We start from the raw sequence: 72,089 nt of genomic DNA, 5'->3' as shown, positions 1-72,089 counted from the left end.
AAATAGTTCTACCCACCCTGTTTGACACTACCCTCTTGAAAAATATGATTATTATTATTATTTAAAATTAAGAGTCTGACATACTAATTTTTTTTTTTAAAAAAAATACATTTTTTCTTATTCTTCTTTTCATAAGTGAAAGAAGATAATAAAATGCAACTTCGTAGATAATGTTATTCTATATACAACAGAAATTATGAACCTGAAGAATTTTCACTGTTGCCATCCATAGAAATTACAGTGTTGCCAGAATAACATTTCCCCAAAAATGTAAGTTAAGGCAGCAACTAGAGGAACGAACTCATCTACATTTGATGTTGTTGTTGGTATTAAGTGAATTAGTTTTACAATAGTGTTATTATTTAATTTTAATAAAAGTATGTTAAAACTATTTTGTTTATTACAAACTAAATACAACTATTATTTAAAAAGTAGTTCACAGAATTCTAAGACAAGACAATACGTAATCAAATGCAGTTAAGTTTGTTCCTCTAGTTTCTGCCTTAACTTAGATTTTATGGGAAATTTTATTCTGGCAATACTTTAATTTCTATAGATGGAAACACTGGAAATCCTTCCAATTCGTATTTTCTGTTGTAGAATAACATTATCTATAATTGTGGTAAGTTGCATTTCATTATCTCATTTCACTTATGAAAAACAAGCAAAAGAAAAATGGTAAATTTTGTATTATTTATGGTACTATGTCAGGCTCTTAAGTATGTACAATTATTAGTTAACTGTAGCAGTTAATTTAATAATCAATTGACAAGTTGCCTACAAACATGTGTTATTAGCTACAAAAAAGAAAAAAAACTCCTCAAAGAAATTTTTAAAAAGTAGCTATCTTTGAAACTTCTGCAATAATCCTTAAAGTTATAAATGTTTATAGACTAACGAAATTGCATTCGCGATCAATGTATTTTTTCATGAAAGCTTTAGTTTGAACTTACCAAAAAAAAAAAAGTTTTCCTATTCCTGAAATTTAATGTTTAAAGTAACGAGCAAGATATAAATTTGAAAAAAAAAAAAAAAAAGAAATATATATTTCTTTCGGTTGACATTTATCGTTTAGACTTCAGGAGTTATCATTTCTGACTATCTTCTTCTCTGTAGCAGCTACGATTGATAAACACGTAAGAAACAGCAGCTGTCAGAATTATAAGAAGAAAAACAGGTTTGAATGATCGGTACTTGAGGCTGTCTCACAATTTTTAGGTGCGGGAAGATTAGGATGAAAAAACATATTTTTTAGTCGTAAATTTAAATTATTTATCAGACAATACTTTAAGCATATAAGCCCTGTTTTTCATACTAGTTCTGTCGTACCTATAAAGACATTAAGGAAAAAACGCAAATTCAGAAACCTCCCATATTGCTATTTCGTTTTTCATTGCTTTATTTATATTGTCATCAGTAGCGTCCGTGATCTGTTGCAAGGGCGCCCATCAGGGGAGAAGGTGGGGCGCTTGCACCCCGTAGAGGAAATTCTACTTCGGAAGATCGAAAACCCAATAGAATTGTTTAGAATAGATACCGCAAAATTTGAAACTATATTTGAAATGTCGCTTATTCCCCCCCCCTGGAAACCACAACATGAGTGCCCTTGGTCTGTTGTAATGTCAAAAGTATATGCCCACCCGCATGCATAGATGGTCATTTTATAGTGGGGTCACTCGCGCTCGCTTCTTTCAACTGGGGCTCACGCTCACTTCTCTCAACTGAGCTCGCGTTCAATAATTGTGACCGAGACCGGTTGAGAACCAGTGCCGAGCTCGCGAGCAAGGATGTTATAAATAGAGGATCTGCCCATATGTATCTTCATCCTATTAAATCGATGAAGCCAAAAAACAACCGAGCATCGGCACGTCTGATTGGCTACTCTCGTTTCTACCATCGTCTGATTGGCTACTTTCGTTTCCGCCATGATTGTTGGCTCAAAACATTGCGATCCTATTGGGCGGAGTGGGCAGAATAGGGGTGGCGAAATTGTGACGTATGGCTTCAAGATTTTGTTGTGAGGGCAGATCCTCTATTTTATAAGATCCTTGCTCGCGAGCGTTGGGCTTGCGAGTTTGGGCACCTATGCTGGCAGGTGCGCTTCCAGCTCTCGAGTGTCACTTCAATATTTAGAAATACTAGTATAAGAGGAAAATATATTCCGTCTCTATTTTCATAATTCTTGACTTAGGTTTACACTCGACATTATTACTATTATAATATTCAGTTACTATTCAGTTTCAAAGATATGGGCCGTGGTGGCTCAGTGGTAGAGCGTTCACCTCTGGTGCTTGGGGTCCCGAGTTCGATCCCAGCCCCCGCCAAGTGAACTTTGTGGTGGACAAACACCGTGTGCGTGGGTTTTCTCGGGGTTCTCCCGTTTCCTCCCACTTTCTTCATTCCACCATTTCATTCATTACTCATCATCACCGTCTCCTTTAGCATAACCGTGGGACGTAAAACTTAAAGATTTCATTTCATTTTTTCAGTTTCAAAGATTATGAACAAGTATCGGTCTTAGTAATCACTAGTTAAAATGAAATATACCACATACTGTAATTCAAAATGCATGTTTTAACTCTTAACTACTCTGGGGAAAATAAGCTGCACTTACACTGCTGTGGGGTCTGACAGACATTGTAACAAGATTCCTCTCTTTCCATTTCTTTGTACCTTTACTCAAATACTCAAAAGAAAGTTGCCCTACGCGCCACAATTTTGATTCGTAAGCGGCCCGCGGTGGCTTAGTGGTAGAGCGTTCACCTCTGGTGCGTGGTGTCACTGGTTCGATTGCAGTTCGCGCCAAGTGAACTTTGTGATGTACAAACACCGTGTGCGTGGGTTTCCTCGGGATTCTCCCGTTTCCCCCCACTTTCTTCGTTCCACCATTTCATTCATTTCTCATCATCACCGTCTCCTTAAGCCTAGCCGGCATAACCGCGGGACGTAAAACTCCAAAATTTCACTTCATTTCATTTTGATTCGTAAGTATAGTTTCCTTGGTTTTTCACAAGAAATCAATAAAGAACGAAAAATAACTCTGTTGATGAAAGTTCCTTATATGACGCTCTTTGAGGACGTAATTTGTTATTTGTTTTTTTCTACACAGAGATAATAATTGATTTCTTCTGTTTGTTAACTCCTCCAGATATATTTTCTTGTTAACTGAAACATCAGTTCCTTGTGAGTTATCCTTTATTCTCCTTTTAGAAGAAAGCAGTTATCATTGTTGTTTTTCTTTAAATGAAAGCCTTCTAGAAGTTATTGAGAGTGGTTGTCAATCGCTTCTACCTCCTACTCACTAGAGTCTTTGATCTTTGTTTCTATTACCAATTTCCTATCTAACAAGGAACAAAGCAGAATGTTTCGTTTCTTCCCAAGTCTAAATTTAGGTCAACAAGCAAGAGATGATATATGTCATTCGACCTCGCATTTGACAAATCTCAATCTACGTATCTCTCCCTTCCTCATTCACGAACTAATTTGTGAGTAGAGGCGGCGATTAGGGCTGGCAAGAGGAGGAAGTTGCCCCCTCACTTTTTGAAATGACCCACTAATGTATATAGTTTCATTTGGAAATGTAAAGTTTTTGTGTGTATTACTTGTTCATATTATTACTTGTTCATATTTGTGTGTATTAACTGTCCTCGATATTTCTATGTTCGTGTCCCTGTCGTTCTAGGTAATTTGTAAAGCAAGTAAAATAAGTAATAAGTAGTTCAAGTGAGAAAAAAAAAGTGTGCTAGCGCAAGAGGCAAGTAACCCTAATCAGTTTTGGCATCGGTTCAAACCCGACTTAAGGAAAGTTTTTTTTTTACTTTTTTATTTTCATAACACTTTTATCATTAAAATAATATAAAATAATACTTATTTGCCCTTACGAAATGTAACCCAAACATAATTATATTTTTATCAACACACAAAGTGACAATTTTCTTCTATGACTATAATACACAATACATGCACCAGAAGGTTCGGACAATCGAAAACAGCAACCAATCAGAAACGTGTATTTAGTTCCTATTGCTACGATAGAGCGTGAAAAATATGGACTCAGTACTATCTATCAAAACTAAAGCGACTTTCTTCTCGGAAGAAACTGCGTCTCCGCAATCCAGATTAAAAATTGACTCAGATCGTTCATTTACATTATAAAAAGAAAAAAAAACTCGACCAAGTATACAGTAGTGACATATATCAGAGGATATGCTAACGGTATGAAAAATGAATTGTCATCTTCTTTACTTTTTTATGTATTCAAAAACGGGGGGAGACAGAGAGGACAAAATAAATATATTTGCCGCTAGGAAAAAAAAAATAGGCGTTCTTCGTGATGCTTAAATTGCTTTGGGACTGATGAATTCCCTTAAAAACCTTTCACACACAACATATTTTCTAGCACTTCCAATTTTTCATTCTTGAAGAAAGAAAAAGTTCCGTTCGACAACGACGCCATATTGTGTTGAACCCATCCCCCCACACACAGCATCCATTCGAGACACTTTTCAACTCATCTTTTAAAGGGATTGAATTCTGACGTCGAAGAAGGAAAGAAAGTAGGGGAAAAAAGTCCCCTTCCCTTGTGAAGACAGTAAGAACTTCTTTCAATTCTTGTTAAAAGACTTTTCTTCTCCTTCTAAAGGGGGGGAGGGGGCGAGGAGAAGAAAAGATTCTGAATGATTTCCCTTGTTACCTAGAAACGATTGCACTTCGACAGATTTAAAGTCAATTATCAAATGTTGTCTAAACCTTGCCACTTTAGAAATAAGACATTTTCCGTGTGAGAACTATTCTTTGTTACTGTGTATAGAATACTTGTTCCATCGTGCAGCTTTCTTTGTTTTCTTTAAGGACCCTTCTTTTTTAACAAGGTAACAAGTAAAAGACGAAAGAAAGAAAAAAAGATTTAAAAAAATAAATAAATGTTACGCTAACACTTACCTGAAAGGAAGTGTGCAAATTTTATCTTCTTTTCACTACAAAGAATTCTGTGAAAAAGGCTTGTTGATGTACTCAACTTCTAATTACTAAAGTTTTGTTTAATAAGTATCGTCAATGTTTTTTTAATCATTATTCTTTGGTATTTCTAAATCACAAAATCAAAATAAGTATTCTTCCTCTCTCTCTCTCTCTCTCTCTCTCTCTCTCTCTCTCTCTCTCTCAGACAGACTCAGAAAGAAAGAAAACGAGAGAGAGGGCGTAACAGTCAAGGATGTTATAAAATAGAAAATCTGATCCTATTAACTCAATGAAGCAAAAAAAAAAAAAAAAACGAACATAAGCACGTCTACTCTCCTTGATTGGCTACTCTTCTTCCTGCCATGAATATTGGCTAAAAACATTGCGATCTTATTCGACAAAGCGGGCGGAGTGGGGTGTGGCGAAACTGTGACGTATGGTTTCACGAATTTGTTGCATAAGCAGATCCTCTATTTTATAACATCCTTGGTAACAGTGCACCAAATAAAAAAATGAAAAAATTGGTAACTATCATGTGAGGCATTATTAAATATAAACTCAGATTTATTTATTTATTTATTTATTTGTCACCTATAACAGGACTGCTGTCCCAATTACAATAGGCTTACATGAATTAAATTATATTCAAATACTTATATACATGTACAATAATAAGAATAAAAATAAAAATAAAATAAAACTAAAAGAGAGGAAAAATAGAAAGAAAAACGAGTAAATAAAAATAAAATAAAATAAAATAAAGAAAGATATACGTTTGATTGGCATTGGTGTAAAGAAAAACAAAAACAATGTTACATCTATAACGTAATAGAAAAAAAGAACTATGTATACAATGTTCGAATAATTATCTACGCATTGCTTGTCTGATATTTGTTTCAACAATTGCAAATATAAAGGATATAATAGAGAAAATTATACAATATATACAATATTTTAATAATCATCTGACACACCTCTTATCTAATGTTTGTTTTAATAATTTCAAATATAAAGTGTATGGCAAAGAAAGATCAATCTCTGGACTTTCCTTAGATACATTATTATAATTTCGACAAATTCTAATTAGGGGGGAATTCATATGCATATAAGTTCTAGATTTTACAGTATAAAATAGCGATCTAGTCCGTAAGTTCATTTTGGCAGTATTAAAACTTACTTATGCATTCATGATTATCTATAATGTCATTCACCAATTTAAATAAAAAAAATCAATTGAGATATTTCTCTTCGTGTAGTTAATGGCGAATATTTAAAAATGTCTAATAATTTGATGTAAGAAACTCTCATGTCATAGGAATTCACCCTGTACATTTTAAAATACAAATATCGTAAAAACTTGTTTTGTATTCTTTCAATATTTCTTTCATGTTGTTTATAGTAAGGAGTCCATACTATTGACGCATACTCTAACTTGCTACGTACTAAGCTATTAAACAAAACCGTACAAGCTCTTATGTTAGTAAATTCATTTGTATTTCTAATTAAAAATCCTAAAGATTTGTATACCTCATTAATCATTTTATGTATATGCTGATTGAAGCATAGTTTAGAATCTATAAGGACGCCTAAATCATTTACATGTCTAACTCTTTGTATTATAATGTTATTCATAGAATAATTGGAATTAGGTAGGGTTACCTTTCTCGAGAACGTTATTACCAAACATTTATTTATATTAAAAGGCAATTTATTGTCAATACTCCATCTGTAACAGCTATCTAAATCCATTTGTAACTTGATTACATCACCGTTGTTTTTTATTTCTTTATACAATTTCATGTCGTCTGCATACAACAAACATTTGGAGTATTTTATAACTCGAGGCAAATCATTGATAAACAACAGAAAAAGTAATGGTCCAAGATTTGAACCTTGTGGTACACCCGATAAGACTCTATACTGTGACGAACTTAACTGATTATATAATACATACTGTACGCGATGTTTAAGATACGATACCACTAATATCAATAATTTATATGATAATCCAAAGGAAGATAATTTTCGTAGTAACATATCATGATTGAGTCTGTCGAAAGCTTTTGCAAAATCCGTATATATGGTATCAACCATAAAATTATTATTTATGGAATCTGAGATATTTTGGATAAATGTAATTAAGTTGGTCACAGTTGAACGTCCTGGATAAAATCCGTGTTGATATATGGATATGTATGATTTAACATGATTAAAAATTCTATTAAAAATTATGTGCTCAAATATTTTAGCCGGAGTTGATATAAGTGATATTGGCCTATAATTTCCAATTAAATTTGTATTACCTTTTTTCAGAATAGGACAAACTTTACTGACTTTCCACAATTTAAGAAATGTTGCCGTTTTCAATATTAAATTAAAAATATAATACAAAGGGGAAATTAAAATATCACCACAACCTTTGAACACATAGCTAGGAATAGAGTCTGGACCACTTGCCTTAGATGGCTTTAGTTTTTTGATGGATTCTTTAATTTCAAGTTCAGTTATAAAATCAATTGTTAAATTCTGAGAAACTTCCATAGTACTTATATCAGGAATAACGTAAGAAGAAGGATCTGAACTATATACACTTCGGAAATAGAGCGCAAAACTGTCTGCTATATCTCTGTCAGAGTTCAACTTTTGATTATTGTAAAACATACATTTATTTACAAAATTATTATTTTTCTTGGATTTAATAAAATTCCAAAAACATTTAGAATTCTTATTTAGAGTATTTTCAGTTTGTAATATATAACTTTTGTACGCAGTGCTCAACATACGTTTTAGCTGTCTACGAAGTTCAATAAATTTATTATAGTTATACTCCGATTGAGTTTTGTGTTTTCTATAATAATCCTTTTGCTTGAGAATAGTAATAATTTCAAGTGTAAACCAACAAGGGTAAGTACGTTTCTTAAATAATCTTTTCTTTGGTACGTATCTATCAATAACACCATTAACTACTTCATAGAAAATATCCACGGCCTTATCAACGTTATTGGAGTTAGTTACTTCGTTCCAATTTTGTTTCTGTAATGATTTATGTAAATTGAAAAAGTCAGCTTTACTGTAATCATATACAATAATAGGACTTGGTTTAATAGTATACTTTGAACTCTTAATATAAAGTTGACAGGTTAAAGAGGGATGATGATAATCTTCAGGTAATAAAGGAAACATACACTTAGATACATTTAAACCTACTTCAATGTTAGAAAGAACTAAATCCGAAGTTTTTCCATTACTATTTCTCACTCTATTAAATGATTGTAAATTAACCAATGATAAGAAGTTGGCCAACGAAACACAAATCAGACTACCTTGCAACAAGTCATAATCAGAATCGGTAATTTCTGGAATATTGAAATCACCGAAAATTAATAAGTTATTGTACTGAATATCCTTAACCTGCTCGATTTTTGCAAAAAATTCTTGATATTTATTAACTTTTGTTTTCGGTGGAAAATAAACTACAATTATATAAAAAGATTTATGTGCTACTACCAATTTTATGAACAGCACTTCAATTGTATCAATAGTTATTGGAATATTTTCAACAACAAAATCCTTGAGGACAGCAATCATAACGCCACCCCCATTCCTGTTTTGCCTGTCCTGTCGATACACATTATACCTATGATCTATAAATTCATTATTATATATTCCGTCGCATAGCCAGGTTTCAGTTAATAATATAACATCAAAATCAGTCGCAGCGATACTCGAATATATGTCGCTCAACTTGGACCTTAAACCTCTTACATTTTGATAATTAAATGAAAGGTTACGCTTATCATTAACAATCACTACAACAAACTTTTAACCTCCTCTACCGTACTGAGTGTGTATACGTAAGTATCACTTGACTTTTTCTTTAACTTGATGTTACCAGCATAATCAACCCAAAGAAAATCGAATTCTTTCTTCCTTTTAACCTTCCTAGCTTCCTTATATATTAGCTTTCGATGTAGTGTTAAATGATTTACATAGATAATTCCACCTGTTGTATAACCAATATCTTTACAATTTAGGTTTCTTTTAACTTTCCTTCTCTTAACAAAGTTATCCTTATCAGATCTTCTAACAAATTTTACTACTATATGCGGATCTGGTTGGTTTGGGGATTTTTTTAAGTCTGTGACAAGTATCTATCATATTGTCTGTGATATTTACATCCAAGGCAATACCAACTTTCTTTACGATTTCAACGACATCCTCATTGGGAAGGGCGGGAACACCGTGGTACTCTATAGAAACTTACGCTATTATAGTCTATAATAATAATAATAATAATAATAATAATAATAATAATAATAATAATAATAATAATAATAATAATAATAATAATAATAATAATAATAATAATAATAATAGTGTGTCGCGATGACGTGGACGTGCAGTAAAGTGTATCGCCACTCAAAAAGGTTGAGAACCACTGACAATAACTATCAATTTCTTGGCATTTAAGAAAAAACATAAGAATGAAGATGTTAAGCGCAAATCATCACAATACGGGACAGTTCTGCGTCTCCCAACAATTTTATCGGGACACTGGGACATAACCTGTTAATAAGGGACAATCCCTTAAAATACAGGATATACACGAACCCTATATAAGAATGGTCCAAGATTGGATTGAATTGTATTCCGAAAAACATCGAGAAACAAAGTAACGTTGATGGCGCTTAAAAAAAAAAAAAAAGAAAGGTTTTGTCATTCATTGCCATACATTATTTTTACTTTATACAGCAGATTGTATTTCTTGTTGTCTTTGTTTTCCTAATTGCAAAACTTCGTTTCAGGAACTTGTAATTTCCCCATGTTCGTTTCACAACACTATTTCTAATTCCAAACTAATATAGGGTGTGGTAAATACATTTTTATTTCCTTTTTTTTTTTTACATAAATTCTCAAAGACAACCTAAATACAAGTAAAAACATTTCAATTTATTGCAGAATTATTTACAAAGCTAATTGAATGCTCTGACGAACTTCAATAGTGAATTATGTAAAATAAATATTTTGCCGGAGAAAAAAAAGTTTGTTTTACATTCGATTCACGACTCCAAGCGAAGAATTAAACCAAATTCATTCATTACATTTCATTAATTTTATGTATTATTAAAGAGTTTGCTGTATTTCCACAATTTAACTTAGCCGATGTTCAATCTTTTCAGGATAATATTTACATTCGTTTTGAACTTAAGAGTTGCGGCAATTCAAATTAACTTAAATGTTTCTAGTTTTAGGCTATGTCCTATTCAGTGGCGTATTTACGATTGTGTTTCGGGGGAAGGGCTTTGCTAACCTTCGGGGAGGGCTTTGCCTAGAAATGTGAACGTTCTGTAAGATATTTAATTTATTTTACTATAGTAAGTAAGGTTTCGGGGCAGGCTTAAGCCCGGAAGCTCCCCCTCTTAAATACACTACTGGGTCTATTCATTTTTGGAAACAGATTAGGAAAAGAATAGATGGAGTGAGAACATGGAAAAAAAAAGGAAGAATCTCCAGAAAACTAAAAAGGACACGGTGTTATACACCACAAACTTGCATGCCTGGGGCAGAGATAGAGTGGGTCAGTGGGGCGTGGATCAATGGGAACGTGGCTTACCCTTACCCACTGTCACCAACTGACCCCTCTAATCCATCGACCCGCCATGACCCATTCTGATTCACCGACCCACTCTGCTCACTGCATTGGAGACAACATCTTCTCAACACTGGTGAATTTGTCTACGATTTACTTTCAAGACCTCCATTTTTCTTTCTTTTTAATTCGTTTCTGTTTACTTACCTGAGATGAGTATATTTAAGTGAAAAAAGAACTTCAGGCACTTTTGGATATTGATATTTGTGATTGTAACAGTAGCAATATTATTTACTACTTGGCTTTTGAGACATAGTCGAATTTTACACAGTATCATTTTCTTTCTTTACATTGCATTGGTCTACTTTACCTTGATTTTTGAGACTTTCAAATTTCATCCTATTTTCCACTGAAAATTATCTATAATTCAATAAGGAAATAATTATATATGGTAATTAAATTGAAATTCATCGTAATATGTCCCATGACAAACACTTTACCATTTTATAGCGTGAAGATCAGATCCACTGGTATTGTAACACAGTGATGCTTGACCGATTGACCGTAGAAACTCAAACTCCGATTACTGATATTTTCACAGCCTTGTTTTATTACAGAGTCGATGAAAATGGTTTTTTTTTTTTAGATAGTGGGTCAAATTGGGTCATGGTGGGTGGTGGTTCAGAGTGGATCACGGTGGGTGGTGGGTCAGTGGGTTATGAGTAAAGTTTCCATTAACCCACACCGTCTCTGGTCTAGGGTTGAACCAGGGACTCCTAGCCCCAGAGTGTTAGTCAATCAACACTGAAGAATTATCCTTCTGAGACTTTCTTGTTTCATGTAAAAGTTATTACGAATTTAGAACGACAGGTCCTTAGTTATATTCTTTTTTAATTACACTCCGGAAATACATCCATGTATGCACTGTATACTTTTTGCTATTTAATACCTCACATAATACACGATACATTTAGGGATATGCAGAGAATGTTCTGTTGATATTTAAAATATTTATGGTTTTTGTATGGGTTCTTTCATTTTCAATTTTTTTTTTTTTTAACCAAGTGATTCATTTCCTTTTCTTTCAGTTTGGGAGAAGAAGCATGGCTTAACTAATCAAAACTAAACCTGATAGAGGTGGACCAAACAAATTAATAAGGTAAGTACTACTGTTCATATAGGACCTCATTTCGTACGGGTTTCCATGATTTGCTTTTCTGTTTGCAATAATTGCTGTAGCACTTAAAATTACCTTTGCGCTGGTTTGCTGTCCGCAAAATATTGCGAATACTGCTAGGAATGACCCTTACATTCGTTAAGAGACATTTACTGATATTTCAAGTTCTTGCTAAACATTGAGAGAAGTACCAGAATCAATTACTCCTATGTGGGCAGGAAAATGGAACTTTGATTATCGGGTACATTCCCTAACTGTTTTCATCAACGCAACGCAAAATTTGTGATAATGTTCGGCATAGAAGTTATTATAACTTTTTGCATTTGCGATATTTTCGTTGCGTTGTTCCAGAAGGTTCCTCTCTTGACTGTAAATACAAAATAAAAACCTACGGTGACGTTTCGGTATGGAAGTTTACCTTCCAACTGGCTTCAATTTCCGATGGGGGAAGGGATTTAACTGCTTCTTGTTCTGCCTTTATTCCTATGCAGCTGAAGAATTACACCAGTGTCTAAAATAGGGACCTAGGAAAATCTAGAAAGTAAAGGCTTCTTACATTCCGAAGTTTGAGTAAGCGTTAAGACATAGACCGTTGTCCTTATCCTAGTTGGTAGGTCCTATATAGTATAATGATCAGTATGATTGGCAATTGCAATAATAAAGTTGAAAAATACTTTGGCTTAACGTAGTTCATTTTCCTTTATTTATCAAGCCGTTTCGGCAACTTTCCAAACGCTCCCAATCACAATTCTGGTAATTGAATTGGTTGGCAAATTCTCGGAAAAGTGGCCAATATCAGCGTAGGGCCAACGTTGACAGTTGACTTAGTTGGCAAATGCTCGGCAAAGCGGCCAATTTCAATGTAGGGCTAAAGTTGGTAATGGAGTTGGTTGACAAATGCTCAGCAAAGCGGCCAATTTCAACCTGGGGCTAACATTGACAGTTGAGTTGGTTGGCAAATGCTCGGCAAAATGGCTAATTTTAACCTAGGGCCAACATTGCACTTAGGTTACTTGGCAAATACCTGGCAAAGCGGCCAATTACAACGTAGGGCTAACGTAGGCAGTTGGCTGACAAATATTCGTTAAAGCGGCCAATAGCAACGTAAGGCTAACGTTGGCAAATACTTATTAAAGCCACCAATTTCAACGTAGGTCCAACGTTGTTAGTTGAGTTGGTTGGCAAATTCTCGGCAAAGTGGCTAATTACAACGCAGGGCCAACGCTGGGAATAGATTTGGTTGGCAAATGATCGGCAAAGCCGATTTTTAGTCTAGGTTACCGAAAACAAAGATGTTAGATTTCTATCCATTAGCAACGTGTCAGACAGTTGAACCTATATCCGTATAATATCCTTCCTAGACTGTGACACCTGTAAATTTTTTTATCGATAAATATTGTTAGGCGTTTAGTTTAGTTTACACTCAATCTAATATTTGATCCCAGGCAGTTGCGTACGCAAGAGGGATCCAGATTCTCCCTGGATCAAGACATCATGAAAAATAAACATTTAGATATTAGGATATATACATAGAAGTCTTTAAACGAAGTGGTAATTTGCTGCACCCCATCATAGGAGTAGTTAATGATTTCAAGTGAAAAGGAGTTCAACTTTCAACAAAGTGAAAATGAATTCAAAAGAAATAACTAATGATTTAAAAGAAACTGGAGATGCTGGGTATCGATCCCAGTACCTCTCGCATGCTAAGCGAGCGCTCTACCATCTTTTTTTTTTTTTTTTTTTAAACATCTTTATTTCCCAAGGTCACTTACATACCTGAAAGAAATTGGTCGTTTAGACATAAGGCATAGACGGTAAATACAAGTAGAAAGTTGGAATATATACAGTGCTATAAGAACAATACAAATCACATCATCATATTACATTTTTTTTTTTTTTTTTGTGCTTATCAAGGTAGACAAGAACTTGTAAAATATTGACAGTATTATAAGAAATTTAGAGGTACTACAAATATGATCTTACAGATATTACACTAGTCGTATCATGTTAAAATGAGGCAGTCAAAAAGTTTGCGAAATTCTTGTGGAAAGGTACCATACCAAAAGTTTTCCATCTGGTGCGTTTTAAGAATTCATGATAATCCGTGACACTTATGTGACTGCGACTGGAATCAATATAGTATAAGGTGTGTCCTATTAGCCAAGTAACAGCATTATTGCGGGTTGGAGGGTACCAATGGTAATCGGGTAAGGTAATAATATGAGGTGTAAAATGGTGGGGAGATGTCCGACATACGATAGCAAGGAGAGCACATAGTTTTAACCACACAGACATTACTAGCTGGCAAGAGGTGTATCTGTGGATAATGGTGTCGGGGTGTCCACAATGGGAACACGCATTATGTGGTAGGCGATGAATGTCGAACAAACGTTGATTAGTAGCATGAATATCATGCACAACACTATACCATAAACTACGTACACAAGTCGGAAGAAACTTTCTATGAATATTAAACCATATGCGATTCCAGTTACAACTATTATTGTTCTGCTGTACTCGTATCGTAGTTGGAGTAAAGGTCATTTTTAAAAAATACAGATAAAAATCACGAGAACAGATTTCTCTTATCTCATCATGTTTAGACAGATAACTCCAGGCTAGGACGAATTTATATACATATAAGGGTGCGTGTTGAAGGAAAGGAACATTGGGTGGATTTGGAGCAGGTAAGGTGGGCGTCCAACATTGTAGCCATTGTTGTGTATGACTATGGTCCAAATGATACAATTTATAGCTACGTAATAAAAATAATATTTTACACTTGAGTCGTACATTGATTAAAGCAAGGCCACCATTGTCTACTGGTAACACCATTACTACCTGTGGAACTCGGAAGAAAAAGCCGCACCAAATAAACCAGCCAATGATCGATTGCACTTTTTTGGCACAGATGTCCGGAAGAGGCCATACCTGTGCTGTATACCATAATTGAGAACATATATAAGTATTCACATACCAGACTCTCTGGATTAAATTCAGCTGTCGATGACGATTTTGGAGAACAACTGTCCTGATTTTATTGATTATTGGCGTCCAGACTGTCTCAGAGTCTGTATCAAGATTACTCGTAAAATTAACACCTAAAATTTTTAATTTCGTCACAATTTCTGAATGACAGATAGTTAACCCTTTATTGACCGTTGCCCAATTATTAAAAGTTAAACTCTTCGTTTTATTGACGTTAATACTTGCTCCACTAGCATTACAATAACTATTTAAGCACTGGTGCACATAGTTTACCTGAGCAACAGTGGTACAACTGATTGAGACATCATCAGCGAAAGCAAAACAAACAATATTTTGAAAATCATGTAAATGTGAGACTGGAAAACAGGACAAATTTTGCAATAAAGGTTCAAGAACTAAGCCAAATAACAACATTGACAATGGACATCCTTGGCGGATACCTCGCTTGATAGATATGGGTGAGCTAAAGTAACCATTGATGTGAAGCTGGGATTTTGCATTGTGATATAAATTTTTAATATTAGCAATAAAACGTGAATCAAAACCAAATGCTTGTAGTACAGCATAAAGATAGTTATGCTCGACAAAATCAAAAGCATGTTTAAAATCTATAGAAGTGACACAGGCAGGGAGCTGTTGCACTTGAAAATATCCCATGATGTCTCGTAGGCTACACAGGGCATAGTAAATATTACGTTCTTTTGATAGCGCTGCCTGCTTACCACTTAAAAGTTTCTCGATAACTTTTTCCATGCGTACTTTATATACCTTAGACAATAATTTGACATCAGTATTTAACAGCGTAATGGGTCTAAAATTAGAAATATGAGCTTGGGCTCCTTTTTTCGGAACTAAAATAATGATACCATCATTTTGCATAACATTTCCAGATTGAAACATATCATTAAGTACAGCAGTGAAAGTATCTCCTACCACATCCCAATACTGTTTATAGAAGAGAAAAATGAGTCCATCCTTGCCAGGACTGCTACAATGCTTTGTAGTATTTAACACATCATAAATCTCTTGTTTAGTAATCGGGGCTAACAATTGTGCATTGTCAGCCGCTGTTAATTTACAAGATATATTGGAAAAGAAAGTGGGCCATATCTGAGTAGCAACTGGATGCGATTCAAATAGTTGTTCATAATGCTGTGTTAAACTGGACATAATATCAGGTAATGCAGTAACAACTTGGCCATTTTCTAATACAAGATGTTCCATAAAATTAGTTCTCCTTCTATTATGTTGCCGCATGAGGTGGAAAAATGTAACTCGTTCACTAGACAACAATAATTTGGAATCGAATGATTTAGTGATAGTCTGTAAAGAGTCGTTTTCTAATCGAATTAATTTTGCTCTGATTTTATTAATATGCATATACGTCTGCGCAGAGGGAGGCTGTTGCCACAACTCATGTAACACTTTGTAAAGGTAGTCAATGGTATTTTTGCTGTTCTGACGGTATTCAGAATGCATCCATTGGAAAAAAGATTTAATTTTATGCTTAGCATAATGAACCCACCACAAATTTAAACTGCCAAAATATCTCTGTTGTCGACACCAGTAAGCCCATTTCTCTCGAAACAGTTCTTTAATATCATCAGATTTCAGAAGCTGTGGATTAAGTTTCCAGTTAGAGGGACCGAACGTTGGGCTCAAACCAAGGAGAGGGGGAGGAAATTTGAGTAACATACACACAGCACTATGATCACTAAACGGAGCCATAAGAACATTAATGTCACACACACGAGGTACGAGATCGAAGGAGGTATAGATCCTGTCTATGCGTGACTTCACTGTTGGAGTGACATGGGTATAAATGATATCAGTTCGTTTGGACCGCCAGGTATCAACTAATCGGAATCCGTGGACCAGTCTTTCTAATGCTAAGCATTTATTAAAATAGCCAGTAGAATCGTCACAAAACAAAATTGAATTGAAATCTCCAGCAAGGATAATACTCGTATGCGGAATCGAAAACAGAGGCACGATATCAGCATTAAAAAAAATTTTCACGGTCAGTTTTGTGTAGAAAACCTGACATGCAATACACATTTACATATAGAATGTTATCGCATACAAGGCTGAGCCCATTGCCAGACGGTAAACGAGTAACGTGTTGCACATGGATTCCTTTCTTCACTAATATTGCAGTACCTCTACCACTATATCCAAGATTAACAAAACAATTATACCGATCTATGAAACTTAAATCGGCAATTTTGAGTTCTTGCAAATTGAGTATATCAAAGTCATGTAATCGTATAAAGTTATGTAACAAGCGTTGTTTCGTAGGACTAGTTATACCATTTAAATTTAAAGTACCCACTTTACGAACAGTGACAATAGGGTAAGACATACACAGCGGATAGAAAGTAAATAAAATTATGAGAGCTGCAAAATAAACAAACTGCATGCTGAGACCTGACAAACAGGAAAAAGAGAAAAACAACACTATTCAGGTTGATTCTTTACACTGTCTGTTTGTAGTGAATCGTCAAGGACAGTCGAGAAGCTAGGTTGCGATGATGTAATCGAAGCACCAACAACAGGCTCACGTGAGTCACGTGTCACGACAGCCTTCCCTTTCCCTGTGTTTGTTTTGATTTTCTTGTGTGTTGACAAGGCAATCTTACCTGCTTTTTCACTTATATAAACCGTTCTCACAGTTTTGCTGCTTTCCGCATCAACTGAGTCAGATAAAGGAGGCGGAAGGTCGTGAAGTACCTTAGTAGGCGGTATCTGCGAAGCACTGGTGTTGGAAGCCTCGTCCATTGCCGACACACTTATTAACGAACACTGGTCATTGACATCAGGCACCATGGGCGGATCTCCTATATCTTCGGGGGGCGCACTAGTTATTGAATCCTGTATCCCGGTATCCGTGGGTCGATCCAGGGAAGTAGGCACAGTCAGCACTGGAAACTCATTGAGGTCCTGTATCGATGGAGCACTGTGGGCACTGGGTAATGAGTCAGATAAGGCCGTTGTTAACGTACTGTTACCAGGTTGAAAGCTCTGATCGGTTGAGTAACGAGGAGTTTGAGGAAGAGTTTTTCCAGATAACTGGGACATATTGAGCGTCAGAGGAGCTGTACTCAAATGTTTGACGCGCTGTAGGCGTCGGGGACAAGAACTAAACGTGTGATCGACCTGGTGGCACGCGAAGCAAGTTGGGGGTTGCCCAGAGTATATAACGCTTGTTCGATAACCTTGGATGAGTAATTTCGAAGGAATATGCTTCTTGAGTTCCATATACGCTATACGTACGCCATTAAACACAGGAAAGCGGTACTTCTGGGACCATTGCTCATTTTCTATCTTTTTCACACTTCCGTAATTACTGAGGGCAGAATTGAGAAAACTAACATCTAGTTCAAGGGGGAGATCTGTGATACGTACACGTGTAAGAGTATCTGAAGCATTTTGCACTGAAACAAGGCTCCGCGAGCCATCTTGATGCAAAAAGGGAAGTTCACTAGGTGTATTGACGAGAAATTGTTCAAATTTTTCCGGAGAACTAAATTTCAAGAACACGCAATATTCCTCACTGTTTAATTGAATACCATCAATCTGATCCAAATTCACATGTACCTGTTCATCCAGCCAAATATGGATATCCAAAGCAGTTGGGCGTATATGTCGTGTACTTTTATCGAATGCAAGTTTCACTGTGTTCTGACGTAAACCACGAAACATGATGATCACCAATTCAAACAAAAAACAACAAATACTTTTCAAACAATAACTATATACTCGAAAAGTATCAAAGCTGTTCACTATAGCAAGATAGCACTAATCACAGTCACTTGAAATAACACTTAGCTAGCCGCACTTAACTGGCTATTCGGTAGTCACAACGAGCACGAGCAAACGTCCGCACTCCTTCACGTCTACCGGTTAACTATGTCCATCTGAGCTACATCCAAGCGAGCGCTCTACCATCTGAGCTACATCCCCTTACACATACTATAAACTTTCTTTTACTATATAAATGCTTGTAGTACAATACTAATGAGGTTACGCATATGGTCAACAAACCACGCCCTTCATACATGGAAATTGTTCCACTCACTGGATCAACATGAAGCAGATTAAGACGACATCTGGCAGCCATTCACTCTGATTCTGTTATCTTCTTTTTCTTTCTTATTTTTCTTTAGGTTGCTATTTGTTACAGATATTTGCAAATATTGATTTATTGAACGTATCGAGAATCAATGTTTGTTTTAGATTAAAATGTATCTGCTGTTAGACTACTGTATTTCTAATGCCTTCCGTTTATAATACCATTTATATTCTTTCTTTTCCTTGCAAATAAATTATGCTATCCTTTCAGCAAGCTTGGAAATGTAGACGAAAAAAATGTCAAAATAGCTGAGATGTGATTAGTAAGTTTGTAAATTAAAGAAGATTCTATACCTTTCGAAAATGTTGTGAAGTGTATGTCCTTATGGAGCAATGACGTTTTAAATAGTTGGATGTTTTTTATATTACCCACTGGGGCGTCCGCAGGATTTTTTCGAAGAGGGAGAAATACATATATATATATATATAAGCGAACGCGTGCTCCCAACATATACAGAACAAAATCAGTAAATATTTTTCCACTGTAGTAATATAGTACAATATTTACTATACACATATGAAGTACTATAGTATGTGAGTAAGCAGTATTTTGACGTGTACTTCGAGAAACTGATACTTTTCAAAAATCCAGCAACAGTGATCCAAGTGCTCTGAACACCCCATATCTAAATAAATATATATATATATATATATATATATATATATATATATATATATATATATATATATATATATATATATAAACTAAGTTGAAGCGAAATTTATCATGCAACCCAAGTTTGTTCGAAACGCATAAAGTTAGTTTGTTTGGTTTGATTGATTACAGTTTTGCATCAGTGAGATCCGAACCACTAATTTTACAATTTTACGTCGGATTGCAGTCAAAATATATATATAACAAATTCCGGACGTCTCGTGCCTCTTACCCTCAAAATTTAATGTTAAAAGACAGAAAATTGCCCCCTGTGGCGTGGTACATACAAAGACAGACAAACAAATGTAGATTAAGTTGTCCCAGAAGATTCACTGATGTTCGACAATGATGTGACTATAAGTACTATGCTTTAAAGGATAGTTAGGCGGGTGACTGGCATACGTTGCGCTTTCTTGCCTGATACCTTCAATACAAACTATGCCAACAGGTAAAGATTTTTTTTTTTTTTTTTAATAGAACGGAGGTCGGACAGGGGGATGAAATAAAATTTTCATAATGTATTGTAAAAGAAATTAACTGAAGTTCCCGCTTGCATCTCAACCACAACACTGACGTTAGAATCATCAGAAGCAATTTTCTGATCAACCATTCTACCATCTGTTTGGGTTTCCAGTTTCTTCATAGCATTGCATTTTTCATAATGATTCTTCATTCTTTGAACTAAACCAACCATTTCTTTCTTACATGTTTTGCAGTGAGCTCTAATGGTCGTTTTCTTATCTGATGGAGTTTGAATTACTTAATAAATTTGCTCCAAATGATGTCTTGTTTTCTTCCCGTAAACCTCATGTTAAACGATTCCAACTTGAACGAAGACTCAGAACCAACATGCACTGTATGTATCAACGAATGCTGCGATATTTTAATTTCAGTACTGCAATTTAGCAAAGAACCCTTTGTTTGTTTCCTGAACACAACACGAAAACTTGTTTCCATGATAATTCTATTATTTATTTTTATATATCAGTTCTACAGGTGCTCCAACCTTCGACTACGACACTTTATCGCAAGTTAACTGATAAGCATTTTAACAATACTATTAAAGCTAAAAGCAATGGAAAAAAGAGACAAAATAAATTGTAGATCACCACATTGACCTGCCGCTGTAGCCACGGGAAATCAAAACAGTTACATGAGAAGAAAATAGTCTTCTGAATGGGAAGCACTTTTTGACAATTTATTTTCTTTGGTAGATTTTTTTTAACAAAAATAAAATAAAATAAAAATAAACATATGTTTAAAACAAGCCTCAAAAAATACACACGTTTAAAACAAAACATATACAAAATTTGTTTTAAACAAAATCAATTGTTTAAAACAAGTTTTAATAATTTATTTTAAACATTTTGTTTTAAATAAAACAACCCTGATTCCCACTAGGTAAATACGTTCACGGTAAATCTAAGTAAGTCCTCAGTTTTCCTAGATAGACCTAACCTTAGATATTCTCTTTGTGTATGGTTTTACCAAGTGTAAATTCTAAGTCATGCTTGACAAAATGTATCAATTGAAAGGAATGTGAAGGTTAGCCTAATAATTGCGTATTAATTGCAAGTCTGATGCAGGCTTGCAATGGAGAAACTAGCAAGTTTGCTATAAACTTGGTTAGGTCTGCATATGAATAAATATAAAGAGAATTGGGATATTAAAGGTGGATAGAAAGAGGATTGACGTTTTATAGTGTTCGGTTGTCACTTGTAAAGTGAACTAGTTAATTTAGTAATACTCGGTAATTTAGGAGATAAGATACTTTATGATTTCAAACACAACCCAACAATCGGCATCAGATCTACGGCTGACAGAAACGTGTCCTAAGAAATTAAACGTTGTTGGAGAAGGTATTTTATTCTTCCTTTATGAAATGATTTTTATTCTCTTTTGTACCTGATTCATATAAATTTAAGAATTATTACTACACACAGTGCAATGAAATGCTAGAATGTTCACCCTGGGTCAATTGGTCTGCTCATTACCCTCTAGTTCCATTCTTTTACTACGGAAACCAGAGTTTACTTTCTCTTGATTCACATAGCTTTAATTTCTTTAGATTGCTGAATTACTACTGAAAAATTGGTCTCCTACTTGTAATCAAACATGGCATCACGCGCACCAAACACCCTAAAATGAAAAGAAGAATCTTATTGGTTATTCGATGTCTCCTCTGATTTTTTGAAACATACACGCTGTAGCCTTTCGTCATACTTCCTATACGAATCTGATGAAAGCAATAAAAAGTTGTCGAAACTGTAACAAAGATTAACAATGGTTAGTTTTTACTTTGGACAGTTTTCTTTAAGTTCCCAAGCTAGGACACATAGTATTCAGAAGAAATGTAAATACTAACTTCTCGTGGATAAATAGAGAGTTAGACTCGGATCGGATCGGACGTTATGTTGTATGTTCACTTTTCAATTAATTTCAATACTAAAAAAGGAGGTTTAATCTCAAAAATAACCGCAGTACCGTCGTGGCTACATATTTAGAGTACGTGTTCTTGGTACAGGAGACCCAGGTTCAATTTCGGTCGAGAGTTCATATGAGTCGAATCCCACGTTCCATATAATTCCATTGCTGAGGGACGCTAAATTTAAACTCAACTCAAGAGTTGTAAACAGGAACTGTTAGTTGTGAAATTACAAAAAAAAAAAAAAAAAACACTCCTCCGGGCCGGATTTGAACCAGCGACCTATGGATTACTGCTCTCAAGTACAACCAACTACAGTCCACCGCTCTACCAACTGAGCTACCAGAGGAACTTATAGGCCGTGTTCAATATAATTCATACTTTGTACAACCAAAACAAGGCCCCTACTAGAGTACTGGCTGATACTAAAAAGGGAGAGTTGCGCTAATGGATCATACATTCATTGCATTTACTCTAACGGTGCTCACTTGGCCAATATTATCTTGTCGACTTGATGACACACAATGTAAACCTCTTAATAAATGTAATCAAACAACAGAACCATTTAAAAAAAAAAAATTGAAGCAAAGTTAGAAACTTCGGGAATAGGATAAGAACTTTTGCGCCATCCTGTAATATCATTAATTAGTCTAAGTATTTGTTCTATTGTAATTTAGTTATTCTTATAACCGAGAGTCATTACTGATATAAAAATCTTCTCCATAGCCTACATAAAATATCAAGAGATTATTAATAAACAGAACGTCACAAACATAAAAAAGTCATCCATCAGAAAGTGCTTCTTGTTTTCATTCAAATATAACAAGATAAGGGCTTTCAAGTGAAACAATTTTGTTTTACACTTGTCGAAAATTAGATTATGTTGTTACCTTTGATCTTTTCAATTTACTTCTCGGAAACCAATAAGAAAGAAAATCCCTTTTCTATATGCATAACCCTAGTAATTTTAAATTCAATTAACACTGACAGCCTCATAAAAGTTAACAAACATAGCTTAATCTCGTTCCATCCCACCTGTGAATAGCTTGACAGCTGTATACAATCCAGAGATAAGAATTATGTTCTTCAAGGATAAAAACAGGAAGGGTCTATTTTTGATAAGGGAACTAGACTATTAGTGTAATGTTAAGTCCTAAGAACGTTAAGGATAAAGTTTGTGGTTGGGAGCAGAACAGGACCAGAATTTCTGACTTTTTAATTTATTTCTTTCCTTTTATATATATATATATATATATATATATATATATATATATATATATATAGAAGTTATGGTGGGTTAAGGGGGTACGTGGAAAGTAAAAGTTACTTCAGTGAGAATTAACTTTAACAATATGTACTGTATATTGTATTATAATTTGAAAACAGTTTTAAAGGAGTTGGTAACCAAGAGCGCCGATCCTGGGGGGGCCGAGGGAGCCCGGGGCTCCCCAAAGCTCATGTGGGCCCCCTATTGTATTTATGAGTATACTATATTTGGATAAATTCGAGTGCAATTTGTCTTAAAATCTTCATATATATATATATATATACCTTCTGCATCTGAATGGGCTCCCCCAAAATTACAGAGAAATCGGCGCATCTGTATAATCGATTGCTCTTGAAAGAAGATTAAATCTACGGTTTTACGTTCCACTATTATACTTATAGGCAAAAGGAGACTAATCCTTCGTAGCAAGAAACTTTTCGGTCAGTTAGCGCGTGCTTGGCTTTTGGCTTTTTACGCTTGCTTTTTCAACGCATGCTTTCATACAATTTGCCTTTTGTTATACTTGCAAGTGATGCTTTAGATCCTTCGCAGAGCGTCATAGCCGTTCGTTGGCCATTCATTGGCTATTGACTTGACTTGTAAAACGCTTGCGTTAAGCTTGAATGGAACACTAAATGCAAGGTAGTCTCCATGTAACTTCGTTACTGGAATCCAGCTTGCAGCATGCTTGCGCGTTTTTCAATCAAGCTGGATGTAAGCTTGGCTGACTTGCAATTCAAGCTTACAGCAAGAGGTTTGCAAGTGTCTCTGCTATTATGAAAAACCTTATGAAAAAGAGTTAATGAAGTACTGTAAGAGTGTGGGAAGAAACGAGAGAATTTTCAGACACGATATTGTCCACCACAAACTCAAATGGCCTGAAGTCGAACCAGAGTCGCAACAGAGGTGAGATCCATTTCATTTGAGTTCGATTCCCGGCCGGAGTTTATGTGGTTCGGATTCCGCGTTAATCAGTAGGCCCTGTCTCATATAACCTCGCTGCTGAAAAAGAACGTTAAACTCAAAATCAACTTAACTCCATTTGATTATTATTGCTTAAGTAAAGGATTGCGCCTTCCTATTTCAATAAAACGGCTGTACGCGACAGGATCTACGATTTAAATATGTGATCCTACCTTTATTTCGAGGCTACTCGAAAACCTTGGGGCTCACTGGAGATGGAATCAGAAACAGGCGCCAAGAAACAAAAGGCACACCCACGGGAGTTGAACAGGTGTTACTCCTCAAAAACTTTCTAACTCAACATAAATTTGTATAGTTTCTCAACAAAACTATGCTTCTTTTACAGGGAAATGATTAATGTAGCATGAAAATTTGATCTTACACTTCATCTGTAGCCTTTCTCTTATAAAAAAAACGATCTAGTTCCATTTTTTCGGCAATATAGATGGAAGTATTTTACAATTACTTATCGTCTTTTCGGGTGCAGAAAACCCGTTCATACTACATACGTAGACGTAGGGGCTTGTACTATTGAGCCCCTCCCGCCCCCAAAATCTTAGACTCTTCCCAACAAAAATTTCTGGATGTGCACCTAAGAAGAAGTGGTCCAATAAGCGCTTGGTATTTATTAATCACATTTTCTCGTAATAGCCACATGACTTCATTTGAATTGATCCCCAAACTTAAGAGATCAGATAATACAATACCAATATGTGAAACTTTTACAATAATGAAAATAACCTAAATGTGATGAAAATTTGTAGCTTTAAAAAAAAATAAAAAAAAAAAAAGGATTAAAGGATAAAGTTGAATCTAAAAGTACGTGCTTTATAAATAACTAGTAGAAGTGATCATTTTTGACATTGACTTAACAGTACGCAAGTTTGGATTATGTTACTTGAAAGTCTTCTGAGATAGTCTATATTTTTTGACTACCTAATCGATCCCTCAAAAATCGAAAAATCGACTTCGTACGCGATCTGTATATAGAATTTGATAGTTCTTACGAAAGATACACAAACACATACGTTCTTTTATATATTAGTAAGGACATGCAAAAGGAACAACTATGCTAACAGTTGAGTGCAGTGGCGGGTCTAGAAGTTAAAAACTGGAGGGGAACAGACAGACCCCAGACTATGATAGATATATCATGAGTTTATTATAAACTTTCAAAAATATATAGGTAAATAATAGCTTAAGTTGTTTCTGTCACTCAAAAAACTGGGGGCCTAGGCCCCGGCTAGATCCGCCACTGGTTGAGTGTCACTGTTTCGGGATAGATTGTCAGACCCACATTACGTATATACAGAATGCAAACTCGAAATTGTGTCTTCACTTGATTTAGAACAGCGACTAGGAAACCTCCAGATACATTATTGGATACGCCATTAATGGACAGATAATAACATTCCAGATGGATGTATAAATTGATGATTGCAAATTTGAAGATTACTTATTTAAAAGCCATTTTGTTCTCAACATACAGATTCCATGATGGACAGAAAGAACAGCCGTGAATGATGAAATATCCTAACTTGCTTTTCGCAATTAGAACTCCTACTTCGGTTTCTAAAGATCACAGAAATGAACGTTTGATTCATTGGCATAACTTTCCCTTTTCAGTACTAAAGAATTCCACTCTTATGCTTTAGAAAGTATGAGTGACGTAAACACCAGCCTGCCAATTCCTCTGGTAGCTCAGTTGGTAGGGCGGTGGACTGTAGTTGATTGCACTTGTAAGCAGTAATCCATAGGTCGCTGGTTCAAATCCGACCCGGAGGAAAACTTTTTTTTTAAATTTCACAACTAGCTATTTCAGTTTGAAAATGAAATGAAATCTTGCTGAGTTTTATGTCCCACAGTTATGCCGGTTAGGCTAAACGAAACGATGATGATGAGAAATGAATGAAATGGTGGAATTAAGAAAGTGGGAGGAAACGGGAGAGCACCGAGAAAACCCACGAGCACGGTGTTTGTCCACCACAAAGTCCACGTGGCGAGAGCTGGGATCGAACCAGGAACCCCAAACACCGGAGGTGATCACTCTACCACTGAGACACCGCGCCGCCCTCCCCCGCATAATTTTGAGTTGAAATTCAGCCTTCCTCAGCAATGATGCTATATAAGAGGTGAAATTCGACTCACAGAGCTCCCGACCGTAAACGAATCCTGGTCTCCCGTACTAAGGACTCGTACTCTTATATAGCCACGAGGAAATTTCAATTACTTTTGACTTTAAACCTCCGTTTTAGTATTGACGTTAATTGGGAAGTGAACATACAACTTGACGTCCGGTCCGAGCCACCGGGAGTCGAACTCTAATTCATTTAAAGCCACGAGAAGCTAATACTTACATTTGTTATGAATACTACCTGTCCTAACTTGGGAACCACGTGTAACTTAAAGAAAACTGACCAAAGGTAGCACTTATCATTGTTAATCTGTGTTACAGTTTCGACAACGTATTATTACCTTCATCAGATTCGTTAAGGAAGTATTTTAAAAAAGCTACAGCGTGTATGTTTCAGAAAATGAGAGGAGACAACTTCCAACAACCAGTAAGATTCTTCTTTTCATTTTAGGGTGTTGGTGCGCGTGATACCATGTTTGATTACAAGAATTTGGTCTAGGAATTAATTCGTGCGGGTGGACAAGAGATGGCGCAACGAACGGAGCGTCCCACAGTTCCGTGTATCCACACATGTGTTGCAAACCCCTGTCATCGCGTATCGTTCGTAGTATAGGGCAGTGGATTAAAGCGTCAACAACACCAGTTTGTAGTTAAGTGAACATGGCGCAATTTGTGCCTGATAAAGTGTTTTTGCGGGGTGTCCTGCTGCATTACTTTAACATGCAGAAAAGTGCGACTGAAAGTCATCGTATTTTGGTGGAAGTGTATGGTGACCATGCTCTAGCTGAGCGAACGTGTCAGAAGTGGTTTGCACGGTTTAGAAGTGGTGATTTCGGCTTGGCAGACCAAGAGCGAGCTGGACAGCCAAAAAAATTTCAAGACGAAGAATTGACAGCATTGCTCGAGCAGGATTCGTGTCAAACGGAGGAACAACTTGCAGCAGCATTAGGCGTTGATCAAACAACAGTCTCCAAACGCTTGAAAGCCATGGGAATGATTCAAAAGATGTCACATTGGGTTCCACATGAATTGAAAGACAGAGACGTTGAAAGACGAAAAACCATTTGCGAATTGCTGCTTCAACGACAGAGCAGAAAGGGGTTTCTGCATCGAATTATTACGGGTGATGAGAAGTGGATCCATTACGAGAACCCTAAACGAAAAAAGGCCTGGGTGAAACCAGGTGAACCAGGTCCATCACAACCAAAACGAGATATTCACTGTGCAAAGGTTATGCTGTGCATATGGTGGGATATGAAAGGTGTGGTGTACTATGAGCTGCTGCAAAAGGGTGAAACTATGAATGGAGAACGTTATCGACGACAATTAATGCGTTTGAAGCAAGCTCTGGCCAGAACACGACCAGAATGGGAGAACAGACATGATAAACTTATTGTTCAACATGATAACGCTCGCCCACATGTCGCAAAACCGGTCAAAATCTATTTAGAAAATGTCGGATGGGAAGTTTTACCCCACCCGCCGTATTCACCAGACGTTGCTCCTTCGGACTACTACTTGTTCGATTGCATGAACAACGATTTGATTGGACAACGGTTTACTTCTTCAGAAGATATCGAAACATGGGTCTCTGACTGGATCGCTTGCAAGGATGAGGACTTCTTTCGCCACGGAATCCGTACATTGCCTGACAGATGGGCGAAAGTGGTGGCTAGCGATGGACAATATTTTTCTTAAGGTATTTATGTATTTTGTGTTTGTACTACAGCTTCAATGTGTGCGTACCAACCGCACGAATTAATTCCTAGACCAAATAGGAGACCAAGTTTTCAGTAGCAATCCGGCAATATAAAGAAATTAAAGCTATATGAATCAAGAGAAAGCGATAGAGCAAGAGATCTGGTTTTCGTAGTTAAAAATAATTGAACTAGAGGGTGGCCATTTGACTCAGGTTAACATTCTACCACTTCAGTTGCTCTGTATGTGGTAATAATTCTCAAATTTATATGAATCAGATACAAAAGAGAATAAATTAAAGATGAATTCACAAAGGAAGAGAAAAAAATACCTTCTCCAACAACGTTTAATTTCTTGTAATCGTTAAGAATGTTAGGGACCAGTTCAGTCCCTCGTAGATCTGATGCTAGTGCAGTTATTGATTTTATTTTAGAGATTTTTTTCTTGTAATTTTCTTGTGCCCAGATAATGTGCTATCCTTATTGTTTCTTTTAAAATAGTTATCATTTCCCTGAAATGTTATTTCTTTCTACTTATTGGATCGAAAGATCCAATATTTTTTCAATCAAACATTTTCTTGTGCCGTAATGTGGCCAAACCCAAACTATCTCTTAACTCAGTATGATGTGCTTATTCCGTAAAAAATACGAAAAATCAATTTAGGAGCCGTTCAAAAATTCTGTAGTCCTTGATCCAAAAATGTATCAAAAGATCTAATACAGCGTGATTCAAAATGATGTGAACGATTACAACTCCTTATAATTTTTTTTTATTAATCATCCAAATAGCTTCAAATCTTACAGTTAAATGCTAAAGCTCTCCAAGTTTTTGTGATAAAAAAAATGAAAATAGTACGTCACAAATGTTCTATGTTGGCCCCTTTGGTTACCCTGCATAGTCTACATCTATTCGGTATTCCAATTCCGCCCAGACCCGTTACAACATGTTTGCATCAACAGTTTGCACTGCAGCAGTGATGCGCTCTTTCAGTTCATTCACATCTTTTGGTAGAGGGGGTTTGTAGACAATGTCTTTTAGATGTCCCCCACAGAAAAAATCGCAAGGTGGTTAAATCCGGTAATCTTGGTGGCCAACGTAGAAGCTGATGATCATTTTTACCTCACCGCCCAATCCAGCAGTGTGGCAGTCTGTTGTTGAGGAAATTTCTGACATTGTGATGAAAGTGACATGGAGCTGCATCGAATTGATAGATGAAGTTTGCACTGTCATGTTCGAACTGTGGCATAAGCCCCGTAGTAAGCGTAGTAAGCCTACGACATCGAACGACACACTTTTTGGTTTCTTAATAATAATAATAATAATAATAATAATAATAATAATAATAATAATAATAATAATAATAATAATAATAATAATAATAATAATAATAATAATAATCACGGGCGTCTCTGGTGGGGGGACATGGGGGACGCGTCCCCCAAAATATTTTGAGTACGAGTTAAATGAATCAATGCTGAAAGTATTTAGATCTATATGGAAGAAATAGAAACATAGGCAGAACAAATTAAAATGTCTCTTCTTAAACATTAGGTTAATATGATTAGAATGTCCGCCAGACGTATGTCACTTTCAAAGAAGGATTTTTTTTTTTTTTTTTTTTTTTGAAGTTACCCTTCTTGGTTAGTCAAAGTAGTCTCGGCTGCAGGCACACAATTTTTTTCATTACTTAACCAGTAATAATTGGTTTTCATGACAAAGGGAAACTGGAAAAGGGAAGGAAAGATGTATAGAAAGTTTTATCTGCGAATTAAGTAGATAAATCTACAAAGAAGGGAAATATACAATAAAAGTGAAGGAGACAAGAAGAATTTAAAAATATAGAGAAATTTGAATATTATATATATATTTTTTTTTTCGGGAGTAAATTTCATACGAATACTGTAGAAAGACAGCAAGGGACAATACAGAAACGAAAGAAAGGAACGAGTTTTGAAGAGCGAATTGAGTTTGAGGAGACGGATGACAGCAAGAATAAACTGTACATTTTAGACATTAAAACGGAAAATGAAGTAATCGAGGATTGTTCATTGGACAAGTTCAAAAACATACAGCGAAATGAAGAACAAAAAGGTAGAATATACCTTTCGAGTTTACTAAGAATACAGAAGAAGAATGAAAATGAAAAATTCGAAATTCGCAATCAAATCAAAGGGCATCGTAAGACTTCTTTCAGAGTTTGTTAGCTAAAAAAGAAAAAAAAATCGAAATATATGAGGACTATAAAACTACAGAATTCGCCGGTAAGAATGTCAAGGTGAAGAAAGTACCTAAAAACCATATTATATACGTATAAACTTATTTTTTTTCGATAAGTAGTCTACTAGTGATGAAAGAAAATAATGTTGAATTGTGTTGCTAAAGGTAGAAAGAGCGGATGCCATTAAATAGTAAAGTAGATTCCAGTTTACTTATAATTTTGGCTAATAATAGTTGGGGTCTACTAGCATTCTAGTCGTCTCCGCCCCCCCCCCCAGTTTAACATAGAGAGACGCCCATAATAATAATAATAATAATAATAATAATAATAATAATAATAATAATTATTATTATTATTATTATTATTATTATTATTATTATTATTATTATTATTATTATTATTATTATTATTATTATTATTATTATTATTATTATATAAACTATAGTGTAAAACTGTACATTTCTATAAGGTAGTAATGCGCATTGTCAGTCCTGCTGGATGCATTGACTGGTAAAATCTCTGTCAAAATTTATTTTAATTAATTATTAAGTTCTAAAATGTCGTGACACTCTTAGGAGTCACTGCCATAATTTATATTGTCATCAATTACTCTACGATAATCTGTAGTGAATAATTACTCATTTATACTTCTAACCTACGTACTCGAGAAATGATCAAAGTTGCCAGATTTGTTATAATATCAATTTACAAATAACACGCAAAGTAGGACATACCATTTGATTGTGTTAGCTGATTATCCGTTACACAACTGAAAAGCTCGTCCATATAAAGTTATTCCCAACTTTATTTTTCTTAATATTAGAAAGCAAAAGCTTGCGGTGTGGATAAATAAAATAACGCTTGTGCCCACCAGGGCTCGAACCTGGGACCTTCCGCGTGTTAGGCGGATGTGATAACCACTACACCATGAGCACTCACATTCGTCTGTCCCTTTAGAAACTTTTATCACCGGTGAAAGCAGGGCAGTTTTAATGTGAACTGGTTTCTCAAGAAAGGAGAGAAAGTAGTTCGTAACTACGCAATGTTAAGAAGCCCGATGGCATATATTATTCTTTTCACACACAGCATCTCAAGGTCACGATAACTAAAGAGGAACCTACGAAATCGTAGATAGAGGAAGTAACTTGTTCAATTATATAAATTCCTTCAGGAAAAGAAATGTAATAAAAATGAAATCTTGCGTTGGTGTGAGTTCGGCGCGGATGAAAATATCTTAAAAGTTATGTTGTGACAATAATGAAATTTTGCGTTTTGTTACCGTGATTCAATGTATTACAAGTATACTCTTTTTATTTATACGTACTACTGCAATACTGGAACAAACATTCTATGCAAGGGAGGGTACGCGTACGCGTGTAGGGGCGTACGCAAGGGAGGGTTTCGGGGTTTTGATCCCGTTTAACAATATCATACAATATTAACGAACTGTAAAAAAGAAATTGAGGTATAGGGATACTCCTTTAAGTACTAATAACGCGTTCGTTTAGCCGATAACGAAAGGTGGTAAAACATGGATATTTAGATAGTTCTCATACTAGTTCCTGTGTAATTCCTTAAACCGCTTGTTATAGGTCGTATAGTTTCTAACGCAGGGTGTTTCGAAACATGATTTTTCGAATTTTCGGCGGTTCATGACTCTGAAATGAGACGTTTTTCGACCTATGTTTATAAGACTTTTTTCTTGCATTTCATATAAGGAATCACCTCCCAAAGTTTGTTGGTGGAGTTACCTACCACCCTGTATATATATATATATATATATATATATATATATATATATATATATATATATATATATATATATATATATATATGTGTGTGTGTGTGTGTGTGTGTGTGTGTGTGTGTATGAAAATCATGCGTGCTCTGAAATTATATTAAATTGAGTGCATGAACCCTCACCCCTTCTTTATGAATTTCTGCACACATTATTGTTTCTATGGAATAACAAGATTCGTTGTAGGAGGAACATGCATTCGGCAATACATGACTTTGATTTGTGGCAAGCCAATCCAATCCGCGTTGTTTTAAACTCCCGGGAAAAACTTAGCATTATACGAATATTATCTTCTTGGTCCACCCAAAGATCATTTCTCGAACTTCGAAGCCAGAACTTCCTACATTATCTTGCACAAATCCTCTTGTGTTGAGCGACATGGATGACGTATAACAAATCAAAAGTAACATTTGGAGCTTGCTTAAAAACTAATCAAAATAAGAATGAGAATGTTTCATTGTTTATTATTATTATTATTATTGAGCTGAGCGAAGCGAAGCTCTTATACTCGGGTTAGCCGTTTGGTTGTCCGCGAACTCCTCCTAGACCGTTTGGCCGATCTCAACCAAACTTAGCACGCTGATAGAGTATGTCGTGCTGAGTGAGAACATAGGTCGAAATAAAAAAATCCGATGTACCATCGAGGAATAATGACCGAAAAACGCTTCCTCCTAGACCGTTTGGCCGATCTCAACCAAACTTAGCACGCTGATAGAGTATGTCGTGCTGAGTGACAACATAGGTCAAATCAAAAATCCGATGTACCATCGAGGAATAATGACCGAAAAACGCTTTCATAGACTTAACATGGGGAAAAAGTTTTCACGCGATTTTTTTGTCAACAATTAAAAATGACATTTATTATTGCATAATGGCTAGGAATGATTACGTAGTTTAAGCTCGCTCAGCTCATTTCATTGCAATCGGGTACATCCATTGCATTCCTAGTTATTATTATTATTATTATTATTAAAAAGAAGTCCGATATGTAACCCCGCTTTATCCTTATTTCCGACAAAACGAAGGAATAGAATCATAATAATAATAAACAAAAGTGAAATTAAATTTGCACTTCACAAAATGACTATGATTTCTAAGCTTTAGCATAAACCTTGGAAGAGTCTTTTCAAATAGTTATGCGTAAATTTATAATTAACACATTTATTTGGCTTAAGTCAAATTTTAAATCAACTTACTATCGCCTAATCCTAACTGAAAAGTAGGAGTCTATTGAATATGAATATTACAAAAGAAAGTTCAATAAGTTTTGCACAAATGGATATAATATTGTTATTAGTAGCAATATAATGATGAAAATTTTAGGTGAACATACTTTGATCTTGTGGCTAGGCCCGTATCCAGGGGGGTCTAGGGGGCCGCCCTCTCCCTAAAATTTTCACGGTTGGGTTGCAAATGAACTATAATATAATATGGTGATAAAGTATAATATAGTTGGATCGGCCCCCCTAACTTCAGCCGCCGCCCCCCCTACATTTTTTGGCTGGCTACCGTCCTGCTTGTGGCTACAGGACCATGTCACCCAATGCTGCCTCCATCTGCTGTGACGCATCTCATCGAACGTTCCCTCCATACTTTGAATACATGTTGGTAAAATGCATTTGGCTAAGTGTTACACTATTGTTTTACACAATAAATGACGGCCTTGTCACTGTCCTCGCAGGTGGGCGTTCAGATGAGCAAATAAGAAGAAACCCGAAGGAGCCAAGTCTGGACCATAAGGAAGCTAAGGGATGACTTCCCATCCCATTTTCATGATATTATTGCTGTATTATCATGGCTGTGTGAGGCTTGGCATTATCATGATGGTGTTTGATGACTTTGCCTTGTAGCTCCAGTTTCTTGGGCTACGTACCTTATACAGTGACAAACAATAACGTTCCTTATTGATTGTTGAGACATGCTCTAAGAAGTCTATGAAAGTGACATCGCATTGATTCCCCCACAAAAAAGCCATAATTTTCTGACCCTATCTGGAAAGTTTTACATACAGGCCTTGTTACTGAAAAGAGACCTTAAACATGAAACTAATCAACTCAAAGTTTCCAACAGCCTATGTTACACTTGCAAAAATCTTTAGAGAACTTAGAAAGTCTTCGTTCCCTATAATGCAGAAGGGATAAACTTATAAGAAAAGAATTCAAACACTTTTAATACCCACCCAGGTAAAGTCTGTACGTGAAGGAAAGTAGAACGGCAGTGTGCAGTGAACTGAGCAAACGGTGATAGTATAAAATAAATGACCTTTCTGATTTCGAAATAACACAAATTGTTGACAGTAGGTTGTGCAGTGCAAGCATGAAGAAAGTGCAAGTATATTTGCTGTGTCGCGACCTACTACAAAACTCACGGCAAAACTACATCGACGAAGAGGAACAGTGGTCGGAAGAAAACCCTCAGTGACAGGTCACGTTGAGCTTTAATGTGGACTATCACTCAGAAGCGTCGTGCGACTGTTGTGCAAATGGCAATATAAAAAAAAAAAATATCCAGGTGATTCGGTATGGAAATCAAAGTATTTCATGATCAAAATATTACAAATAGAAAGTCGTGAACGTAAGAGAGGATTGCTTATGGGGCTTCAGACCCCTCAAATTAAATATATATATATATATATATATATATATATATATATATATATATATATATATATATATATATATATATATATATATATATATATATATTTTTTTTTTTTTGAAGTGAAACAAGCAAAGAGTTAGTAAAACCCAGGTTGTCTAAAAATGCAGTCTTGCCAGAAAGGTGTTGAGTGAAAATTTTCTTTGTAAGTAAACTCGAATTGATAATTTACTTCATTCTTTGTCCTCTTTCCAATTAATTAACTTGTGAGGGTAGGGAAAAAAAAAAAACAAGAAAGTAGGAGTTTCTTTGGAAGTTGTACGTATTGTTTTGTAAACAAGTGAGAAAATAAACTTTTTTTTTTAAAAAAAAAAAGTTTATTTCACTCATCAAAAAGAATAAAATCCATACATTAAATAAAACGAAAAGACTTGTGCATAGTTAAAATTTGGATATGAAAGCTGTGTAACTTCGGCACTATAATGAAACTATAACTTTTGAGCATATTTACGCAACAATTTATACGAAAGTATTTTTTATGAGATATACGCATCAATGTTTCTTAAACATTATACTATCAGAATGTTTTTTTTTTTTTAATTCTTGAAATATTTTCTTCCTCAGACGACATAATTTCTTAAGTAGATGAAATATTTTTTTATAGCGTTATCATAAAGTACTACTGTATACTTTATAATTCCAGCCCTATCCAGAAAATAATAATAATAATAATAATAATAATAATAATAATAATAATAATAATAATAATAATAATAATAATAATAATAATAATAATAATAATAATAATAATAATCCCGCATACGCCAGTTCAACCATAATTTGCAGCTCTGTGGAATTTAATATTATCAACATTTAATTTTATGTATCAACATTTAATTTTATGTATATTTCTCATTAAGAAAAAACGCTTTATCTCTGAGATTAACCAGCCATATTGTTGCCCTGTGCCTTTTTACTCTGTTCTCTACTCTTGGCTTACTTTGGGGTAATTTGGGCTCTCATCTATGTATGTAGTTCTTTCTCCGGAAAGCACGTAGTCGAGTAGTGTTTCATAGAAACATCTGCCTGACTGCTTCAAAGGATGTAACTTCATATAACATATAGTAACTCTGGAACAACGAGGAGCCATGTTGCATGATGAACAGTGGTCAGAGTTGCCAACCTCAAAGAACAAACTTTTTGTTTTTCATCTTTAAAGTTATCGTATATTACAAAAAAAAAAAAAAAAACATATATTCGTTGTGTACGTGATTAGAAACAATTACAATACTAATAATAATAGCAATAATCTAATTTAATCTAATATAAATAAAATAAAGAGTTTGTTGTATGTTTGTCTTTCTGTCTGTGTGTGGTCTGGGGACCAGACGAGTGGACCGAGAGTTACCAAATTTTGATCAGGGGTACCTTGGCCCAGGCCCCAGATCAAGACAAAGCCCTTTTTTCACATTTTGAACCAGGGGGTCCCAGGGGGGCGTTTACCGGAACTGGCCTGGGAACCAGACAAATTGACCGAGAGTTACCAAATTTTAGTCACGAATACCTTGGTCCAAGCTCCAGACTAGAGTTAAACGTTTTTGTCAAAATTCGAACCAGGGAGGAGTTTACCGAGACATGTAAAAGTAGTAGAAAATGACCTATATTAGTGTGGAATTCATAGTTTTCGCAGTCGCTGAAATCAATGGTGAAACTCCGATCGCATTAACTTTTAAATTCACGCTATTCGACTTCGGGCCGGGCCCGGGGTCACCAGGGGAAGGAGATGAGATACCGAGACATATAAAAGTAATCCAAAATAACCGATATTAGTGTCAAAACCATAGTTTTCGCGGTCGCTGAAATCAATGGTGACACTTCGATTAGCGATGATTTGCAAATTTAGTTACAATTGTATGCGGGCCGGGAGTCAGCGGGAAGGGGGGTGGATACCGAAACATGTAAAAAAAAAATAGACCAAAATGACCGATATTAGTATCAAATCCATAGTTTTCGCGGTCGCTGAGATCAATGGTGATACTCCCACAGGCGTTGACTTCCAAATACAGCCCCCGTGCGAAGCATGGGTATATTCAACTAGTATAAGCCTATAATAAACTTATCTAGTAATCTTCAGTTTCGAACTTTAAAACACTGTCCTCACCATTTTTTAAAAAATAATCCTTACTAACACTACTGTGAACAAACTCAATATTTTCACCACCTCGTAAACGTAATTGATTTCAAAGAATAGATACAGGGTTGCTATTTGGAAATTCGCAAATCTTTATTGATTTATTTTAGCGGAAATAAGTGTTAAAAACCTCAGAATGTGTCTTTTATAATTATTTAATTCACACCTACAATTTATTTGCACATTAAAAAACTGAAAAAAAAGTATGCGTTCTAAAATTATTGTATATGTATAGGGTTGACAACTTTTGAAAAGGAATTACCGGACACCCTCCTGGAGTACGTATACTCTTAATATTGTGATATCATCGTTCGTCAAAAATATGAACCAACTGAAAGTGGTTATTCACATAAAATTAAGCGATTCGGAGTTGGAATTTAATAACTTGTGTTACTTTTGAAGTATTGAACCATTTATTACTTACTTACTTATTCCAGTTTTCGTTGAGTCGGCACATGTAATTTTTTGTGGTCTGCATCAATAACACATCGTATTCAAAAAATTTGAAATTTTGAGTTTTACGTCCCACGGTTATGCCGGTTAGGCTAAAGGAGACAGTGATAATGAGTAATGAATGAAATGGTGGAATGAAGAAAGTGGGAGGAAACAGGAGAACCCCGAGAAAACCCACGCACACGGTGTTTGTCCACCCCAAAGTTCACTTGGCGGGAGCAGGGTTTGAACCCGAGTCCCCTAGCATCAGAGGTGAACGATCTACCACTGAGCCAACATCGTATTCAAAACAGGAAAACAAATATAATGCCAATATAAGTATGAAATGCACAAAAGATGTTTGGAAAATAAGCCAGCTTCGCTGTTGCTGCTAATGCATCATAATGCCTACATACTCTGGACCTGGATGACTATTTAATTGGAAGATACAGCTGAGAATGAAGCACTGCTATTGTGCTGCCAAAATGTCTTGAGCCGTGGCAAAAATGCGAACTAAAACTCACACCCTCACACACCCTCGTGTTGAGCCAATAAGGGTTCAGCTGTTGCTAAGCGAGAGAATGTGAGTGGAGTTCTTTCAGCCGATAGCAGTGCTTGCAACGGAAGACTAGGGATCAAGTCAATGTGGTATATGTTATAGCTGCGCTCTTGTAAATGTACTTTTGCTAAGATTTAGCAGTTTTGATAAGTTCAGTAAATTTTGCTGTCTTCAACTCTTCAGCAAATTCCGTGCGCAAGAGGTCGATATCAAAGCGAATTATAAGTTCAAAGGTCTCAAATAGGTCAAAGTTTTCAGCGGTCAAAGACAGACAGCACGAACTATACAGGACAGAATTTTGCTTTTTTGGGGGGGGGAAGGGGGGAGGTTTAAGACCGGGAAAAATCATTTTAAGGTCTAGCATGTTTATCATAAAATAAAAAGTTTGACTTACTTAAAATTATTAAAAGTTTTAGAGTTAGATCTCAATCTAGGCCTATATCTCATTAACCGTACTGTATACTGATGTCAAAAAGTTGCTTTATCTACTACCATTTTAATAATTTACTCCAAAATAATTTGAAAAACCATCAGGCATGTGTCAAAATTTAACACCACTGGGATAGCACAAAACCATTGTGTTGAATTAAGGTAGCCATTTTTCATTATAGAATAAGTATTATTGTGATTTACGTTTCTAATCTATTCTAGAGTAGTCACAAATGTCAGAAAATATCTGAAGCGATCTATCATCTGATTCTGTAATCAAAACATCTGTCATATATCTCAAAAGTTCATTCGTGTGTCTTCTTTCTTGCCTCAAGCATAGGTTATTTGGAGATATGGAAATTTTAAAACGTTTCTCTCCCTTGGGAAAGCTGTTTTATACTTTGATAAGGTCTATTCTTCGTAACTGCATCTAGATATTCTTCTATCCTTGGTCTTCCTCTTCTAGTTTTCCTTCTGCATTTTCCTCTATCAACAAGAAGTGCCGTGTAAGATGTCCAAGCACGCTGTTTCTTCCTTTTACTATCATCTTCATGATCTGTCGTCTTTCGTCAGCTTCTTTTAGTACGTCTTCTTCCTTTTCCTTTCGGTCCGTGATATGAGCAGCATTCTGCGCCAATAGAACATTTTAAATGCTTCCAACTTTTCCCAATGTCCACGTCTCTGATCCGTAAAGCGCCACGCTCCACAGCAGAGTCTTAATAAATCGTTTTCGAATGTCCAACGTCACATTTATATCACAACGACATGCTTATTTATCCTGCGCTGTTTTGATACTTACGTCTTTTTCACTTCTTCCGTCGGAGGATATTAGATTTCCTAAATAGGGGAATGTCTTAACGTCTTTGATTTTCTCTCCCTTTAGACATACGTTTGCCCCTTCCTGTTCTGCTCTTGTGCACTTTATCACTTTGGTTTGCTTCTTATTTATATTCATTTTGCTCAATTTTCTTAATACTATAAAGCAAAATCATGCAAGACGGTGTTAATCAACATTAGAACATTCATTTGACAGTAAAACTTGTGGTTACCAGGCCTCGAACCTGAGATGTTCTGCGTATTAGGCAGATTTGATAACCTCTACACTATGAACACCTGTGTTTTTTCTTTTTTATAAATATTAATTAGGCCATTATTATTATTATTCTGAAGAAGATTTTTCAAGCCTTATATAAAATGAAATTTTGTGATCAGTTCATAGCCTACTTTTAGTTTATAAGAAATGTAAAAAAAAAAAAAAAAAAAAAAAAAACTGACGATTCGAGAAGGAATCGGTTCCCACTTCAATTGGATTTGTTAAGACTTCTAGTTTCTTTCCAGTTGCCAGGATACAGAGTGTATAAGGGCTTTCAACCATTCCAATATTATATTTCACTTGTGTCGTGTGTTTAGATGCCAATTTTTAAAGTTATTTCTTCGACCTTCATACCACGAAACGTAAAGCACATCTCTATAGAAGGGTGTTACCTTTCATCTCTAAATACGCATACCTTTAGAAGATATTTCTCTCCTATTCTGTCTTCCTTTCGTTCCTTTGAGATGTATTTCAATACCAATCTGGTTCCACACCGTTGAAACTCAATAACTTTTTCACTCTTATACATTGTATATATATTCTTATTTTCCAATTCATGGCATGTTCCAAAATCATCAATCATTCTAAAGTTTCGTTTGTTTTATTGCATATTTTCTTTCCTTTGCGTCATCCAATATTCTTTTATTTTTGCATTTCTTTTAGAGGGGATATATTTGAACAAAAATAAAATAAATTACAAATACTGTATTTCTGTGTGTTATAAATAACGTTCAAAGTGTAAATATTATTAAAAATTGTAAACATTTATTTATAACCCAGCCAGATGGTAGCTTCGTAAATACCATATTATTAATATTTTACGAAGTGCAGTATAAACACTGTATAATCGAACCACATTACACAATATTCGACAGCAGTTAAATAACAAACCTTTATGTAATGTGTGGATATAGAAAACACTTCATTACTTATACTTGCAAGCATTTTATATAAAATTCCAGAATCGGGCAACGACCACATTGACACCTAATCTTCCGTTACGAGCGCTGCTATCGGCTGAAGGAATTCCACTCCCTTTCGCTCAAGAATCTTATCTCTCGCTTAGCAACAGCTGAACCCTTATTGGCTCAACGCCTGGGTGTTTCGAGGGTGAGATTTAGTTCACATTTTTGCCACAGCTCAAGACATTTTGGCAGCGCCATACCACTGAGGGTTTTCCAGTATGGAGCGGTTTTTGATGCAACTGTTGTGAATTTTGATCCCTTCAATATCACATGGTTTGTTTGTTCACAGCACCACATAGTTCAGAATAAGCTTCGTGAGACATCATGTAACCACAAAAACGCCTGGACAGACTATTTCTTTAACTCACAATGATGTGCCAATAACCTATATCTTGTGTGAGTGATAGTGGAGATTGTCGTGCAAAATACGTCGCATTGATCGCACTGACATTTCTACAGAAGCAGCATGCTTCTGCCACTGATTGGTAGATTTCTTAGCCTCTCAATGTTTTCAGTGTTTCGTACAATTGTTCTACTTCGACCTTGTTTATTATCGGTTTCAAAAGCAGGTTATCTAAACGTTATATATTCATTTCCTTATTGCGTTTTGATCAGGAACATTACCATACCTACCTACTCTGAAATGTTGCCTCAATTTCCTCGTATAACTAAGACAGTTTCGCGTTTTTTTTTTTTTTTTTTTTTTTTTTTTTTTTTTTTTTTTTTTTCTTTCACGGTGTGCTGCTGACCAACGCTCCATCTCGAAGCAAATAACATACTATAATGGTACAGCAACTGGTGCGATGCATGCAATCCTCATTGCAAGGCTCACAGAGATACCAAGCTCGGAAAATGGCAGTTGAACACTGCTCAACCCTATATATATATATATATATATATATATATATATATATATATATATATATATATATATATATATATATATATAGTTGAAACATCTGAATACAATGCAATTTACTAGATAAATATGGCATTGGACAAACTTCCGTCCTCACAACAGTTCTAATACGACGTAGAATGGAGTCGTACAGTTCGTCATTTTGACAGCAAGTGGAATATTACACAATTTCGCGTGCATCATTAAGTGTTATGAGAAAGGATGGAGGCAAAATCTGCTCCGGATTCCTGCCTCTAAAAGAACCACAGATGTTCAATTACGTTTAGGTTTGGGGATTGGGCGTTCCACGGGAGCGGTTCAACTTTATACCGATGTTCCTCACAGCAACAGCTCTAGCTGTGTGAATGAGTGCATTATCATCGTGGGATTTGGAGGCATTGCCTGGCTAGTCAGTGATGACACTAGCTTTACTTTTATGGGGCGATAAGTGGAGGTAGCTAGTTAAACAAGCTATAGTTTAGGGCCCCACTCTCTAGGGGACCCAAAAATTTAAAAGAAAATACAGGATGTAATGTACATTTCCAAAAATAAGATAAAAAAAAAATAAAATAAAATCTTCATACAGCAAAAGTGTGCCCTCCTGCTAGCTGTTCCCTAAAATGTTACTTGACAAAGCATAGCTGGACATATATATATATACGATTATCTTCAATAGCTTAGGACCTCATCAAACTTAAATCTGGTTCTGGTGGAGGAGCACAGTTACTTTTTTGTGGCAGTTATTTCTCTGTGTAGTTTTATATTACTTGACTTTTATCAAAATATATCATATCTGGGAAGGCAGTCGGGAGGACAGCATTAGCCTCTGGGGCTGATGCTCGCCTCTTTAACCCACCCCGTCTGGTGTTGTCAATACTTTAAACTCTTCTCAGGTATCATGAGGATAAATGTGGTGGTCCATGCAAGCAAATCGAACGTCTTCCTGATTGCATATAAGGAAAGATGTGAAAGTGATACAGATTAAGACTAATAAGATAGTGGCAAGTTGAGCATCATGGAAACAATGTGACATTGTAATCTATAACAAGTAAGTTTCGAAGGTGTGAAACTACGGTGCAAATTTAATACTCAAACTTGAAGTAATACATGGGACCGCCGTGGCTCAGTGGTAGAGCGTTCACTTCTGGTGCTTGGGGTCCCGGGTACGATCCCAGCCTCGTGAAGTGAACTTCGTGGTGGACGAACACCGGTTTTCTCGGGGTTCTCCCACTTTCTACATCCCACCATTTCATTCATTTCTCATCATCACCGTCTCTTTTAGCCTTGCCGGCAGGGACGTACGCAGGGGGTGGGTCCTGAGGGTCCGGACCCCCCCCCCGAAATTTCGACCTTTGTGTAAGTTTAGCCTAATTTTAGGGGCAATTTTAGGAATTTTAATATAAAAAACCTTCATATTGAGTTTGGACCTCTCCCGAAATAAATTCCTGCGTACGCTTCTGCTTGCCGGCATAAGCGTGGGATGTAAAACTCCAAGCTTTCTTTTGAAGTAATACATCTATAGCTAGTTGAATAGAAGAATAAGATTAAATACGGAACTTGTTCCTTGGACGCTAATCTGTTACCATTTGTGCTCTATAAAAGTAAGTATTGAGGCCAGAAGTAATAGAAAATTTCAACCATTATCTATGTTGGTAGACTCTTGAAATACTGAATAGATTGTAAGTGAACCGCTTCTCGCTATCTCTAAGCGCTTTTGTTCTATGATGACCAACGCTGAAACAGAACCTCCGGTTTGAATAAATGGTTAACGGAAGAGATGGAATTTATTCTTGGGACGCTGAACTGCTTCTCGATATATCTTTCCGTTTTTGCTCTGATACCTGTCCACAGACAAAAGGGCTAAGACTTCTACAATACTTCCTGTCATCAGAATATCCCGTGGAAACGCGCCCTTACTGGTCAGAGTAGAACAAAGAGAACTTGAAGAAGTCGATAATTTCAAGTATCTAGGAAGTATTTTGACGAGTAATGTTTACTGCGCTAAGAGATCAGGTCAAAATTTGCTATAGCCAAAGAAGCATTCAACAAGAAAATATCACTCTTAACTATTGATATGCCACATTGACTTGATCCCTAGTCTTCCATTGCAAGCGCTGCTATCGGCTGAAGGAAATCCACTCGCTTTCTCTCGCTTAGCAACAGCTGAATCCTTATTGGCTCAACGCGTGGGTGTGAGCGTTAGTTCGCATTTTTGCCACGGCTCAAGTCATTTTGGCAGCACAATAGCAGCCTTAACATGAGACTAAGGAAGAAGTTGGTCAAGTGCTATATATGAAGCATTGGACTGTATGGTTCAGAGACTTGACATTACGGAAGTTAGAGAACAAATATTTAGAGAGCTTCGAAATGTAATGATGGAAGAAGATGGAGAAGATAAAATTGACAGAGAGACAAGAACGACGTCATTTTAAAACGGATAGGAGAGAAGAGGACACTTTTAGAAGGTATCCTTAGTAGGGGAGTCAATTGGATTGGACAGGTCTTGCGAAGAAATTGTCTCCTTCATACCACTATAGAAAGAAAGATGGAAGGAAAGGCAGGAATAGGAAGAAGAAGAGAACTGATCCATGATTTGAAAAAGAGGATAAAATATTGGGAGTTAAAAGAGGAAGCTAAAGATCGAGAAACGTGAAAAGAAACATTTCCAGGCTCAAACTTTAAAAAAAGAAAAAGAAACGCATTTGTCCCAGAACCTGCAAAATGCAGAATACGTAATACTAATAATATAGCATAGCATGAAAGTCCCCTAATACAGAGAAGGCAATAAATACTGTATATTTAAATTCTTTTGCATAGTCGTAATAACAAGCAAGAAAAGACTCAACAAGGAAGTTGTGTAACATATGTTATTACTCCGTCCGTGCCAGAACTTTTGTCATTCCGACTAATGAAGTTCCTTATTGCAATGATGGAACACATCACGAACTTTGTGATCGGTGTTGTCACTCCTAAAAGACAGAGAATGATGGTTTCAAGAGAACCTACGTATTTGGCGAAGAGCTTCTAAGTTTCTAACAGCAACTACATATTAATTTGAATCAGAAATAGACTCTGGATACGTACGATAAATCAATACTTGTAAATTCCTCAAACAAGTAGCCACTTCAGAAAAGGAAGTAATAATAACAGCGCGAATGGCTACAAGATGTCGCTTTGATTCGCTTTCTGTAAGTCCGGTCTCTGGAACAATTTCACATGAATGAAGGGCGTGGTTCTTTGACCACGTGCGTAAACTCATTAATATCGCAATATTTATACAGCAAAGGAATACACTGATTGCGGGAATGGGGATGTAGCTCAGATGGTAGAGCGCTCGCTTAGCATGCGAGAGGTACTGGGATCGATACCCAGCATCTCCAATGTTTTCAATTTCTAGTTATTACTTTTGAATTGACTTGATTTGTTTGTGATTTAACTTCCCTTTTTACTATTTCGGAAAACAATATGAATGTGGAGTGGAACAAGCATATAGCTACTTGGAATTGAATCCTAGACTATCCAGATATTACGCTAAATACTTTATAACAGTTACTGATTGAAAAAAGAACTCCCAGGTAGTGTAGCCCACAAAACAGTATTATCCGGACATGACTTGGGTATAGCTGTGTTGAATTTGTTACAGCAACATCTTTCAATATCCTTGTGTCTGGTATTCTACACTAACATTCACGGCACCTTAATTTAAAGGATTTTCCAAATGCTGTAAGACAATGCGAAAATCATGTGTCAATTAAGCATAATATTTATAAATGGATAATTTTATTAATTCAATGTTTTCCCTCTAAACAGACAAGAGAGAGACAGTTGAGATTCGTAAATTTCTAGAAGTGCTTCTTTTTATAAGCCGTACAAATATTACAAATATGGTAAATATAATCTTCTGTTACTTGTAATTTGCCTTAAGTTTATTATACTGTAAAAAATTCATTTTCATGTTATAACGTAATATCTCTACATCCTGGGATTGGATTTTAGGTGTGTGGGGGGAGGGGCACGGTGACTCAGTGGTAGAGCGTTTGTCTCTGTTACGTGGGGTCAGTGGCGTATTTACGACTTTGTTTCGGGAGGGGCTTTGCTAACTTTCGGGGGGGGGGCTTTGCCTGGAAAATGTGAAAATTCTGCAAGATATTTCATTTACTTTACTATACTAAGTAAGATTTCAGGGGGGGCTTAAGCCCGGAAGCCACCCCCTAAATACGCCACTGCGTGGGGTCCTTGGTTCGATCCCCGATCTCAATGAGATTCTACCCACGAATGTTAAAAAAAAAAAAACATCGTCTCAAATTCAGTGGAACTATTCGTTGTGACAAGTGTGGTTTTTGAAGATGATCTTGTGCCTCGATTAGCTCAATGTGAGTTTGGAGCAGCAATATGGTTCAAATTTCAAATGGTTTTCACCAAAATCTGTCATACGGTTCCTACTCTCACCACAGTTCGAATATTCACTCTACCGGACTTTAAATTCTATCCAACAACTAAACACAATTCGATTACATGGCTAGCAGCTAATATGATTGAATATATACTACATGCCTCAAAACCATGCTACAGCATCGACTATCAGGACTTCTTGTGTGCCCAATACAGACACTTTCCTCCAGCAAGAAAAAGCTATTTGCAAACTACCTGCACTATGTGGGCACCGGGACGGCAAATCAACAAAATTCAAGGAATTCAGATTATGAGACTGATTTTTTTTAAAAAATAATGTTAATTTAGATATTTTAATAACTATCAGGTCATGGCTAAGTAAAATTTATTTATTTCATAAGGACACAACAGACTTAATGTCCAATTATAGTGTCGTGTAGATACTTATCTAGTATACACTATTATACATAGACAAATATAAGTCGTTTAATAATATAGAAGTTATTCCCTGACAATTACTTTCAACTTGATTTTGGGCATCTACTACATGAAATCTACTCTTTTCGTTATATGAAGCATACATTCTCCACAGAAGAGAGTTATATAATATGTTAGTTTTTGCTTTTCTACAACACTGTAGAATATTCCAATGTTTGCTGTTCTAGTCTTATCTATTGGCACATATAATAATGCTTCTGACACTAATTCTGGACAGTCAATTTTACCGTTTAATAATTTATGTAAGAATAATAGATCAAACACTCATCTCCTTTTTTCCAATGTTTGAAAACTAATATTCGTTACTAAGTCTTCATAGGGGACATACTTTGGGTAGAAACCGGTTTTCTTGTATGCAACCTTTTTAAAAAAAATTAAACTGTACATTTTGTATTGCATAAAAATATATATTGGTATTTGCTGTCCAAACAGTACAACAGTATTCTGATTTTGACCTCACATACGAAAAATATAACCTTATAAATGTTGATTCTTTGTATAAATGTGATTTTTTCTGTCCTGTCATATGAATTAAGCCTAGGTTTCTATATGCACTATTTGTTATTGCGTCAACGTGTTGAGCAAAGGTTAATTTGCTATCAAATATAGCTCCTACATCTTTGATAGTATTCGGGGTAGACAAGCGAGTGCCACTTATTGTAGACCCTATAGGTAAAATTAGTTGAATTTTATTTCCTCGTAAAAGATAGAGTTTTACATTTGGGCAAGTTCAGGACTAATTTATTCTTATCACGCCATATTTGAACTCTCTGTAGATCCTGTTGAAGTTTCACACAATCATCAATTGAACTTACTTTGGAGTATAATTTGAGATCGTCGACCAAAAGAACTTGAAAAGTTTTAATACACAGAGAAATATCATTTATAACAAGAAGTCACAACAGGGGACCTAGATTAGATCCTTGGGGGACTCCCAATAGAGTACTGAATTTGAAAATTACCGGTAATGTAAAAAAAAAAAAAAAAAAAAAAAAAAACCTAGGATTATTCAACTGGAACTCTCTCCAGACCTCTGTGAGAAGAGTTTTTTATTTTTATTTTTGGAATTTAATATTTGTATTGTTATTTGTATATTCTATGCTATTACCATGTTGATGTGTTTTAAGTTCAAAATAAACAAGAATAACACTCGATTTCAATAATTGAAAACCATGTTTTCATTAATATCTTATATGTTTTAACTATAAACGCCATTCACTTTTACAAAAATAAATAATATCAACTTCTTTTGTCTTACATTATGATCTTACATTCAATATTTAAATCTAGGAGTACAGAATAAACTCTGGTTGTTTTTCATAACACACTGGGCAGGGGTGGAGGGCTAGGAATTCCCGCCCTGGGCACTTGCAACCCATACGACGGCCCTGACCCGGACATTGCACTTTCTGAATATAGGCTATATGAATTTCCAAATCAAGGGAAAACTCTATTCCCTTTGGTGAAATGACTCAGCCAGTTTATTATTCGGCACTACTATCCAGTGGCGGCGATTCGACGTTAAAAGTGGGGGGGGGGCAAGATATGATCTGAATATGTGTATATCAATGTTAGTGTTCCTGGTTGTTTCTAACACTTTGACGAAAGGTTGTATAACTAATAGGATACTATATTTTTCAGTTAAAATACTATATATCATGTTTCATATTTACGTAAATTGACAAGAGCAACGCACATAGGTATTAACCTTTGATTCCTTGCTCATGAACATCTTAAAATTCTGTCTGGAAAATTGTGTGATCAGATTATTTAATAACATATTTGTAAAACAAATAAATAGAAAGGATATTACTAATCATACTAATGAATAATGAGGCTTGTTTTGTAGAAGTTATATTGAAACTGGGGATTAATGAACAACTTACATTTTTAATTCCACACTTGCCATTAAATGTATGTTATTACTCTTAGAAAATGAAAGACAGTAAATACTACAAGCATAAACGACACAATTGTATAATTAATTCCTTTGAATTGCAATTAAAACGCAATTTCTATAGCTATCTTAACTCCACGGGAAGACAAATAACCAATACACACTTACGCAACGACAAATATTATATGGTACCATTTTTTTCTATGAACCAGTAATATATGCAAAAACTTTACATTTCCAAATAAAACTATATACATTAACCATTTTAAATTATGGCTTTTTAAAGGTAAATAATTGAATTTCTGTCAATCAGCTACAGCATCAATCCTATTTATTCCAGGATCATGGTTAGTACATCATTCTCTTCAGAATAGAACAATCTTTCAAACGGTTCCTTTTACGTTTTCCTATCATGTCCCTAAGGCGGGAAATTTTTAGGGAAATCTGGATTTTTCTATTTTTTTCAAACTTTGATCCCTTCTGGACCTCCTTTGTAAACGCACAGATCTCAAAATCAACTGAAAAATACAAAGGGATGTACTAAATATGTATTAAAAAAATTCAAGCTTCTATCTTGAAGTGCGGGAAAATGTTTACCAATGAGCTAAGAACATTCCTACAATGCCCGAGATGACCCGGATGTAATATAAAATTTTCATGAGACATCCCTATTTACCCTATGATCACTGTTCGTACATCATTCCCTTCAGAATAGAACATACTTTCAAACGGTACAACTCACATGTCTCCATCAGGTACCTGAGGTAGCAAAATCATGAAAAAATGGATTATTTGTTTAAAAAATATTCCTTCTTTGTACTTTTTTGCCCCTCTGTACCCCCTGTTTAAGCGCAGAGATCTGAAACAAATCTGAAAATACTAAGGGGTGTACTAAATGTGTGTGTGTAAAATTTCAATCTTCTAGGTGCAAAACTAAGCCCGCCAAAAATAATATCTCTACAATACTCCAGATTCCCGTATAAAAAACATCTCAGGTAAAAATTCCCTGAGACATCCCTATTTATACTAGGATCATGGTTCGTACACCATTCTTTTGACAACAGAACAGCCTTTCAAACGACACCATTGACATGTCTCCATCATGTATTTGAGGAGAGAAAATCGCGAGAAAAGGCATCTTTGTTAAAAAGATATTTTTTTAACCCTTTTGCCCCTCTGGACACTCCCCCTGTTTTATCGCAGAAATCTGAAAAGAATCTGGAAAATATTAAGAGGTGCACTGAATGTGTGTGCAAAATTACAATCTTCTAGGTGCAAGAGTAAGCCCTGCAAATGTAATTTAAAAAGTCATAAAAAAAACATTTCTTTAGTTATGACGTTATCACACTCTACGTCTCGACGCAGAAAGGCGTGAAAGCTTATGTAACGTGTTCTACAATGCCTCCAGGCTTGAGGAAAAAAACAGAAGTAAAAAGCTTTTTTGGTAATTTTCTAAATCTAATAATGAAGATTCTAGCCTATCCCCGAAAAATAGATTATATAATTTAAAAGAGTTAAATGGTTACTTCAAAAAGTGGGGGGGGGGGCAACTGCCCCCTCTTGCCCCCCTAATCGCCGACCATGCTACTATCTGTGTGTGATTCCCTTCCTGTATATACTTTTTTGCTTCCGTTAATATCATATTAATCCTGTAATTCATGTCATACTAGTTTTCATATACTGTTGTTCTATTACTATTGTATTTCACTGGTAAATTACTACGTAATAATAAAGAAGTCTTTTTAAAAAATTCGATTCTGGACGGAACCATATAACCTACAGGGTGTCCGAGAAGTCCTTCCCTGATTACAGAAATTGATAACTCAGGCTAGAAATAAGATAGAAATATGAAACTGGTGTTGAATTGTTTACAAACTACAAAAGTTTTTGTCTGTGTTAGGTTTGTTCTGTTTTACCAAGTCTCAATTTTGTTTGTTTTAGGTTTGTAGTACCTTGTCGTTTTTCAGCAAGACGGTGCACCACCTCATTGGGGTTTGGACGTCCGTGCCTATCTCGATAGGACATTTCCTGGACAATGGATTGGTCGTGATGGACCAACAGCTTGGCCCCCACGCTCTCCTGACATAACCCCATTAGACTTCTTTTTATGGGGTTATGTCAAGGATGAGGTCTACCGAACACGTGTACCAGATCTTGAAACCCTGCAGCAACGAATAACCACAGTCGTTGCATTGATCCCTCCAGTGATGTTGGCTAATGTGTGGATGGAAATTGAATATCGCCTAGATGTGCTACGTGCTACCAAGGGTGCTCATATGGAAGTGTACTGATGTGACCAAAACTTTTATAGTTTGTAAACAATTCAACACCAGTTTCATATTTCTATCTTATTTCTAGCCTGAGTTATCAATTTCTGTAATCAGAGAAGGACTTCTCGGACAATCTGTATTTTATCTCACTTCTTTTAGAAAGTATCTGTTTAGAGAAATTTATTTTGTATTTCTCAATTTTTCTATCATGTACTAATATATCGATGTGTCTGCTTTATACATCTATTTTGGTTATTTGTCCTATGAAAGATCGAATGGATATGAGCCCACGTAAAGTGGACTAAGAGGTGGTTTCGTAGTGTAGTGGTTATCACGTCTGCTTTACACGCAGAAGGTCCCCAGTTCGATCCTGGGCGGAACCATTTAAATTATTTTTTCTCTCCTCTGTTAGAAATTATCTATTTAATTACTATTGTATTTCATATATAAAGTACTATGTAATAACTTACAAATGTAATAAAAAAAAGTAAGTTTGTGGTGGACAACATCGTGTCCGTGGGTTTTCTCAGGGCACTGTCGTTTCCTCCCATTTTCTCATTCCACCAATTGTTCCATCATCAGATACTTGCTTTCATCATCGTCTCTCTTAGCCTAACAGGCATAATCGTGGGACGTTAAACTAAAAGATTTCATTTCATTTCGATTTTAGGTGTATTATTTTTTTCCTACTGCTCGTTCTTGAGTGTTTTCCGAAATACTTAAAAGTGAAAATACTCAAACAAGTAAAAATCAACTCAAAAGTAATAACTAGCTATTGAAAACATTGGAGATGCTGGGTATCGATCCCAGTACATCTCACATGCTAAGCGAGCGCTCTACCATCTGAGTTTCATCTCCATTCCCGTAATACGTATTTTCCTTTGCGTATAAACATTACGATATTAATGAGGTTACGCAAGTGATCAAAGAACCACGCCCATCATTCATGTGTAATTGTTGTAGACGCTGGACTGACATAAAGCGAATTATGGCGACATCTATATTAGCCATCCACTCTGTTACTGTCACTTCCTTTTTTAAAGTGGATACTTGTTTCAAGTATTTACAAGCATTAATTCTAGACTGCACGGGAGAAACAGAATAAGTCGGAAATTGGCCAAAATGAGATGAGTCAAAATTGGAGATCTATGTCATGTTCAACCTCCGGTTGTGGTGGTATAAATTAATTCTAAACATGAGTTGAATAATCGCGTCTCGGTGTTAGTATAAGTGATTCATACTTATGCTTGGTTTTAAAAAAATGCCTCCTGAAAACTTTTTTTTACTCTTTCTCCCGCGTAGTCTAGAATTTATCGAGTGTATTGAGAACCCATTTCTGATTCAGATTAGAATACAGCTATTGTTAGGCCTTGCACTTGAAACAAAGACCTTGCACTTGCAGCACTACATACGTTTTTTTTTTTTTTTTTTGTTACCTGTTGTTTTTTCTATTGCAAAGACCTTCAACGTGAAGGCGAAATTAGTAAGAATGTAAAGTGTAGTTGAGGAAAGGTGAGCGATTTAGTAAATTAAACAAGATACCGGTACAGTAACTCGCTTGAATTTGTCCAAATATTACGTGTTCTTATACAATACTAACATCATATACAGTACGAAATGTACTTTGTTCTTAGGATCGCGTAGGTGTGTACTCACTCAACGTGTGGTCAAGAACACCAAAACGAGAGCTCTTCTAATAATGAAGCTGTCCAATGAGAATGTTTTATTCCCTTTTTAAATATTCTGCCCTGTCGTAATACTTACATAGTTATTTATAGAGTAAAGGAGGTATTAACGCAGAGTTTGGTGGTTGGATTGAATTTTAGGCTCCCTTTAAGCACCGCTACGCCAAGAAAGTCACGACTGTCCGCGAGCGTCAATGCAGTTGGAAAGTACAGTATTTAGTACACAGACCTGTCAAAAAAAAGTACAAAAAGGCATTTGACTTTTCTTAGCACGGTAAAGTGAGGCTAACTTTTCATTTATTTCGTCTAATTGCTTTTGTATTTTTGTAGGTATTTTAGTATTACGCAGTTTTTTTTATTTATTAGGATTTCACATTAAGCGTAGATTCGCGTATGATATAGTCTCGCTTCTAAACGAGACGTTAAACTCAAGTCCAATAAATTCCAATTACAATATGCCGGTAAAAATAGTTTGTGTGTGTGTGGGGGGGGGGGACAATTAATAATTTTTTCCTTATACCATAGAGAAAAAATCGATTGGTATACGTCCTGTTGGGTTAAGTCTAAGCGTCTGGAACGAATTACTGACGTTACCGAACAGAGAGCACCTACATTTTTGCTCTAAGATGGTTCATGTTAAAACTGAAAATAGCCTATATACTGTGTGTCTCAAAATTCCCCTGACGTAGGTTAAGTCTTTTCTTAGCAGAGTTACAACAAAATGTAAGAGAAAAGACCGTCTCCAAATATAATGTTTTCAATCTAAAGGGAATGATTCTCTTTGTAATCGGTCGAGGCGTTTGGGCTGTACACTCTTTATGTATCCCCAATATTAAATCAAAATGCAACGTTGCCATGTATCTGGACCCACGACATAAGTGATTGAAGTTACTGTCTTTTACAGTAACGTGTCCATGGTCAGCCCCCATTTCAAACATGCCTTCATTCACCATATTCTTACAAAATGTATCCACCTCCCCCGTTCTCCCCTTCCCCAGCCCCTTTATTAATTGCAGTGTTGCATTTACATTTACCAGTAACATTGAGCGCATAAAGAGTGTATAGCCCAAACGGCTCATCAAATTTAAAAAAAAAAAACTTTCACTTTATATTGAAAACATCATATTGGAGACGGTTTATCCTCTTACATTTTGTTGTAACTTTAGTAATAGCAGAGTTACCCTATGTCGGGGGACTTTTGAGACACCCTGTATATACTTCATCTGGTTTGAATAGATGATTAAGAGAGAAAATGTAACCTATTCTTGGAACATCTTTAAGAAAAAAGCTTCTCATTGTCCCTTATCGCTTATGCCCTGATTCCTACTGACGGACTTACTTTAGAAGACAACCTATACTTATTCAAAACCGGGCCGCGGTAGCTCAGCGGTAGAGCGTTCAACTCTGGTTCGCGCGGTCCGTGGTTCGATCCCAGCTCGTGCCAAGTGAACTTTGTGGTGGACAGAAACACCAGAGATGAACAAAAGTACCGTGTGCGTGGGTTTTCTCGGGGTTCTCCTACTATACTCATTTCATTCATTTCTCATCGTCACCGTCTCCTTTAGCCTAGCCGGCATAAGCGTGGGACGTAAAACTTGAAAGATTTCATTTACCCAGAACATAACTTTAAAGTCTGATAAATAGATCAGTACAGTTAAATGATAAATAAACCAAGTGGGCTGCGTGTTTTCTCTTTCTCAGTGTCTTTCGATACTAATCACTCGGTGAGCAAAACAATGTGTTTATCATAAAAATTATTAACGTGTAACAGTTTCGTCAATTATACACTTTGCCTTCATCATGCACCATCTACATAGATGAAGATAGTGTCTGATGAAGCCAATTGGATAGTTGTCGAAACTGTTAAACATTAATAATTTTAATAATAAACACATTGTTTTGCTCAGCGAGTAATTGAAATCGAATTTAAGTCTGTTAAAAGTAAAGTTTGTCACTAATCATTCTACTGTAAGTACTGAATAAGTATGTATGGTTCTAATCTATTTCAAGACTGTGCAAATTTTTAGACAGTTCTTGTTGACGTGAAATACCCGAATCTCAACTATATTATCTGAGCCGCTTAATATCAGTAAGTCAGCTAATGAAATCATAAGCGCATTTTCTTTAAGATGAAAAAAATAACCGTCGAAAGATGAATTTAAAAAGTAAAAAGTTTCTAAAACTATGAGATGTGCTCACCAGGGCTCGAACCTGGGACCTTCCGCGTGTTAGGCGGATGTGATAACCACTACACCATGAGCACTTATTACTTCTAAAACCATTAATAACGACAGAAAACGTGGATAATTTAGTGCAAACTAGTTTCTGAAGACAGAAGAGAAAGTTGTTCTTTACTAGGAAAAGCTATTATCAAGTCGCTATGACATAATTCCTGCCCGTGCGTAAATTTCTCTGTACAGTAAGTCAAGGTTACTGAAGCCAATTCTAAGAAAAAGAAAAGAAAGAAATTATAGAGTCGTTGCATTATATTTAGAGAATGAAACTAAAGAAAATAAAGTCATTAGACAGGGATGTGGTAGGACGTAACTGTACGTATATAAGAACACGCATCGTATACCCACTTAATATTTTTTTTATAGTCTAGCGCACTGGTTCTCAACCTTTTACAACTGACGACACACTTTACTGAAGTCCAGTTTGATATTTTTATTATAAATAATGATATCAATAATAATATTATTATCTATTATAATAATGACTCTAGCACCTAGCATCATTGTAACCTCTGGAGATGTTCACTAGTACAGTCAGTCTCGATCTTAACTAATTATTATTATTAAATTCGTCATGATTTTTAAATTCTAAAATGTCGCGACACATCTTAGGGAATTGCGTGACACGCTGGTGTGTCGCGACACATCGGTTAAGAATCACTAGTCTAGCGTATGCTGAACTTGATTTTACGAAATACCGGACTGAATGTACGCTCCATTATTGAAAACGGTCGAGCGTATACATACATACTACCAAAACTTCTACCATTACATCATTATCATTGCTATAAGTCCGTAACTGATTAAAATTATTTTAACTTTCATATTAATACTGTAAATATACTGACTAAAATATTTTAAGTAAAATTTATCATAATTCAATGTAGATATTTTTATAAAAAGGCCTTGTGTCCATCTTAAACACAAATTAAACATAACTTTCTTACAAGGCTGTCTATATTCCTTATTATAAATTAACGAGAAATGTTACAGTTTTGGAAGTATATCACTTCCTTCTTCAGACTACTACTCCAACTGAAATCATAGATAACATAACATAATTTGTTATCTCTACCAATCAAGAATCATTGGTATTTCTGTTAAGAGTTTAAAATTGTCACAACAATGGGCATATATTTTGAATTTTAATGAAAAATGAAAAAAAAAAATGATTCTTGATTGGTAGAGATAACAAATTATGTTACGTTATCTATGATTTCAGTTGGAGTAGTAGTCTGAAGAAGGAAGTGATATACTTCCGAAACTGTAACATTTCTCGTTAATTTATAATAAGAAATATAGACAGCCTTGTAAGAAAGCTATGTTTAATTTTAATTCAATGTACTGTATATTCTGTATATTATTATTATTATTATTATTATTATTATTATTAACGCTAAAGAATGGCACGCACTTATTTTAAATTGCTTGCGGATTTTGTTTTTCTATTCTTTCTTTAATGTTTTTACTAATTAGGTCCTTGATATAAAGGAAGTGAGCACCATAAAAATAGTTTTAAAAAAGAGTAACACTAATATATATATATATATATATATATATATATATATATATATATATATATATATATATATATATATATATATATATATATATAAACATGGGATCCTAATATTTTAACATATTTTGGGTTTTTAAAATAATTAGTAGATTTGAATTGTTTCGATTATCACTTTCGAGGATTGGTTGTTAACACGGTGCAATGTTCACAAAATTAACATTTAAAAAATAGACAAAACATACTGCTTCAGGCAGGATGTTAAATGGCATAATCATTGATACTAACCTACGTTTTTTATGTATTCTGTCAGTATTGTCATATTTCCAAGGTTGAGAAACACCGAACTGAGATTCAGGGTGAAAATAATCAAGCAGATCAAAGTAAAAACTAGCAAAAGCTTGGAGAGAAAGAATTGTTATCATTGACTTTTTTGAGTTCAGAAAAATAGTATTCGCCTACGCTACTGTATGTAGAGAACGCTAGAAAAATACTGTAAGATGCAGATGGTTACCAAAAATGTCCACATAATTACTGGAAGTAATGAATGAGTTCGGTGACTCAGGATCCATACAATCACTGGGAATAATGACTACGGTGATTTATGGTCTATGTAATCTCACTAGGAATAATGAGTTCGGTAACCCATGTTTTACATAATCACTGGCAGTAATGAGTGCGGTGAGCCATGCTCCAAATAATCACTTGGAGTAATTAGTTCGGTGACTCACTGTCCACATATTCACTAGGATTAATGAGTTCGATTTATCAGGGAATTATGGTCTACAGATTCACAGACACGTCTGCATGTTTTACAGCAACAAAGAAGCAGTTTAGTGCATTAACGTTTTTGGGTGTCCCCTGCGTCCGTCGTACACAAACACGCGGTTTCTTGTTGGAAATAAAACTTGGAAAGGACTCTTCGAACCATGTCACATGTTTGCAATATCTACGGCCCACTTTGTATGTTCTCTGCATAATCTTCGTTTCTAACTCTAAAGCGTTGTAGTCGGTGATCAGAGGATTGAAAATTGCAACCCAGTCGCGGAGGTTGAGGTTGTGCAACTCACCTCCAACTTTGGTTGTTGCAAGAGACTACTGTTTCAGATGCTGATTGAGCGGCCTTTGGTGAGAATTACCTTCAATGCTCGGGGATCCCTGTCACTGACTCTTCTCTTCCCTTCACTATTGTTCTTCATTGATGTTGTTTTGTCGTGAGTTATGTAGGTCGTAATCATCCTGGATACCATTCTTCACGACACATTTAATACACTGGCCACAAACGGTATTATCCGGACATGACTTGGATATAGCTGTGTGTTGAATTGTTACACCAGAAACTTTCAATGCCCTTGTATCTGGTATTCTACACTAAGATTCACGGCACTTCAATTTAAAGGATTTCCCAAATACTGCAAGACAACGCCAAAATCATGTGTCAATTAAGCATAATATTTATAAACGGATAGCTTTATTCATTCAATGTTTTCCCTCTAAACAGAGAAGAAAGAGTTGACATTTGTAAATTTCCACAAATGCTTCTTTTATAAGTCGTACAAATATTACAAAAATAGTAAACACAATCTCCTGTCACTTGTAATTTGTCTTAAGTTCATTATACTTACTACTGCAAAACTTCCATTTTCATGTTATAATGTAATATCTCTACAGTCTAGAATAGGATTTTAGATGTGTGTCGGGGGGTGGCACGGTGGCTCAGTAGTAGAGTTCTTACCTTTGGTACGTGGGTTCCCTAGTTCGATCCCCGGTCTCAATGAGCTTCTTCCCACGAATGCTAAAAAGCACCACCTCAAATTCAGTTATACTACTCGCTGTGACAAGTGTGGTAATGAAGATGATCTTGTGCATCGATTAGGCCTAACTCAATGTGAGTAAGCAGCAGGAATATGGTTCAAATATCAAACGGTGATCAGCAAAATCTGTCGTACAGTTCCTACTCTTACCATAGTTGGAATATTCACTCTACCGGACCCTAAATTTTATCCAACAATTCAACATAATTCAATTACATGGCTAGCAGCTAATACGATTTTGAATATATACTACGCACCTGAAAACCACGCTACAGCATCGATTATCAAGATTTCCTGTGTAAACAATACAGACACTTTCCTCCAGCTAGAAAAAAAAAAAAAAAAAAAAGGAATTTGCAAACTACCTGAACATTGCACTTTCTGAATATATATATATGAATTTTCAAACTCAAGGAAAAACTCTACTTGCTTTGAGCAAATGAATTTGTCAGTTTATTCTTCGGCACTACTATCGATTTCTATGTGTGATTACCTTCCTGTATAATTTTTTTCTGTCCTTAATAATATGATATTAATCCTGTAATTCATGTAATATTCATATTAATGTACTGCTGTTCTGTTACTATTGAATTTCATTTGTAAATTACTAGGTAATAATATAACAATTTTTTTAAAAATAAAGTTTGATCCTGGGCGGGACAATATAATTTATATCTCTTCTTTTAGAAAAAAAATATTTTATATTTCTCAATTTCTCTATCATGTACTCCCATGCGCAAAAAAAATTGCGCGTATACTGTAACTCACGATTTTCCGTATTTATTCCTTTTTCCTTACGTTTATGGGTAAAATTGAATTATTAGTACGGTATGTGGAGATAATAGAGAGCAATCCATCTAAGGAGATATTTCCAAAAAATATAATAAAATAATAAAAATATAAACAAAAAACAAAATTATGCTCGGTTTTGTGTATACTGGCAACGATGATTTCTAGGGATTTTTTCAGTAGTACAGCACGATTGCGGAGGGAATTCAGTAGGGAAGTCGAGGAGATGGATCAAGGAACTGGATACTGAACTAAAATGTTGCATTTATTGGTTAAAACCTGGTGTGCAGATTGCCTGCCAAATATAAATTAGCTTCTGTAACTAAGATGTCGTACGAAAATATAGAATTAAACAGAAAAACTCTTATGTTAAGGTTCGAAGCGATACACACCATGGTTATGAAGATTATTTCTTAAGAAAAAAGAACAAACACAACGTAGCCTCTGTGGTTAGGTGGATAGAGTGGCGGACTCGTGGATATTTTATTATTTTGACACCACATCGAATCCCATCCTATCCCATCCCATTTTTTTTTAAGAAAACATTATTGGAAGTGTATAACTTTGATGTTAATAAGAACCGAAACCGTATAATAAGGAAATAACTTATTGATAGTATCCTTTAATCGACGTATTTATTCAGTATTAGAATACGTGTACTATTGCAAACAGTTATTGTTTTCAGTTTATGGTCTTGTATGTTACCTGCCCGTTCTTGAACAGCAGACAACTCACTTCGGATTTGTGTGTCAAGAACAGGAAAAATAACATACGCGACCTTGACAGTCTTCCCAAGTTTACCCCTTGTTATATCGACATGACGTTACATCGAATGATGCTTGTTGACGTGAAACAAGGAAGAAAGGAAAAAGCTGATGTCAAATTATCGTTTGTCTGTGTGTGTGTGTGCTTGTGTTTTTTTCTTTTTAGAGTATTGACTTTCTCCCTCTCTCTCTTTTTTTCATATCCACAATTGCAAGAAATTATGACCGACCTTTGTGGGTTTATTGGGAATAGGACGATTTATTTTGGATTGCTACAGACGACATTTTTTTTAACCATTTGCTTTAAACTTTGGCTTTGTGGCTCTTAGCACCCACGAAAGGTCATTATAAACTATATAAGCAGTTCCCGTTTTCACCGGCCGCTGAAAAGATATTGGGGAAGAGAAAAGTGCTTGCCGTAAAGATAATGAATAAAAAGAAGCAAATTAAAACAAATAATTTATAAATCTTTATAATACACTGTAAAGTTACGAGCGATTACGGCTAAGAATTCAACGTGAGATTAAAATTACGAGTATTATGTATTATGATTAAACAAATAATATACAATAAGTAAACTACAAACAAATTATATATTTAACAACCTGAGCAAATTATATATTTAACAACCATAAAATAAAAACAATTACTTTATTTTTAATTTTTATTTTTTTAAAATTATTTACTTTGATTAGATGGCCTTTTTGATTTATAGGAATGATTTTTTTAAAAAAATTATTTATAATTTGCGCTAGCGGCAACGAATGAGAGTAGGGGATAATTTATATAACACTTGCGTTTTATTATGCACTGCACAAGGAGGGTGGGGATTAAGTCAGCCGCAGATTTTTCTTTTGTTTTTTTTTTTACAGAAATTTGGTTTTCTGTAAAAGTCAAAAACTAATTTGAGTTTTATGCTTATATTTACTAAATTCTAACGACGACAAAAACACGATTTCAAAATGCAATCATAAGTCTGTGTAAGGAATGTTTTCGTTGAACGAAGCTAAATTATACAGATCTATGTATGCGGAACACGAATATTTCCAAAAGATAGCATGAATATGAACGATAATCATACCATATTTCTACATTATATAGTAGCGTGAAAAACTGATATTAAAATGATATAACAAACAGGCATAAGCTTTTTTTCTCTCACGGCAACACATTAAACTTAACTCATTAAATTTTGGGAATTACAAATTATCACCTTACGTGTCGTTGTATCCCTATTCGTTTTCACGTTCGAGCGACGAAAGAAGAAATTGTAGTAATACTGATAAAAATCGAATTCGAGATTTCAATGACTTCAAGTTTCACGCCCCCACATATCGAAAAAGTAATTTTGATGTCTGTCCATCTGTTCGTCTGTCGGTTCGTCACGCTTTTTCATGTATTCAAATAGAGGCCATACTGTTCGACTATCTGGACCGAATTCTAGACATGAGTTTTTATAACACTTTAAAAAAAACTAACTAACTATATGGCCTATGGAACCCGGAGGTTCAATGCCGCGTTCACAAAAGCTCTCCACTGACTTCTATTCTTAGCTAACTGCATCCAGTTTCTACTTTGTATTCCAATCTCTGCGAGATCCATCTTCATATTGTCCTCCCATCTGCGCCTAGGTCTTCCTAATGGTCGTTTTCCGATTGGTCTTCCAGTCAAGACTTTGAAAGCATTTCTACTTTCTTCCATTCTAGCTACATGACCTGCCCACCTAAACCTCCTAGACTTGACGACCCTAACAATGTTGGGTAGATCATATAAATTGTGTAGTTCCTCGTTATGAAGTTTCCGCCATTCCCCATTCCCGTTCCTCTTGGGTCCGAATATTCGTCTCAGGATCTTGTTCTCAAATACTTTCAGTCTATGTTCTTCCCTCAGAGTAAGTGACCACGTTTCGCAGCCATACAGAACAACAGGCATAATAATCGTTTTGTATATTTTAAGCTTCAAATTCCTCGACAGAATTCGCGACAATAAGAGATTTTGAACCGAATAGTAACACGAATTCCCTGCTTTGAGTCGACATTTAATTTCTTCGTGAATATAATCTCCCTCTCTTAATATTGATCCTAGATATTTGAAACTATCCACTTTACCAAAAGTATTATTTAATATTTTAACGCATCCATAATTTGCTGTATTCCGGTCCCGACGCACTTCCATGTATTTAGTTTTCTCTGCATTTACTTCTAAACCCATGTCCCTGCAAGAGTTTAATAAGATCTCTGCATTTCTTTCTATTGTTCTCCTATCATCCCTATTAAATTTACATCATCACCATATGCCATAACCTGGTCAATACCGTTCAACTGTAGGCCCTGGTTGCTATCTTTGATTTTCCTTATAGCGTATTCCAGAACGAAGTTAAATAATAATGGAGGCAACGCATCTCCTTGTTTCAGGCCATTTTCGACGTGGAAGCTCGTGGACAAAAATTTTCCTACCCGGACTTTACTTTGGGATTCATTTAAACATATCTTAATTAATCTAATTAGCTTTCTCGGTATTCCAAGTTCTGTAAGGACGTTGTATAATGTTTCTCTCCTAACCGAGTCGTACGCCTTTCTAAAATCAATAAATAGTCGATGTGCCGGGGTATTGTATTCCCACTTTTTTCGACCATTTGGCGAATGGTAAATATTTGGTCGATAGTTGATCGATTTCGTCTAAATCCGCACTGATAATCTCCAATAATTTCATCTGCGTATGGGGTCAGTCTTGCTAACAGAATATTTGAAAGGATTTTATAGGATGTTGATAGAAGAGAAATGCCTCGATAATTATTACAGTTTTGTCGCCTTTCTAGTAAATTGGAACAATGATTGATTCTTTCCACTCTTGTGGCAATTCTTCCTTGTTCCAGATAAGGAGAATGAGTTTGTGTATCTTGTTCCACAATTTTTCGCCCCCAGCTAAAATTAACTCAGCCGGAATTTCATCTACACCCGGAGATTTGTGTTCATAACACTATCGTTTCGAATTCTATATCCTCCGACACCTAAAAATAAGGGTAGTTTACTGAAGGATGAAAATTTAAAATCATTAAATTGTCTCAAAAACGGCTGTAAAGATTTTGTTTGTATTTTTACAAATATAGTATGAATCATTGCTCTGAAAAAATACGTAAGGTGTAATTTACTGTATGGTGTGAGGTGCAGGTAGCCCAAGCCGAAGCCAAGGTTACTAAGAACACCAACACAAATAACTTAAGTAAATAAGGTGGAGTGGCTGGGAATATTCAAAATGACAGAGAAAATTTACATAAAATGCAACTTGCCAACATCTGCATAAGTACTTCCCTTCTTGGAGATGAGGGTGCTCTCCTGTGAAGGCCGCCACTGCCACAAGTAAATCGGTAGAGCATAAAATTTTTAGTTATTGGAACAACAGATCTCAGGGTTATCTGCTCAACAGTCATGGCCAGGATGCTACTATAGTGAGTCATTTAGAAATACCAAAAGGGTTAAAAAAAATTCTTTAATTAACAGGTAGCAGCCTGTTACTACAAACTCACTATACTCATGACTGTTAGTTTGGTTCTCTTGGCATAAAATTCTCTCTGGGCTTCATTCAGAGAGCTGGTCAGACGTACACACAACAAGGGAAAATGCTTCCTTGTCTCACACTCCTGAAACAGAACATTTTCATTAGCAGTAGGTACTCACCCTGCAGCAAATTGACTTCAACACAAATTCTGGTTAGAGATGGCGGTTTATTTCCAAGATAATGAAACATCAAGATGAGTATAGATGTTGATGATAACACTCCCATACACTGATACTAAAACTTCTTATGTAGTGCACTACTAACACACTGACACTATGATATATATTGATTTATATATATATATACAACACTTGTTTCACTATATTTTAAACCTTAAAAGGGGGAGGACGAAAACTTATTAATTAAGGTCTGATTGACCTTAGAAAAATTAAAAGAACATTCTGTACAAATTTCTGTACTCCTCAGTTGATGAGTTCATAGTCTCGGTCAGTCTCAGCGAGGAGAAAATACTATCACACAAAATATCATTTTAGGCAACACGTTAAATAAGATAAAAAAAATTAAATTGATCATATAGCTTGTATGATCGCTGCACTGTTCCTGTAGCTGATTAATCGTTCAGGTACACAATTCTAGCACAAAGTCACGATGTCCTTCCACATTCCCATTTCACTGTAGCGGGTGAATGTTTAGGTAAAACTGTTTAATAGGCTGAACGATGAATTCTCTGGACGTGGACGTGTGGTATGTCCATGAAAGCCAGCAATACAATTGCTTGGAACCTTGTTCAGAAAGTCCAAGGAAGGCACTGCATTTGTGACGTTACAGGCCTTTAATTATCTCAACTGAGATACATTTCTCTTACGTTTTCACTGCCATACTGGACATGTGAACGTTTCCCCATGCTATAGGTGGGGTATTAGTAAAGATGTCTGCTTTAGTTCTTCTCCTACAAGTTTACGGTTAGCAAAAAAAAAAAAAAAAATAATAGTTATTTAACGTAACTCACCATTATAAATTGTAGTTAACTTGTATGACTAAGCTTCCACTGCTTAGGTAAGCGCACTGTTCCACACGTTCTTTAATTCACACTCAATAGTGATAAGTATAGACAAAGTTTATCACTCACACGAAGTTCCGAATACATCACATGATGTATTTCAACAGGAATATCCACGGGGACCGAAAATGTCCTCACGTTCCTGGGATATCACTAACCGTTAAGCCAAGAAGTAGAGATGACTTCTTTACTATGATTGTACGTGTTTCCACTTCCAGATCAGAGAACGAACTTTCTCTGTTCACCACCAAAAACAAGTATATCTACCGCACAAAACCAAGAAAGGAAGAAACTCGCTTCCTTTCGAGTCTGTAACAAAAGCTTTTGTGCCTCAGGCGAGCTTCCGGGTGGCCCTTTCTGCAAATACCACCAGTTCAGCCGCTTCTTGTTGCAGATTGTTCCTGCACCCCTTTGACAGGTGCTGCTGTACTTAACCTTGTGGTGAACTTGGAACCTTATGCTCCCAGCAGAAATCTATGAGCGTTATTTAACACAATATAATTATCTTCACTAATAACAACACTTTGAAAAGGAAAATTACATGTTATGATACACTGAAATAAAGTTAAAAATACAAAGAATATATTGATATAGAAAACATAAACTGTCATCTCCCCAGTAACAGAAAATAAGCCCAATTTCCTGCGGCTGTCCTTCAAGTTGTCTGCTACTAATGACCTCCATGTTTGTATGGAGTGGGAGTGAGGAAACATCTTTGTTAATATTTACTTTAGAAAATTACAAGATCCAAATGTCTTGTGCGGATGGGATACACGTTGATAAAATTAATCAGGAATTGTGTACGGTATTTCCAAGAGCGATTGAGCGTAATACGTTAATATTAATATTTTACATGAAAAATAAGTCAAAATAGAGTAAAACATTTTAAACTGGCTTTGCATCTTGGGAAAAAAAGCTAGGTCCGTTCGCTGACCGTACCGGTCCTTGGTAAAGAGGGGGGCGGAAGAGACGCTAGAGCTCGCTGCACACAAAATCACACCTATAGAAATCCAAAAACTCACATGTTGACGCTAAAAATTTTACAACTTTTTACACAATAGAAGTTGTGCGTCTATACCCACTGTTTCCAAATCAGTGTCTATTCACTAAGGAAGGGCGTAGGATCCTTCCTGTGTATAATGAGTCTTATTTAGTTCCTCATTTAGTGATTTCTTGAAGTGGTGAGTCGTGAGGACCTCACATATAGAAGACTAGGCGACAAGAAGTCGTGAGAGACCCAGAGAAAAAAAATTCTCTGTCAGCGCTAGCTCCGTCTTCCATGATTCTAAAACTCAATGCATGATTCCTATAGAATATGCTTATTTCTTCCAATAATTTATCCATCGTAGAGTATTTTATATCATTCTTCCTTCATCCCCATGTATGCTATACATTAAGCAATGACCCAGTAATTAGATGCAAGCGGTAAAGTACAATATAATTAGCCTATAAAGGAAATAAACATAAATGAATAAATACAATATAATACAATATTGTATTAATATTTACGTACTACGCTCGGTGTTTTACACAATTTACTCATAATACCTAGATAATATTCAATACGTATGCTAATATTTAAACAATTATTTGAGTCACAAATATAATCTATTTACATATTGATATGTAAATGTGCCCCTCATCTGCATTTTGATATGCAGATGATGGAGAAGGGCATCGGCCTTCTACAATGCGATGCATTTTTTTGAACAATTTTCTCAATCACATTTTATAAATAAATGTATCATTAATAACCTGACAATATGACACAACTCGTTCGTCCTGTAAACATTCAGAAGAGGTAGTTTAGTCTACTCTTCGACGATTTTCCCATTAACGCCTGAACCAATTTTGTTCATATTTCATAAATAAATGTTACATAAATAACCTAACGATATGGTATAATTCCATCATCCTAAAAAGCTAGAAGTGGTATATTACTTTTCGGAGCAAGTTTTACCCTACGATTTTGTCGATAATTACTCTGGCAATTTTGTTCGTATTTCATATATAGCATAACTCGTTTGTCCTGAAAAGATATACAAGGGATATTTTATTCTTGTAGATGACTTTTTTAACGATTTTTTCAGAAAGTACTCAGACGCTTTTGCTCATAGTTCACATACAATTATCTGCTTAATAATTCTAATGTATGACATAAGTTATTTCTAACAGAAATATGACGAATGGGTACTTCACTTTTGGACGTAAGTTGCTTCGAACAAAGTTTTCTAAAACACATTATTTTATTCGCATTTCCCAAATAAATGTTTCAGTAATAGCTGCAGCCTAACACGAGTCAGTTTAAGAAATTCGAGCGAGAAAATTCAGTGCGTTTCATCCGTACCCATTCTTAAATATATTTTTAAATATTACACCCAATCACAATTTTCCTAAGAAAATCGAAACTTCTTTTTAAATGTGCCTTGCTGTGGCCAAATGGTTCAAGTGCATTGGTTCTGGATTTGATTCCCGGTGAGAGCTAGTGTATTTTTATCCAACGTTAAGAAATAGGTGCAAAGAGAAAAGTGTTTAAACAAGTCTAACCAAGCTAATGAATAATACAAATAAATAATACAATATTACGAAATTCTAGAAGAAACGTTGTTAATATTAGATATTTGCGTGTAAAAGTCCAACCCATGACTGTCAACTCCAAAGGTAAGAAAGTGAAACATCCAATACCGGGTTAATCAGTGGTCTCTAGTTAAAGCTATCCTACTAGGAAGTGATTGAGATACCAAAAAATATTGTAATCGCTGGGAGACATGTTAGGAGAATACATTGGGTGAGAGAGTTTAATACTGGAACTCATGAATAGTCTCTGCACCTTCGTTTAGTATTGAAGTGCGTAGGTATATATAGGTTTGCATTGAAATGAGCATTAATGCACATCTGTTGAACATTCCGGGGGCTTGCGGACAGGTTTGCAGTACATTTTACGGGGTTCGATATTGTAACGATCCTAGCAAACTCCTCAGCCTTTCCGCACTGTACTCTACAAGTTAAATTCGTGCTTAATTAAAACTATGTGTTTAAATTTAACACTGTTAACCGTTAATACCTGTGCACAACGGGCAACAATCCGCCAGTAATTCTTTATTTTTGCCCTTTGTTTTAGCGCCATAAATGTCTTTGTTCATAAATTTCTTTGTCTATGGTTTTGCATATACGTAGCGTGGACATTAAATTTTGACTTCTACGCCATATGCATCTAATTACAAACACACCTATAGAACGAACACAACAAACTTGGAATATATAGTTTATGTATGGAAAATCATACACGAGGCGCTGCACGAGAGAGCAGTGTGCCAGTCAACTTCCTAAGAAATGTATAATAATAATAATAATAATAATAATAATAAAAACAGAAAACGAAACAGTTATTTACATAATGTATTTATTTAAGCATGGAAGTGCAATAGACTTAAGTTATTTCTCTCTCTCTCTCTTTGAAGGCAACAACCTTTAGGGTACCAAGACGTAGAAAAGGACTTGTGGCACTCATGACTATAGAGTGGTGTGTGTTTGGCACATCGGGTTCCTTCGTTGTTAGCCCCAGCTTTCTAGACCGGATGCAGTTATTCCCGGTAGAAAATACAAGAAAATATACCTTTCTATTACTATTAAAGTAAATAATTACACTCATTCCCTCAACGTGATACTTGTTTGTTTAACTGTATACAGACAGCTGATCCATGGGAGAATCGTTGATAATAATAAATAAAATAAACTCGACAAATATTCTTGTAATTTGCTGGGCACGCCAGTGTGCCTGTTATCCGATTGTGGCACACTGGAATATAGGGTATGGCTTTCTAATTTTTCCCCAACTATTTTAACTGCTTCAATTGAAATTAATCTATAATAATAAGAGTGAATTTAGTCTTCTTACCCTTCGATTTAGAAGTAAGGTCCGCTAGAATTGTATATTTAAAAAAATAATAATACAGTGAAACCTCTCTAAAGCGAACAGCCGTGGGGAATCAAAAATTGTCCGCTATAGAGAGGTGTCCGTCTTAGAGAGGTTTCGATATTTTCTTACGTAAATTAGTAAATAAGGTGATATGTAATTACAAACTATTGAAGGTAATTTATCAAACCGTTCTATGACTGTGGGCATGTCGATATCTGCGGATTCTCCACAAATCGCTTTGAAAGAAATTTTGTCTAATCCGAAACTTCTCTAACCACTCGTTCGAGACCTTGAAATCTGAAACATTCATTTCTGTTGCTACCTCTAAATTCTTAGCTTTTAGCATCGACTCTAACACAGGATTTTTTCATTCCGCACTCTATAAAAACATTCACTTGCACACCAACTTTGTTCAAAGCAATGAGACACAATTTTCATTGTCATTTTCACACCACAACTTTATTAACTTGTCTAGGTTTTATATGATCTCAGGTGCTTGAGTTTTACCGATACAAAAATTTTCAGCTATCCTTCGCACACCTCAGTATTCTTCGAAAATTCAATCAATTCGATTTTAACATTAGCGCTTCTCATCGCATTTCGAAAGCTCACAACAACTTACACCTTATTGCTTCCGTCTACAAATAGAGGCACTAAGACAATATGCGAATACGTGAACAAAAATTACCAAACATGTATTCTGCTTGATTCCAGCAAAACAGTAAAATGACGTGTCATCCCAAATGGCAGGCAACTGTCAATCACTTGATTCTAAAACAGGTTGGGTGGGAGTGGAATGCAAGCAAAGGATATGAAGGTGTTGTTAAACAAAGACGCTTCATCTGAGTTTCTGAACAGCCAGTTGACAAGGAAAAATGTTATTACAATGTTTCCTTGGTGATATATGTATGCATTTCTGAAAATGTATTTTTTCTGTATTTTTCAACTTGTTTCTAGAGAAAGTGTCCGTAATATGGAGGTAAATAATACCTATAAGAGACAGAAAAGACTGTCCGTGTCCGTACTAGAGAGTGTCCGCTTTAGAGAGGTTTGTCAACATGGTTTTTCCTATTACAGTGTTTGGGGATTACAAAATATGTCCGTTATTAGAGGTGTCCGCTTTATAGAGGTTTCCGTTAGTAGAGGTTTCACTGTACTCAGAATTTTATAGAGTAGTTTGTTTTATTCGAAATGACATACTTCTTGCAACTGTTTGGGTTGGAATTATTTGAGATCAAATCTTTAAGTTTTACGACCCATGGTTATACCGACTAGGCTAAAGGACACGGTGATGATGAGAAATGAATGAAATGGTGGAATGAAGAAAGTGGGAGAAAACGGGAGAACCCCGAGAAAACCCATGCACATGGTGTTTGTCCACCACAAAATTCACTTGGTGCGAGCTGGGGTCGAACCAAGGATCCCATGCACCAAAGGTGAACGCTTTATCACTGAGCCACCGCGGCCCCTCTGAAATTATTTATAGGAGAGAGTGACTACTTTATGAAAACTTGATATCGAACACATTTGTTTAAAAATACCAGTTTTTGTGAAATATTGCTTAATATTCAGGAAAACCTAAGTCAATAAAATAATAATAATAATAATAATAATAATAATAATAATCTTAAATTAAAAACTCTCTGGACCTAGTGCATTGGCACAATTCCACGAATTAAAAAGAGTTTGTTTACTTCTCATGTAAGTGTAGAAGGACTTAATCCCTGTTGCTTTCAATATACGAAGAAAGTGTCCAACTGGCTACATAAAATGCCCTATGCAACATAATATAATATAGAGTCATCATTTCAGGTTGTCTAAAGAACACTTTCGTTTTAGCAAGAAAGGAAGAAAATAGAAAATACTCAGTTTTAACCTAGTAGAAAGTTTGCAGATTTAAGAGAAAATGTACAGAGTTGTTGGATATTAAATGTAGTTCGGATTAATGGAGTAAGACACCGTAGTTCATTGTATGAGATATACTGGGAGTGACCAAGCCATTGCCTATGGAAATATCGAAAGAGATACGTTAATGGTGTTAGTTGCCAACTGTTGTAGAAATGAAAAATTTAAGGAAATCTCTAAAACTCTAAAATCACAGATCCAAATTGACTAACTGCTAAGTAAAACTGCTAAATCTGACTAAAGCAAAAAAAAAAAAAAAAGTCTTAATGACCTGTGTTACAGTTTCAGACACATCATTCTCATATCAAAACTACGATAGAAGTAAATTATGAATACAGGTGAATTTGCAGTTCTGGAATACCAACAAATGATTTTGCTAGATGTAAATTTTGGGAAAACATTTTTATAAGGTTTTAGATTTATTTATTGGTTTCTTTGTTTATTAGCTTCTCCATGCCGTAAACGTCGCCAACACCTAGTGGCCCACTTGCTGGTAAATGGCGATCGTCAATATAGCGACGCGTCGAAGGATTGCCGCTAGTGTGCCACTAGTGGCAGGGATTCGTCGAGTCGAAGCAGATATCTAGAATCGGGGATATTGAAGTTACCACCACGTAACAGCGAGGACTTCATTTTGATCCCCGCTCCTTTGATTTGTCACGGAGAATCGCAAAGGGACCAACACGAACTATCCCAGTCATGTGCATGCGGTTATTATTATATATTACTTTTCCCTGACGAATTGTTATTATAAGGACAATACTTGAGCTCCGGGGGTTAAGAGTAACTCCTGCCTTTACATCATGAAGTGAAAAATCTTGAGATGGGTGCGTATAATTGTATGAATTTAGTTGGCAACTGTCGCCGATCACTAGCAAGTGAATATGGGAGAACTATCAAAAAAGTAAATAGACGCTTGCCATTTTGTTATAAAATTACATGACGAGTGCATTTGATCTGATTCCAAACAGTTATCGTCAAATATACACGGTTAATGGAGCACTCTGATTAGAAATATTAAAAATATTTCAACGATTTATCACTCTACAAGCTGTGTCTTCACAATCGCCTCCGTGGCGAATTCGGAAGAACACGCACCTTATAACCCTAAGGTTGGTGGTTCACGCCCAGCTCAGGGCACTTTATTTTTACTTTTTTTAAAAATGTTTGTAGACTCATCTTAATGCAAAGGCGATTTAACGTATTTTAGGGGAACAATTTTGTGGTTCGTTGGCGTTCCGTCACTTCTCTGCCAGTGGTGATATAGTTTTCAAAGCGGAAATAGGACCAATTTTTGGCTGTGGGACCACCAATTTTTGGGGACATGTCGCTAGTTGCCTATCGGTAGTCCACCGACGCTTACGGCATGGGGTTGTCCCCTCACAAGTGAGGCAGATTGTAATCGACCAAGAGTGTTTGGGAAAAATGGGAAAAATGGGAAACATCTTCCGACTTCGACTTCTGAATAATCCGTTTAGGATCAAGTCGAATCAAGGCTGAGTCACGGGAAGGTAGAACAAGTGAGGCAATCTTTCCAAGCACTACGCTCAAGAGCCTCTGTCTCATTCAAGACTTAGACTCTTCAGGAAAAGTAACAAGTTTATTACTTGTAATTTATTCTTTGAGTCAAAGTATTTTGCAATAAACCATCGTTTTGTAAGATATTTTTACGATTGTATACTATTAATTTCGAAAATTGTACACATAATATAATTTCCCATCATGGATTTGAAAAAATCAAAGTTCGAACAAAGAAAGATCTTCGATCCACATGTCTCTTTCATTATTGACCCTTAATTTATTTTAGTCCTAGGCAAAGCGAATCGACGGAATGGCTCTAAGTGAAAACATTCATTTAGATGGTTAAGTAATCTGGAAATTCCTGCTGTTATTTCACGAAACACAACAAATCTTGAGAAACAAAAACAATTTTGCTTACCAGGGGAAGGGAATAAATCATCTGCTTACGTTTGCTTAACTAGGAAGAAGGCAAGGACGCCGATCCTAGGGGGCCGGGCCCCCCAAAGCTCATGTAGGCCCCCTTTGTATTTATGAATATACCATATTTGGCATAATTTGAATGCAATTTGCCTTAAAATCCTAATATATATCGTCTGCATTTGAATGCCCTCCCAGAAAAAAAAATTACAGAGAAATCGGCGCCCTTGGAAGAAGGTCTAGTGAAAGGAATAAAAATGTGATAACGTAATGCTTGAACAACTCTATCTAATGGAGAAAAGTAAATTAGTATTCAACATTTCTTTCAATTTTAAGCATTTCAAAGATTCTCGTAATTTAGTAGCGTCCCGGATTTGCATTTTTGAAGTACGGGTACTCTGTCTATACCTTAACGTTTCAGACCACGCACTTAAGCCGCTTTGCCACAAGAGGCACATAGGAGTTTTTCTTTCGATTTCCTTAGGAATATTGAGAATGGTATGACTTTTAAAACTATGTTTAAAAAAAGAATACATATCGACACAATAAGATGATAATCTAATACCTAGGAAATATATTGAATTGTTTTTAATTTGTTCTCACGCTACCAAAACAGTATTTATTTTTTTTATTCCAGCCTTTTAATATAAGCATTTCATACTATTGTCTGTTCTAGGACAATACAATTCTAGTTCATGTATATGCTAGCTTTGGAAATACA

The 72,089-nt window shown here is 35.6% G+C and overlaps 6 non-coding genes across 6 annotated transcripts; 3 read left to right on the top strand and 3 right to left on the bottom strand.

Annotated features, from left to right (window-relative positions):
• Nucleotides 1-22,179: 22,179 nt before the first annotated feature.
• TRNAY-GUA (transfer RNA tyrosine (anticodon GUA)) lies at nucleotides 22,180-22,274 on the bottom strand. Its single transcript has 2 exons — nucleotides 22,238-22,274; nucleotides 22,180-22,215 (listed from the first exon to the last, which is right to left on the bottom strand). It is a non-coding gene; the product is annotated as a tRNA-Tyr (tRNA).
• A 3,571-nt stretch (nucleotides 22,275-25,845) lies between these two features.
• TRNAY-GUA (transfer RNA tyrosine (anticodon GUA)) lies at nucleotides 25,846-25,940 on the top strand. The gene is made up of 2 exons: nucleotides 25,846-25,882; nucleotides 25,905-25,940. It is a non-coding gene; the product is annotated as a tRNA-Tyr (tRNA).
• Nucleotides 25,941-31,067: 5,127 nt separating this feature from the next.
• On the bottom strand, nucleotides 31,068-31,140 carry TRNAV-AAC (transfer RNA valine (anticodon AAC)). The gene has a single exon. It is a non-coding gene; the product is annotated as a tRNA-Val (tRNA).
• A 13,335-nt stretch (nucleotides 31,141-44,475) lies between these two features.
• Nucleotides 44,476-44,548, top strand: TRNAA-AGC (transfer RNA alanine (anticodon AGC)). Its single transcript has one exon. It is a non-coding gene; the product is annotated as a tRNA-Ala (tRNA).
• A 5,987-nt stretch (nucleotides 44,549-50,535) lies between these two features.
• TRNAV-UAC (transfer RNA valine (anticodon UAC)) lies at nucleotides 50,536-50,608 on the top strand. Its single transcript has one exon. It is a non-coding gene; the product is annotated as a tRNA-Val (tRNA).
• Nucleotides 50,609-54,100: 3,492 nt separating this feature from the next.
• On the bottom strand, nucleotides 54,101-54,173 carry TRNAV-AAC (transfer RNA valine (anticodon AAC)). Its single transcript has one exon. It is a non-coding gene; the product is annotated as a tRNA-Val (tRNA).
• Nucleotides 54,174-72,089: the final 17,916 nt, after the last annotated feature.

Source organism: Thermobia domestica, chromosome 13 (genome assembly GCF_964235325.1).
Source record: "Thermobia domestica chromosome 13, izTheDome1.hap1.1, whole genome shotgun sequence".
Taxonomy (NCBI): domain Eukaryota; kingdom Metazoa; phylum Arthropoda; class Insecta; order Zygentoma; family Lepismatidae; genus Thermobia; species Thermobia domestica.
This window is presented reverse-complemented; position numbering and strand designations above follow the sequence as displayed.